Below are 71,809 nucleotides of genomic sequence, written 5' to 3' on the forward strand. Positions count from 1 at the left end.
TTGCTACAAAGGCAAAAATGGGACATGAAATTCACAGTTAGGCTCTGATGGCGTTCCACTGGGGTTCGCAACAGTGAAAGCTGTAATGTAGACAGGGGTCAGGGGTCTTTGCTGCTGTTTAGCCGCTGCATTTACCCCTGCTCTGAGCCATGGTAAAAACCCTCTGCATTGTCTACATGACAGCCTACACCCATGGAACTGCACCCATAGTGAATCACAGGTCTCAGTCTTGCCGGAGTAGACAAGGGCCGATGTTTTCAAAAGTGAATAGCAATCTTGGGTGCCCAACATCAGACACTTTAAATGGGCCTGATTTTCAGAGGGCAAGTGGCTCGGTGCCTTGAGAAAAATCAAGCCCCTGTAAGATGTCGCACGTTGGGGACCCAAAATCTCTCGCCACTGGCCAAAGCCTATGGGCAGCGTTATAATTAAGGATAAGATTATGTCACGGAGGTCATGGAAGTCACGGATTCCATGATTTTCAGGGACCTCCATGATATTTTCTGCTTCAGGCCAGGGGCAGCAGGACCCCAAGAACTTTCAGCCACCTCGGCCGAGGCAGGGGGCCTGCAGCGCCGAGCCGCTGGGACGGGGGCCCGTGGAGCTGTCAGCCCCAATGACGGCAGTTGCTGGACCACCTTCTCCTGCCGCAGGGCTTGGGCTCTCATTCTCTTCCCCCCACCCACTCAGGCTTCAGTCATTCCCCCGCCCCGTCTGCCTTCTCCCCATTATTTTTAGTAAAAGTCACAGACAGGTCACAGGCTTCCGTGAATTTTTGTTCTACCTGTCTGTGACTTTTACTAAAAAAAGACCGTGACAAACTCTTAAACTTAGTTATAATTAGAGTGATCAGATAGCAAGAGTGAAAAATCAGGACAGGGAGTGGGGGGTAATAGGCGCCTATATAAAACAAAGCCCCGAATATCGGGACTGTCCCTATAAAATTGGGACACCTGGTCACCCTAGTTATAATATATGTTGTCTTGCTGGTCTGTTATTATATGCCAGCCTCTCCACAAGAGACACATTTCTGTTTCAAGTAATCATCGGAGGTTCTGGCTTTAGCTGGAACAATCCTCTTGCCAAAGTATTTTAATACAGCCTTCAAACTGATCAGTTTAAGTGTCCAATTACATCTAAATTGCCCAGTCTGAACGAAATGTACACACCATCCCTGGATTTTTCTTGTGAGGAGCACAATTACCTGTATTGAATGGAAATAAAAGGAAACAACTCTGCAAGGGAAGAGTACTGTGAAAACAGAACAATCTCAAGACAGTCTAATGAGGCTGAAATGAACAGAAATAAGACTTTGCTTCAATGGAATAAATGGCGATAGCACTGGCTGGAGCATGGAGAGAAGAGATGCAGTGTGGGCTACAGGTCTGAGCATTGAACAAGGATCTAGGAATGCTGATGTTCTCTCTGGCCCAGTCAAGTCATTTATCCTCTATAGACTTCAGAAGGCTTTTGCTCAAGAGCCCCCCATTTCTCTATTAGTAAAACGCAGAGGATAGTACTGACCCGTTTCAGAGGTGGGATTTTCAAAATCACCTAAGTGTCTTAGGAGCACAGATCCTATTCAAATATTTTATAGTAAACAATAAGATCTTAAACCAAATTTAAAATGCTGCCTTTAAAAAAAAAAGGCCACCAGGTTTTGTAGTCCTGATGTGAGGAAAACAAGAGTCTGAAAAAGAGCCCATTGTTTCTCTGTAGGAAAAACAAAATGCCTCTTGATGTCCAACTCCCTGAAACTGAATGGTGATATATGTAGTACCTGAGCCTGCAAGATCTTATTACCAAGCCTAGAGCTTACTACTGAGTGAAATACATCCTCTACAGAGACCTCTGTGCCATTTAAACCCTGGTTTGAGGACTAAGACACAGAACTTCCAAGGTATTTGATTTGAGTGAGAGTTAGGAACCGAAATACCTTGGAGGATCCTGGTTTAAGCTCCCAAACTTGCAAGCTGATCCATGTGAATAGACCCCTAGACCCACACTGAGCTCTGTTGAAGGGTCTGCCTGCAGGCCTTCTGTAGCCTGTAGGATGGTTTGGATTAAGAAATAAGTAAAAGTTAGGCTAATTTAGGCCCTTCACTGAAGTGTAGATGAGTACGGGAAATTGAAGTTGCTAGTGTGAGAAAAGTCGAAGATAAGTTGGAGACAGATTGTTATTGGAAAGTAAGAGCTAGGAAGGACATAACCCCGGCTTGTATTGTCATTATGTAACTGGTTTAAGAGCAAAGTTTATAAATGAGTATTTTTGAGAATTGTGCGTGTTCTATGAAAATGCTATCTGTCGTGACAGTATGAGAAGGACGTTGGTGCAGATGTTTATTTAAATAATGTGTAAAGAGCCCATAAGAAGATGGTGGGAATATAATTATGGTAAGGAACAGTTTAATGTTAATTAGTATTATGAGGCTTATAAAAGGAGTAATTTTGCTAAATTGCAGGAGAGCTCCAATTAACATTCAAAGGGTACCATTCAATTCCAAGATTATAAGGCTGTACTTCTCTGTTGTCAGTGGACTGATCACCCATTGACACACCATTTCATCTTTGAGTGAGAGTATAATTGTCATATTGTGTAAGCACTAATTACATGTCTGTTTGCTTAATTAATCATTTTTTCTTTTTAATAAAGTTTGGTTGTATCATCCAAAGTGTCACCAATGGGTCCTCTGCTAAATACATTTTCTCAGAGCATAACTTGTAATGAAAGAGGTGCCGGGGCTCAAGCTCAGCCCTGGCAAGCCCTGGCACAAATTAAGCACTGCATTTTCTGTAACTAGCCTAGAGGCTCAAACCTGACAATTAAGTTGGGTTTTATAGCACCCTTACCCTGAACAACTTAATATTAATTGGGAACATTTCAACATCATGGTTACATAAGGTTATACTACCTCAGGGTCTTAAGTGGTGCCAGCCCTCTTCCTGTGTTTTGACTATTGGTACCTGAAAAGCATGGAGTTGGGATAAGTGTTCAAACTAAAGGCTCCTGAGAACTCTGCAGCTCCATCAATAAAAAGGATGTGGATCCCTTCTGATCCAACAAGAATTGGGAAGTAGTCATGGGTGACCTTGTCTGGATTCAGATGGATAACTGTGAATATCCAGGAGATGATAGCTCATTGAAAGCAATGGAATTTTTTCCATTGCTTTCCATGGGGTCGGGATTTCACCCTTGCTGGCTGTGCAAGCTAGCTGATCCTCCTGAGTCTGCCAAACAGAACTAGAAATTTCCTATCTCTTCAGGGAAGTTTCCAGTATCTCTAGGTTAGCTTCAGCATCACGAGAGGATGGACTTGTGCCTCGGAACTCAAGACATCTGGGTTCAGTTCCTGAATCTGCCACAGACTGTTCGTATGATGGTGGGAAAGTAATTTATTCTCTCTGTGCTTGAGTTCCCCATCTGTGGCTGATCTGTGCCTCGTCTGCAGCAGAAACAGGAACTGAACCCCCCATGTCTTGAATGCTCATCCACTGCCTTAGCCACAAGTCCATCCTCTCTCAGTGATAAAGCTAATTGATCGGATCATTTAAGAACTTTAACAAGGATTCCAGTCTAGAAATTTGTAAATGTTTGACTGATCCAGACGTTCTTGATTTTCCTCATCCCTCGTCTATATCACCACCAAAATGACAAAGGAGCAGCATGAACAATGAGAATTGCCAGCTTCTTATTATCTCCATCAGATTGGAGTATTTCATATTCCGTCTTCAGATTCAATGATCTATTGAAGCAATTATAATTGGACTTTTTGTTGCTTGTAATTAGAAATAAACTAAAACTCAAACAAATAAACTTGCTGATTTCCCCCACAAGTTTTTAAAAAGTCAGTAAAATGTCAGGAACACTTTTATATATAGCTCTAATTAAAGCTAACAATGAGGCAGAGAACATTAGAATCCAATAAACATATTGCACAAGAGTAAACAAATTATTTGTTTGAGTATCATGCAGTGAAATTATCAGCTCAGGAACCTTTAAGGCAATGATGTATTGCCCAGAATGCAGAATAACAAAAACAGCAATTTCTCTGGGCTGGCTTGCTGCTAGAAAATCTATACTTTAATAAGAGTGATGAGATGCTTCTTCATTCCTCAGCCTGAAGAGAACAGAGATGATGGCATAATTATGTTATCAAAATATGCAGCAGAGGGAAAGGCTCTTTTTTTGAGGAAGCTCGTAGCCAACAAATCCTCAGCAATCAAATTGTGTTTGGGTTTATTTTATCTCGAGACACACTGAAAACATTAAATATTACGTTAATTGACGTGTTCATCTTGTTGAATTACATAGCTGCTCTAAAATGCAACAGCGTCTTCCATTGAAGCTGTGTTATCCCCTACCTCTGTGTGATGCACTCTAGGTATGCTACAGCAGAATCTGGTTCCTGACAGCCGTAAAGTTACAGCCCTAAACTAGGATTAACAGGGAAAAAAATGTTGCATTATCTCAGTTGAATAATTTGTATTAGCCAGTGATAGGGAAGAGATAAAGATAGGGCATTTTCCAGGGAAATTCATAGATTGTGATGTGTGCTATAAATCCAATAGTCATATTTTAAGATTGTCTTCTTCCGAGAGCATGCACATTTCTTAATTAAATGACTATTGTATACGCCTTTCTCGTAGACAGAGCCATTATCAGATTTTGTATCACTCAGGTAGTTTTGGTCTTCCTATAGACAATTCAGTTTCTCACTAAAGGTCCAGAAGCAAGCAGAAGCAATCAAAGCCAAAACACAAGGCCATGTGCACTCGCCCATTGTTGTGTGCATGGAAGTCTTAATGAGGTCAGCACGAGTTCGGCATAAGACACGATGGCAGGATAGGGCTCATAAAATTCTATTTGAACACACAGCACTAGCATTCTCTTCATGGATTGAATGCCACTGAATCACTGGAATGAACAATCACCGGGGAACGGATCCTTCAAACCCTCATTCACGTGAGGTGAAATTCACCCCCTGTGCGTAGCACCAATGCACCGTTTGTAAGTGATGAATTTTACTTGTGAGCAGTTCTCATGCCTGAGTGCAACAACAATACATTGCTCTGATACAGCACTTTTTATCAGTGGACTTCAAAGAGCTTTACAAAGAGGGTAGGTATTATCTCCATGTTCTACATTTGGGGAAATGGAGGCACTGATAAACGAAATGGCTTGCCCAAGGTCACACAGCAGGCCAATGGCAGAACCTTACCTCTTCTGAGTCCCATTCGGCGTACCGTCCTCTAGCCTACACTGCCTGCTAATAAGGTTATAATAATAGAGTAGGTCTGTTGAAATAAGAACTGCTTATATGACTAAAGATTTGAAGATCAAGCCTGTGGCCAAAGACAAGACAATCAAGTTCAGTTGCACTGTGCTCCTCAGCAAACTTTCTTATAAATAATGCATGCAACACCTAAGGCATCTGCTCCTCAAGTAATTAAGTGTGACTAGTGTTGTATGCAAGAGTTAGGCTCATCATGAAAGGTGCTTTTTTATTACAGTTGTGGCTTCCGCTATCAAATCCATGACTTAGAGCCCTTCTCTTCTGATAAATCCACTTTAATTTTCTCCTGGAAATAAAAAAATACGTGCCTTCACTTTTTTTTCTTTATTGAATATTGAAATGAATGTAGTCCCAGTCCCGCAAAAGTATTTAGGTGCTTAACGTCGATTGAAATCAATGGAAATTACAGAGCGAAATAACTTTCAGTAGGGGTAGTCAACAGGCAGAACGCGGGCCAAATCTAGACCTCCAGAGGCTTTTGAACGGACCCCGAAATCTTTTTATTTACTTACTGTTATCAGTGTTGTTATTTTTCTGGAGTCTGGACCTTGGCCAAGAAATTCGGACCTTGACAAAAAATAATTGAGAAGCCCTTTCAGAATCCGGGCCGTAGTGTCTGTGGAAAATGTTGGGATGACATCCCTGGAGAATGAAGTCACTGAATCATTGTAAAAGATACATCAGCAGGGCAAATTTCGGCTACAACAGACCCCGCCAACGTGTCTCAGTTCTGCTCTGGATCAGTCACCTCTGACATGCTGAAGAGTGTTCGGTCTCCAGGGGCCACTCAGTCCTTGGCTGAGAGAGTTGATAAGTCATGATGAGGATGTTCATACCTCTGGGCAGATCAGAGTCTCATCCAGTTCTTCAACATGCTTTTAGAGTTACAATATTGTGCATGTGTACAGCTTTCTTTCGTGCACAGGTCTCAAAGAACTTTACACTGATGGGAAAGTATCATGGCCCCCATTTTACAATAGGGAATCAGACACAAAGAAGTGAAGTGACTCGACCAGGGTCCCACACCAAGTCAGTGTCAGGAATTCAATCCAGGTCTCTATCGCTCTAACCATTGGCTGTCACTATCTCTCATGACTGAAGGGTCGTAGGGACTAGGCTTTGGGACTGCTTGACAGGTTTCAATATTTATATGGAAGTATAAAGGAAATGAAAGAATAAGAATAAACCATGTTGTACCCAGACCTCTACTGACTAAGTGCAGAGGGCATGAGGGACATAGTCACAATCCTTGTTCATTGCCACGAAGTGTAAGGAATGAGAAAAACTACTATTCAGTGATTCCAACCTCCCAAAGTGTACTGTGGGCCCATATAGCAGAGGAAAGATTACATACCACACCCTACCAAAAGGTGTCTGGAAACTGGAGCCACAGCCTTGGTGCACTTGACTGCCCAAGCCACAATGCCTCCAAGAACTACCATGAGCTCTTTCAAGCCAAAAACTGGCCCAATGTGTTTTCAACAGTAGGCTAAATCTGCCCTCAGTAATTATCTATCTTGAATGTGCATCACTGCCCCCTACAGAATGGGCTCAGAACTGCTCAGCATTGTGTCATTAGCCCTATAGTACAAATAGTTACCAGCGATTCTCCATTAACTGAGGTAGTCAGTACCGAGGCTTTTGAAGTACAGCATCGGAATTATTTTAAGTTTTAAATAGTGACCGAGTGAAGCAAGCTTCCCATCGTATACCTGTCCACAGATCTGTTACAGTGATGTGCCCTTTGGCTGAATAAATGTTGCCCATAAAGTTTAACAGATGTTAGCAACTCTACGACTCCCACCACTGGATATTGACAAGATTCAGGCAGATTCCTCACTTGCCCACACCTCTTGCTATGAGACATAATTATGTTCTGCAGTTAGTGAGTCAGGCCTTTTAGTGGATGTAGGACAGGAGTAGTCAATCATATGAGTGCCAAATTAGCAACGAGTAGGAGTGTACAGCAAATGGCTGGGATACATTGCAGTTGTAACAGGGAAAGAAGTACATATGATGAAAAACTAGTGATCAAGATTAAAGAAGAAAAGAAAAAAGAAAAAGACCGACCCAAGAGGAAGTATTGTGAAGTAATAAAGGAAGACATGTTAGCATGTGGTGAGAGCAGATGACATTGAACAGAGCATGCTGGAGGGAGAGAACACAGAGCAGATGCTATTTGATGGGATTAACACCAGGAAGAAAAACTGAGAAGAGGAGCAGGCCCAATGCTGAACAATCAGATGCATTGTGGGGGTATTACATCTCTTTCTGAAGTATGTCATTATCCACTGCTAGAGATAGGGTACGTCTGTTCTGAAGCATTACGGCAATTCCACTCTAACAATGCCTTTGGGGTTTCAATAAGGGAATTTTTCCATGAGCTTACCACCAAAATAGCAATTTTTCACTTTTCTTTCTTTTAGATAAAGGGGAAATATATAGCACTCCCAAATCTGATTTTGTATGGTTAATGCTGGCGTAACTCCCTTGACTTACCTGAGTAACTCCTCATTTATGTTGGTGAGAGATCAGAATCAGACCTGAATCAGAATTGGTTCCTAGTTCCCTGGGATTTTAATGGTCCTTTTACTAATCTCTTGACAAATCCCGAGGCTCTGACTTACACTGCCACTTAAGTCGATCTCACTTATGTCTTTCGGGGGTGTGAAAAAGACACCCCCATGAGCAATGCCAGTTACAGTGACCTAATAAGTGCTATCCACACCTCTCGCAGAGGTGGAGTAATTATGCCTCAAGGCAAACGCCCACTGACTTCACTGCTATGGACAAACTGCACGAGGAGCTCAGGTTTTGGCCAATTCCCAGATGACTTATGTGATCAATACCATTCTCTGCAGACCAAAAGGAAAACTCGTCAATGATTTCAAGGAGGGTTGCACAGAGGAAAGGTCAAACAACATCAAGGTCCTTTACAATTCCCCCTGCTTTTCAAACTCTGAATAATGTAGAGGTTCAGGTTTGGCTTTATTAATACATATGGTATTTTTAGCTAGAGACAACTTCGTAAACATGCTCGGTCATTTCACCTCTCTGCACAACGCCTTCAATTAAATGAACCCAAGCCACTTTGCAAGATGTGATTTTAAAAGACTTAAAACAAAATAACTAAAAATACAACCTCAGCTTTTTTTTTTTTTAAGTGAAAAGTTTCAGCTGGATATAACCAGGGACTGAAGTCCCTTATTTAACCACAAAACAGACCGGAGGGGTGAGTGCAAACTTCTATCCCATTGTGCCTCAAACAGGTTCCAAAGAGAACATCTGTTTCGTGAAGATAGCTCGCTCTCCATATCCACTCAACACATTCCTTAGCCTCTCTGTTGAGATTACCACGTGGCAGGTGTCGTGTTATAGGCAGACACCTAGAACTTGGACAGCATTAGGTTGTGATATCTTCTTGTCTGGAGTTAGATTGTGAATTCACTGACTCATTTCACAGCAGCTGACAAGTGACAAAAGTTTCAGTGACCCCTGATATTAAGTGCCTCAGTTTTGGAGTCCTCAGCTTCAGATACCTAGTAGAGTCCGACAACGTTTTGTAGCAGTGATAACATGTGTAGGTGTCTTAGTCTTGGAATCATTCTCTTCCTCTCCTCCCATGCCCAGAGCTGTGTGCTGCCCCCTCATTCTATTGTCCCCTTCCTCCCATGTCACTCCATTCCCCTCCTCCCTGGCACCCTATCCAAGGGTTTCCCATTTTTCCCACACCCCCATCCCAGGGGCTCTCTACGTACCCCCACTCCATTCTTATTTCTTTTCTTTCTGTCTGGGAGTGAAGTTATTCCAGGCATCAGCTTGGGAGGGGGAACAGACCAACAGAAATGCCATCAACTTGGGTGACAAGGTGGGTGAAGCAAAATCTGATTGGACCAACTTCTGTTGGTGAAAGAGAAGCTTTTAAGCTGCAGAGAACTCTTCTTCAGTTTGAGCGTAAGGCCTCACAAGTTTGGCCAATTGTAAATATTAGAGAATGAGCTGAAGTCAGGTAGGACATGATTATATTTTATGAGGCACATAGAGGGGACAGTTAGTTACAGAATAGTCACCTTTGTCTGCTGTTGAGTGGAGAGGACATAGCACTGAAATAGCTCCAGTTAGCAATGAGCAAATCATGTCTATCATGGGAGTCAGAATGTTACCCAAACACTGCATCTGCATTACACTAAAAAATATTTTCTTTCCTCAGATGTCACCTATTCAAGTATTAACCAAACCTAGCTCTGCTTAGCTTGCAAGATCTAAGATCACACTCAGAAGTTGCACAAAACTGTGCATGCCTCCTAAATATCAGACTCTCTCTCTCTCTCTCTCTCTTTGTCTTAGGGGTTTTGGCTGTCACAGATCATAGCATCCGATTGCTTTCCATGAGTGCAAACTTCCTGGGTCCAACATATTGGGCATTGGACTGAGTTCCATTGCCACCTTGGCCACTGACCGAATGGGCAAGTCACTTCCCCTTCCCTGCAACTCCGTTTCTCCATCTGTAAAGAGGAGACAATGATACTTTCCTTGTAAAGTGACAGGTTTCAGAGTGATAGCCATGTTAGTCTTTATCAGCAAAAACAACGAGGAGTCATTGTGGCACTTTAGAGACTAACAAATTTATTTGGGCATAAGCCCACAAATTATTATTCCCACATAAATTTGTTAGTCTCTAAGGTGCCACAAAGACTCCTCGTTGTTTTTCTTTGTAAAGTGTTTTGTGATCTGCTATAGAATGCCGGAAACCTACTGACCGCTATTCCTACCTACATGCCTCCAGCTTTCACCCTGACCACACCACACGATCCATCGTCTACAGCCAAGCTCTGAGATTTGTTCCAACCTCTCAGACAGAGACAAACACCTACAAGATCTCTATCAAGCATTCTTACAACTACAATACCCACCTGCGGAAGTGAAGAAACAGATTGATAGAGCCAGAAGAGTTCCCAGAAGTCACCTACTACAGGACAGGCCGAACAAAGAAAATAACAGAACGGCACTAGCCGTCACCTTCAGCCCCCAACTAAAACCCCTCCAACGCATTATCAAGGATCTACAACCTATCCTGAATGATGACCCAACACTCTCACAAATCTTGGGAGACAGGCCAGTCCTTGACTACAGACAGCCCCCCAACCTGAAGCGAATACTCACCAGCAACCACACGCCACACAACAGAACCACTAACCAAGGAACCTATCCTTGCAACAAAACCCGTTGCCAACTGTGCCCACATATCTATTCAGGGGACACCATCGTAGGGCCTAATTACATCAGCCACACTATCAGAGGCTCGTTCACCTGCACATCCACCAATGTGATATATGCCATCATGTGCCAGCAATGCCCCTCTGCCATGTACATTGGTCAAACTGGATAGTCTCTACGTAAAAGAATAAATGGACACAAATCAGATGTCAAGAATTATAACATTCATAAACCAGTCAGAGAACACTTCAATCTCTCTGGTCACGCGATTACAGACATGAAAGTTGCGATATTACAACAAAAAAACTTCAAATCCAGACTCCAGCGAGAAACTGTTGAATTGGAATTCATTTGCAAATTGGATACAATTAATTTAGGCTTGAATAGAGACTGGGAGTGGCTAAGTCATTATGCAAGGTAGCCTATTTCCCCGTGTTTTTTCCTAACCCCCCGTGTCCCCCCCGACGTTCTTGTTAAACCCTGGATTTGTGCTGGAAATGGCCCACCTTGATTATCATACACATTGTAAGGAGCGTGGTCACTTTAGATAAGCTATTACCAGCAGGAGAGTGGGGTGGGGGGAGGTATTTTTTCATGCTGTGTGTGTATAAAAAGATCTTCTACACTTTCCACAGTATGCATCCGATGAAGTGAGCTGTAGCTCACGAAAGCTCATGCTCAAATAAATTGGTTAGTCTCTAAGGTGCCACAAGTCCTCCTTTTCTTTTTAAGTAAATAATAAATCACAGGGTCACCCCACATGAAACAGTGTGAACTCTAATGAAATAACAAACAAGTGCTCCCCAATCTGGATAGATTAAGACATCATCCCCTGTGAGCAATCACAGGCAGCATTTGAAATAACAGTGTAGAGTATTATTATTAAAGTTTACAGACAGTGTAATTTGGATTTCCCTCAGTTGCATTAATTTGACTATTAATTCACAAGGAAATATGTAAATGTTAGCCTGAGAATATGCAGGTTACAAAAATGCAGCATTGGAGCATCACAACATTTGCAGTATCAGTCTTGCAATGAATGCAGCATTGTAGAGGGTAATTTGCATCCCTGCATCTTTTACATCTGCTTTTGCTCTTCAGCTCATTCCCACCCTCATCTTTCGTAGGAGATGAGAGAAGAAAATCTGAGGCAAGAATATGCTGATAATCAGGGACTCAAAGACTTACAAAGCACAAGCACCAGAGCCTGAAAATGACAACAATCTACAGGACCCTAATGAATATAATTGTTCCAAAGAATACACAATGCCATTTTATATTGGCAGATTTAGAAAAACCCTCTGACAGCCCCTTTCCATTTCAGATGAAAAACTGAGCTCCTGTTTTATCTCAGACACATTAGTCATTGTTATGTCAGATCCAGAGCTACTCATGAAAGTCACTGATTAAAGAAAGAAGAAAAGATTTCCTTTGATGGTTCCATTTCTAAATCATCGAATGTAATTATTTCAAATTACCAAGGGCAGCTCACTATAAATAGTCCTTTTCCACATGTATTTATTTAGAGTGTGTTACACTAATCTCCGTAGACATTCTGTACATTCTAGCTCCTTAGCTGGGGAGACTTTTAGCTCTTCTTTAACAAAATCATCTAAGAGATATTTTGACAATAAAATTAGCTGGCAAAATGTAGTACCAGAAGTATTGATTTTCCTCCTCTGAATGCCTGTATTATTCAATTTCTTCATTTATTGCTGTCTTGCTATTAACTTGGAGTTATTTCTGTTGAGGATTCACAATTGGTGTTATAGCACTGGCTCTGAGTCAATGTGTACTTGTAACATGTAATTCAGAATTCTGAATACAGTAAATAATTCAGTTTTAGGAAGATTTGGGGTATTGTACAAAGCACACACAGTCCCGGAATTACTTCTCTGATTGAAACAAGTCATATTTCGATACCCACCGTTCACATCAGCGTCCAGTCAGACAGTGGGCATATTAGCAGATATTTCAAATTTTTATGGAAAAATTGAGAAAGTTTTGTTTGCACCATGGCCAGAGTTCTGAATACAGGTAGTCAAAAATGCAGCAAAGTACTTAATGAGGATGGCCCACACCCTAACAATACCCAACTTCCATTGAAACCAATGGGAGTTAAGCACCTAGATACCTTTGAGGATCTGGGCCCGTGTGCCTAGCTGTAAGCATGTGAGTAGTCCCAGTGAAGTCAATGCTGTTTACATGCTTAAGGTGAGGCACACCTTTCAGTATCTTGCTGAATCTGGAACATGAGTGACAAGACGAGAATCCAACTGAGTTCTTGGGAACCAGCTGGAATAGGTTCAGGGGAACCTCAACACTATTCAATCCATGCAATGGGCAGCAGTTTATCCTTCTTCAGACAAATTCTTTGGGAAATATTGGGACAATTTACCTGGTGCACTCAGTTGCAGTTTTGCCAGGGATGAGTTGGTCACATTCATCAATGATATGCTGATCCTCAACCTCCGCCTTCTCCATCTCTTCATTTGTGTATTGGATTAAGGCCCCTATGCCATTTCGCACTGGACAGTTTATCAGATGGTCCAAACTCAGGAACACTTGCCGGACCTGAGTCCTTGAGCAGTAAGTCACAACCCATCTGTAAGAAATAAAGTGGCCAAAAACAAATCCTGGGATTTTCAAAGGAGTCTCATGAAGAAAGGTGCCCTAATCCCATTGGGAAATTCAATGAGAGTCAGGCAGCTAACTCCCTTAGGCTACTTTGGAAGCCTCAACCTAGGTGATAAGATGATATTGAGGGGTTCTCGGTTGCTTTCTATTAAGAAGACACAACAAAAATTTTATGCAAGATAAGCCTCTTGAAGAGGCCATCACCATGTTTTAATGCTTACTAGATTCTTTCAGTTACAGTCAAGGGTTCCCACCTGAAAGCATCTTCAACTATGCTGCTGAGTGTATCAACACTAACAATAGAGTCTGCCTTGGAAGAAGAATATGCATGCATCAGTCTAAGCAATACCTCAGCCACACAGAGTTCTCAAAAGACTTCTGCAAGGTAGGTACTGCCTTTAGCTCCAGTTATAAAAAAGGAGTCATGACAGTTAATGCAGAATCATTGCTGAGCTTCAGACTTCCATTGGCTTTCCCTCTGCAAATCAAAGACATCCACTAGAAGTGCAATTAACCTAGATCCAAATTAGACTAGCAGGGGGGAATTGCTTCTTTGCATCGGTCTCTTGTTTAAGAAATGGAATCATCCATATGTAAGTGCACACTTTTCCCCCCTTTCCCCTGACAGAGGCAAGTCAATAAAAAAGGCAAACACTGCAAAGAACAGGCACGTTACTTTTTCAATGGCACTTATGTAAAACTGAGCGCAAAAGTTTGGTGTCAGTGAGCAGATGAGTTAAAGACAAGTGCAAACATAGGAGCAGATCCTAAAACTTAATTTCAGTTGTCAAGTATGACCTCGTAATGTGTTTGTAGAATTGGGCCAATTATCATTGTTAATCCTCAGATTATGAGCTATATCCTCAGCAGGAGTAAATCAAAGTATCTCCCCTGCAGTAAAGAGGGCTGGTGTAAATCAGCGTTACTATGGATTTGCCAAAGAGCTCAGCATGCCTAAATGGGAGCAGAGATCTTTGGAAAATTTAGTCCCAAGTATGCATGCTGAGCACTTAAAAATATAGTCTAATGGTCCTGAGCCCCAATCCATGGATCTATGTTCAGTTCCTGGCTTTACTAAAGCCTGTGTGACCTTAGGAAAGTCACTTAATCTCTCTTCATGCCGTATCTGAAAAAAATGGTGACCGCAATATATCCTCTGTCTATTCTGACTGTAATGTTTTCAGAGCAGGACTTTTCATAGTGTCTGGTCATTGCCGTCCACAACGGGGTCCCGATCTCCATTGGCACCTCTAAGTGCTATCACACAGTATAACTAATAATAATTGAAGTCAATGGCAACCTGTCTTTGATGTCAGCAGTCCACTCTCCAGCCTTGAAATCATTGTTCTTCATTTTGTCCGAGAATTTGTCCTTCCAGGAATAACATCACAGCGCGGCAGCATGTGGAGTACACAGCACTGGCAAGAAAAGCAGCCACACTGAGCATGTATTGTAGCCACGTTTCAAAACTATGTTTTTAGTTCAAGGAGGTTCAAAAGCCATCAAAGCCGCTATCAAAGCTAGAAGGAAAGACGAGCTATTCTGGACTGCTTTGGCACTAAAAAAAGATTGGTTTCCCCAACTTGTGCTACTTTCCGTATGCCAACTTTTAGCCCTGTTCAACTGAAAACAGATGGCACACCCAGGAAATACGGCCACTGATCCTTAAACATGATGCTATAATTTGGAAGCACTATGGCAACAAAGAGGTGATTTTTCTTCACTTCCCAGCTACACCATTTAGATTTAGGGCAGGCATGATTTTTTTCCCTTTAGGATGTGGCTCAGCTGCGGAGACCTGACCCCTTGCATTGTTTATTTTGCTGTATGACTCACAAGGACAATTGAACAGCCCCTCTGAATGCAGTGTAGGTAACTGAATAGCTCTAAAGCAGCAGAATTCTCCACTAGGGACCAAACAATTCTAATTCAACCATTTCCTAACTATTGATCTGCGATCCCATGACCCTTCTGTGCCTTCCCTTCCATCCCTCTGCTCCTATCATTCATTGTTATGAATGCAGATGACCGGTTATTCCATACTGTGCTGCATTTTCTTTCCAGTTTACCATTTCTAACAGCATTATTACTTTCAGCATATGTTGCAGGTGAATTCAGTGTCCAGTACAGCAAAGGACAAGAAGCACTGAATTTGAATTATGTCTAGAAAGGCCAGGTAATATGCAAGTTTCTGCCATTGTACCTCAATCTTGATTTCCAGCACCTAGTATTCTCTTGTCCCAGACATCCTCCTCCTTGCAGCAACCCTACCGTCTACTCCCGGGCACACACACACACACATTGCTAGTTCTGGGCCACACTCACACCTCTCTGACCATACTGCTCCAGCTTCATCCACACATCAGTCCAATCCTAGACCTACAAGCTCGGCCAGCACATCTTCGCTCTAACATGAAGCACCCCTGGCCTTTCCAGCCCGGAGTTTTTGCATGAGCAGATGCTTTCAGTTCTGCCAGATAGCATGATGGGTTTTTGATATGCACAAATTTCCACTAGGACCATAACACCTTCCATTCTCACTCGCCCTAGTGACTTAGTCAGTATTTGGACCTAGCTTTCCAAATTGGCAAAAAAACAGAGAGTTAATGCTATCGAAAACTTGAGTAACACAGGATGGTGTTTAAGAGGACACTATTACTGTGGAGTTCAGTGATGATCTGGATTAAATAGAATATTTTTAACACAAGGCACTCACTAGGGTAGCCGCAGTTGAAGATCTTGAAGCCATTTCATTGCAACCCCATATTTTCAGGTATTTCTTGTTTACATCCTAAGGACCTGATTCTCATGTACACAAAGGTCAATTTACACCACTGACAGTGAAACGGGGCTTTTGAGCCTGACTCCCAGTTGCACTAAAGCCTCTTTACATTGTCAGAGTGGTGTAAACTGACCTTTGCACAAATGAGAATTGGGCTCAAATTCTCAGCCTATGAGCATTTTTTTAACTCAGGGAATGAAAGTTTACTGCCTTTCTGTTTTAATGCAGAGATTATTTAATATTTTGTTCTCTTATAGCACATTTGATCCAGGGATTTCAATGTGCTTTGGCAACATGAATAAAGTTTCACAATCCCTCTTTAATGTAGATATGCACTGTTATGACTATATTCTCTCTCTTCTAAGCACTTAGGACCTGCCTGATACAAAGCCCATTCAGTCTTCCACTGACTTCAATAGTCTTTGGTCAGGCTCTTAAATACCACACTGATTTGTACTATAGAAAACCTTAAGATGGTGTAGAAGAGTTGACTCACCACGGGCACACCACCTCGTGGCAAGGTATGACATGATGCTCTTTCCCTCCCTAGCACCCAGCTGATTGTCGCTCCAATCCCACCAGGGTCCACCTCTTCTTGTATTTCAGCCTTCAGGCAGCTCACTTTAAAATCTTTTCCCTTCCAGGCTAACCAAAGCGTCCACTATATTAGACTCAAGCCCACAGCTCTTCACGCCCTACAGACTGGTCCCACAGACTGTCCTGGGACACTGCACCGGTGTTATCTCTCTCTCTCTCTCAATGCCTCCCAAGGCCTTTTCCCCCTAGCTGCCCAGCTCCACTCTCAATAGTCCTTCTCCTGCCTGGCTTAAGGGTGTTTCTGCGCTACCTTTTCTGGTGGATCATTAGGGGAACCCTCATTCCCTGATCCTCTCATCCCTAGAACAAATAGTCATGGTCTGTTCCATCAAACCCCCTTCCTGCTGCTTTCCTTGACTCCTCCTAACTTGACTTTCCTTCTGCCCTTTCCCACAGCCCATCCCTGTATTTACTATACATCTTCTCTCTAGGCCCTTCCTTCATTCTCTAACAAGAAGACAGACTCTACAGAATTCTTCCCTGTCTCATCTGGGCTTCCTCCCTTTATAAGCTTGCTCCCCTGCAGGGCTTCATCTTCAATTGGGCCTGGCCCACCTTCCAGGTGCCCTAATTGAGCTCTCTAGCCCTAGTTAACCCTTTTGGTGCCAGAGTAGGGTATATACCCATCACAATTGTTAGAGATAAAATTCATTTAATCAACTGGTAAATCGAGGCACAGAGAGATTAAAGAGATTTATCAGGACTTGAATCCTGAAGTTCTGTCCAACAATCCCCTGCACTAATCACTAGACGATGCTTGGTTAATGGCTGTGTTTTAAGTCTGCAAACCAATATATAGCCCAATTTTTCCCCAGGTGAGTGGTCCCATTGACTATGTATGTGAAATGAGACTATTCTCTTGAGTATTGGTGTGCGGGATTTGGCTCATTACTGATATAATAATTTTAGGCATTTTTTCTTTTTTGCTTCTTAAAATATAGCTCATTAGACTGATTTCCAAAGCCCATTAAGGCAATGAAAAGACTCCCATTGACTTCAGCGGGTATCAAATCAGGCCTTTTATTTCTATAGCTGGATGAGAAGAAAAGTATTGGTATTAAATGCGGTTACTGTGCGGGCATGTGCTGTGACTGCTTTTCAGATTGCAACTTCATTGCACATTTGGAGCTCAATTGTCAAAGAATACACTTTAAGTGCTCAGTGGGGCTCAGTTCAGCAACTAGTTCCAGTATATGAGCATGGAAAGAGGGAGATTTCCTCAAATGCAAGAAGAACCTACCATAGTGGACCTGCCATGAAGAACCTACCATAGTGCACTTGTAGATAACATGAGCAATCTGCACCATGTCAAGTATCAGAGGGGCAGCCGTGTTAGTCTGGATCTGTAAAAGTGGCAAAGAGTCCTGTGGCACCTTACAGACTAACAGACACATTGGAGCATAAGCTTTCGTGGGTGAATACCCACTTTGTCGGATGCATCCGGCGAAGTGGGTATTCACCCATGAAAGCTCATGCTCCAATGTGTCTGTTAGTCTGTAAGGTGCCACAGGACTCTGCTGCTTAATCTGCACCGTGTGCATTTTCTGTGATGAGACGATAAGAGAATTTCTTTTACCATGCAGATGAGGCTCCTTTATGTTCACAGGCATATTGCTTTGGTGAAATATGCTTTACAGAGTAAATATTGATTTCATTTCAGGGTCTTGGCAATTTGCAGCTGGGGAGTGGGGGATAAGCAATCTGTCAGATTCTTATGGGATGAGATGTACCATAATATAAAACTGATTTCACCCTGGGGTTTTGCACTTCAAATGTATTTGCAAGTTTAAAAATATTCCCAGCAATTAACAATTACACCAATTTGTTTACAGAACCATTCATTCTCACACCTGCCAAAAAAGTACCATTGACATTGTATTGTTCAGAGGACAATAATTACCCAATTGAGCCTTGTATCAAATTATACCTCTCAAGCTCCAAATATGACACAAGATGTGGGACAAAGACACCAAGTTATGTGTGTGTGAGGGGTGGGAGGTCTGCCCAGGAAATGATGAATGCTCAGAGTTTAAACTGATAGTTGCCTCTTAATGTTAAATCGTCCATGGCTGAGGACACAGAGCTTTGGATCATCTGCATGCTGATGGGCTCAAAATCCACATTATCTCGCTGTCTTCCTCAGCAACTTTGCATACAAAATGAGCCATTGATCTTGCAAGGCCTCATACTGAGCTTTGCAAGAAGCACAAGTCTGTTGCATTCCAGCATACGTGTGAGTGGAAACCAGAATTCTGCAAGAAACATTCATTCATCCAGACACTGAATGCACGTTCTGTTTAGGATTGGGTCTTCAGGATTGTACTCCTTTCTTAGTGCAGTTTATCATCATCAACAGCAACATGAAACACTTCTGCATACAGAAAATAATGCATATGTGTGGAAATATTTGATTTAAAGTAATAAAGCACACGCACTAGTTGAATGTGAATGTTGAAAAGCTGTCTAGTGCCAGAGAAGTGATACTGTGTTTTAGCCCTGCCTCGAGCAACTATAATTGGAACAGAAAGGAAATCATCTGTGGGAATTTCTCAGGCAAGCAAATGGTTTCCCCCATCAAAAGATTCATATTTTATTCTTTGACGCCTTATCAAAAAGCTTTAAAAAGTTAAATTGTTCAGACTATGCCGACTGATCCATCAGTCCTATGAAATTTGAAATAGAATGCTAAAAAAACCCCCCATGTTTTTCATCCTCTCTTTGCTTTTGCTTCTCTTCCCTTCACTGCCCTGGAAGGATCTCGCGGTGGTGCTGAGTATGAGCTATAAACGTGTAAATGATCATCTGTCCTTAGTCCAAAAGCCCAGCCCAGGAGTCTCAGTTGTGAGAGCCCGAGCAGATGATGACAGGGCAAAAAAGGCTATTCACTTATGTGAGGCTGAATAGTTGGGTTTCTTACTCATTTGGTGGCAAGGTACCGAGCAATTCCTTTGAAGTGATGAGTGCCCCCCTTGACTTCAACAGGAGCTGAGGGGCCTAAGCATCTGTCGGGAAGCACCAGGACCTTGCAAGATCAGGCTCCTGATGCATAGACCTGAGCGTTTTGTTCCTTAGCCACTGCCATATCCTCAGCTGGCGTAAACTGGCATCACTCCATTGCCTCCATTGGCAGGAGTCCAATTTATGCCAGGGGATGATCTGGTCCACCATAAATTAGAAGTAAAAGGAGAAAGGTAAAAATATCTGCTGGATGCCATATTCACCACCATATTTAAGATTCCAAGGGAGCCAAATCCTCATCTGATGTAAACTGGGGGTCGCTTTTTTGACTTCCATAGAGGGACACCAATTTACACTACGTGGGGATCTGGCCCCTTCTTTTAAGACTACCATTAAAGGACAAATGTGCGGCCAAATACTGAAGTCTTTACTCAGATAAACTCCCCATTGAAGCAAATTTATTCCACCTTACATGAATATTATCAATGCTCTCCTATATACAACATGATTATATTAAAAACTGCTAGTTCCTGAGGAAAAGGCTCTAAACCGGTGTATTAGTTTATTTATAGACTCCCCCCCCTCCCATCCCCCAAGGTCTTGCATTAGCTAGCCTGTCCAATTCACTGCTATATCTCTCTATAATATAATCACATCCTTCCCTCTGTCAGATCCCAGCATGGGTTTTCTTAAAAGATTCTCAAGTTTTTTCATTATAATGATACATATTTGCTGGAATATTTTTATGGCAGCATTCAGAAGGTTGTATAATCTATATCCTGATGTTTGTTTCTTTCAAACAAGAAAGTTGCAAAAAAATCAGTCATGTCTTTCTATGATCTCTCTCCTCTTAACACTGGTTTTCCCAATAATGCACAATCAAGATTAAAAATAATGTATTTTCTTTTCTACTCTGTGTAAGTGGCAGCATTTCCCAGCATGACCTACAGTCCGCCTCTGCAAAGAGTGAGGCACTGTGGTTGTCTTTGGTCAAAAGTAACGATACTTGTGTGTCAAACTCTAAGACAAGAAGTTTTCCATATTTAGAAACAGCAGTCTTCATCTCAGAAATCCTAAACCAGATATTGACATAAGGTGGAAAGGAATTAGTTTCTAAAAAAAGGAAAATATTTTTAAAGATTGTTTTTGCTGGCTCATTCTAACCTCCAGATCAGCTTCATAAAAATGTAGCATCTGTTTTGTCTACAAACACTTTATTATGGATCTGAAGTGAATGTTACCAGAACAGTGATTTTTGAAAATGAAAAAAACTATCTTTCTGTAAAGTGATTTCATAAAGACTTGTGTGAAAGTGTGTGTGTGCGTGCATCTCTTTTTGTCATAACATTCTGATTTTTTAGAAGGTAATCAACATATACTATGATAATGACTGTACTGTGTACAACTTTACATTGCCTGAATTTAAGTATTCCATAAATAAGTCAAACTGGATTAGCACTTGATTACACAGTAGCAATGTGTTTTGCATACTAACCAATTGGATTTTGAATAAGCTGTGCATAAACATGTTTAATGCAAATGGATTTTATTGCAAGAGTAAATATGGTTCTTCTTTTAATTGTCTTTCAGCACAATTGTCTTGTTTTCAGAGCATTAAAAGAATAATAAAAGTCCCAGGCACCAGTATTAACCTTATGTTTTCTCTTACAGTAAGTTCTCCCTGTGAGTAATTCAACATGAACATATTCTGTTTTTTTCTACAGTTCTTTAATCAAAGGGAAAAATAACAATACACCAGATCATAACACATCTTTTATCCTGAAAATGAAGAAAACGCAATATCATTGTTAATAGCATTTTTGTCTTGACTTCCTGCTGAGTCTAGAGAGTTCTTCCCTGCACCCCCCACCCTGGAAAAACTATTAGCAAAATTAATAGAATGCATTTAGAATCCGTGATTGCTTCAATTACCCTAAAACCTTCTCCATATACCATCTTATACAACTCCGAATAGGTTAAACTGGGGGTCTGATAGGTTCTGTTTGCAAATGCAATTCAGCAGATACCTTGGATAATTCTGACTTCCTTTCTCCACTGACTGCAGTGCTGCAGTCCTATGACAACATCATATTAGTGAGCGAACTGTGGTACAGTGTTCCATGTGGCCTGAAAGTTTAACCCTGTCCCTCAGACTGTCCTAGCTGTACAGTGAAGAAATGCTGCAGCATTTTAAACATCATTTCAAACACAGGGCTAAAAATGAGAAGGTAATTAGTGAACATAGTTTTGTTTTTCGAATTTTACCGATTTCTGAGTAGAAAGAGGCATACATTTTCAGTGCCTACAATAAGGAAGGAATTCAGGAACCATAGATCATTTTTATTCCAGGATCAGCAATGATTTATCCCTGTAATTAACTAGTTAATTGACTGTGTACATCCAAGAATGCAAAGTCCACAGGATGCTAGCTAGTCACCACCCACGTACTCATCAAAAATTACACTGTGCCCCCAAAGCATAAGTATTAACAAGTCTTCAAAGAGAAAATGCACCAGGCATTATTTTTTATAGATAGATAGATAGATAGATAGATAGATAGATAGATAGATAGATAGATCCATCTTTGGAAAAAACAAAGCCATGAGCCAGAAAATGAGTAACAAAAGACTTTCGATCCAAGGGGATTTTGAAAAACTCTTGTTTCCCTGTACCAATTACAGGTGAGTGCTCTATCCCTGCAGTGGGTGCTCTATCCCTGCAGTGGTTACATGCTAGAATGCAATCAACTTCCTTCTGCAGAATTTCACGGTTCTGCTTTTATTATTTACCCCGAAAACTCGAAAGTCACTTCTGGTGCTTTCCATGATCACAAAGCAGCAATCCCACTTTCCTGTTAATCCACCCAAACCTCTCTTCTCTTTCCAAAGCATTGTTGACCTTCAAATGTCAGACCTTTGTTGGGGGGGGGGGGGGTGTTCTTTCTTTTATCCCATCTTCTCCCTGCCTTCCTGCTTCCCGGGAGTCATCTTAATAGGAATGTCTCGGGCTAAGAATTTTACAGCTGTATGTGAAAGGAAATAACTTCAGGAGGGAACATCTAGTCACTCTCTGATCCTTTCTCCTACTCTGCATTGCAGATGGAGCCCCGGCTTGACACTCGCACGCTGCTCATTTAAAACAAACAGCACACTAGCTAGGCTTTATTATAGTTGCCCGGGGAGGGGCAATCACAGCACCAGACAAACCATCCGGAGACGTGTTTTTATTCTGCATGGATTTCCCCTTCCATCCCTTCTCCAGCTGCCCGCGCCGCTGGCCGTGGTGCTGAAACCGCCATGGCTATCTCTCCTATAGACACACACACACACAGACCTTACCTGACTCCCCAATGTATTCAGTGGGCTCTCCCTCAACTCTACCGCAGAATGCCTGCCCGGGCCCCCCTTGGAGAAACTCCGCACCCCCCACCCACCTCCCTGTCTAGCGTAACCTTCGACTTGTCGCTGTTCTTTCGCAGGGAGTGAATTGACTCTGCTCCATTGTGCTTTGCGCCGTGCAGTCGGTGGAAGCGAGCGGGGAGGGGAAGGAAGGAGAGGGGAAGGATGGGAGGGGGAGGATGGGAAAGAGAAAAGGGAAGGGGGTAGGGATGGAGGAGATGAGGAAGGCGAGAAGAAGGGGGGAGCTAGGGGAGAGGAGGAATAGAGAAGAGGAAGTGATGAAAGAAAGAAAGAAAGAAAGAAAGAAAGAAAGAAAGAAAGAAAGAAAGAAAGAAAGAAAGAAAGAAAGAAAGAAGAGGGGAGGAATAGGCGAGGAGGGAAGGGGAGGGGAAAGAGGGGAGAGAAAAGGAGGGCGAGGAGGGGGGAAGAAAAGGGGGGAGAACGGGCGGGGAAGGTGGGAGGGGCCAGCTGCCGGGGGGAGGACCCCGGGGGCGGCTGCTGTGCCTTTAGCTGCCACGTGTCGCCTCCCTGGCCCGCCCCCTCGGAGCATGTGTCTGGAGCGGCGCTGCCGGCCCGGCTCCGGTATATAAGGTGCGGGCAGGGGCAGGAGCCGCGCTGTGAAAGCCGCCCACATCCCAAAGTCTTCCAAGATGAGCTACACCCTGGACACGCTCGGCAACCCCTCCTACCGGAGGATGACCGAGAGCCGGGCCATCTACAGCCGGGCCAGCGCCTCCCCGTCCAGCGGCTTCAGGTCGCAGTCCTGGTCCCGGGGCTCCCCGAGCACCGCCTCCTCCCCGTACAAGCGCAGCGCCCTGGGCGCGCCGCGGGTGTCCTACAGCTCCGCGGTGCTGAGCTCCTCCGAGAGCCTGGACCTCAGCCAGTCCTCCCTGCTCAACGGGGCCGGGGACTTCAAGCTGAGCCGCTCCAGCGAGAAGGAGCAGCTGCAGGGGCTGAACGACCGCTTCGCCGGCTACATCGAGAAGGTGCACGGCCTGGAGCAGCAGAACCGGGCGATCGAGGCGGAGATCGCCGCCCTGCGCCAGAAGCAAGCCGGGCGCTCGCAGCTGGGCGACGCCTACGAGCAGGAGCTGCGGGAGCTGCGCCGCGCCCTGGAGCAGGTGAACCACGAGAAGGCGCAGCTCCAGCTGGACTCGGAGCACGTGGAGGAGGACATCCAGCGCTTCAAGGAGCGCTTCGAGGAGGAGGCCCGGCTGCGCGACGAGACCGAAGCCACCATCCGCGCCCTGCGCAAGGACATGGAGGAGGCCTCCCTGGTCAAGGCGGAGCTGGACAAGAAGGTGCAGTCGCTGCAGGACGAGGTGGCCTTCCTGCGGGGCAACCACGAGGAGGAGGTGGCCGAGCTCCTCGCCCAGATCCAGGCGTCCCACATCACGGTGGAGAGGAAGGACTACATGAAGACCGACATCACCGCCGCCCTCAAGGAGATCCGCAGCCAGCTGGAGTGCCACTCCGACCAGAACATGCACCAAGCCGAGGAGTGGTTCAAGTGTCGCTATGCCAAGCTCACCGAGGCGGCGGAGCACAACAAAGAGGCCATCCGCACGGCCAAGGAGGAGATCGCCGAGTACAGGAGGCAGCTGCAGTCCAAGAGCGTGGAGCTGGAGTCGGTGCGGGGCACCAAGGAGTCCTTGGAGAGGCAGCTGAACGACATCGAGGAGCGCCACAGCAACGATCTCTCGACCTACCAGGTAAGGGCCCCACCCCGGGCAGGTGTAAAGCAATGCAAAATGCAGCCCAGCAAGGGAAAAAAGGGTTACCTCGACCACTGCAAAATGAAACTCGTGCGCTGCCGAGCGACCGTGGGCAGGGCAGGGGCGCAGACGGACTGAGTTACAGTTGAGATGCAAACTTGGCTTGTGCGAAACAAACCAAAAGTTCCGGCAAAGGTGCCAAAAATAAAGAAAAAAACCCCATGCTAGGCAAAATTGGCTTGCGTCGTGCAAAAAGACCAGCTGTGCAATGCGATCCAGAGGTCTAATAAGCAGTGTTCAATGCTTGTCCCCGGACTTTCACCCCCTTAGCTGTCTGCTCTTCCCTCTGATAGTAAATATTTAGTCCACGGTACCTCTTTACAAAGAGTGTGTTTAATATTCCTGCTTAGATTGTTAACTGTTCTTTTAGAATCTCACATCGATTTACTATGCAAACTTTTAACCCTAAGGATAGAGTAAATGACCTTTATCAGAGAAGTTTAACAATTTGCAAATATACGGTCTACATTTTGCTGTTGCTTAGTCATAAAATAATCTGACCCAAGATTTTAAAAAGATGTTTTAACACAGCTTTTAACTCTTTACAGTAGTTTACTGATAGCTAATAAATATCTTAAAATACATGGGGAAAGTTAAAAGGTCGAACTTGCAGTCCTCGCTGAGGTAATGCTCCCTCAGAAGGAGTTTTGCCTGAGTAACGACAGCAGAATCAGGCCCCAAAAGCTTTATTGTAATGCACAATTATTTGCAAAACGATAGGCCTGATTCACACGCCCAATGCAGTGAGACCAGGATCAGATTCCTTTTGTGCGCTTATCCCTTTCTTATATTAGCCCTGGATTTTAAGAGTGGGCTTTTAAAAGGCTTCCTTACAGAACTTTTTTCAGTGCTGCTATTAAGCTACAGTATAGGAGTTAATAGTATTATCTGAGCAGGGATGCTTTTTGGATACAAGTGTAATTATGTTATGGGGATTTTATGTATTTGTTGCAGGACACAATTCAGCAGTTGGAAAACGAGCTGAGGGGTACAAAATGGGAAATGGCACGTCATTTGAGGGAATACCAGGATCTCCTCAATGTCAAGATGGCGCTGGATATTGAAATTGCTGCATACAGGTACCATAGGAATGCTGTGGATGTGTCTGGAATACTAATTGCACTGCAGATGCTGCTGGTTCCAACCAACCTCTGCCCAAACAGCTTTTATCATTGGCAAGGATTTTTCCCCTATAAGCATCAAACAAATGCAAGAATAGCCACTCAGCCAAATTATTAGCACTCTTTCAAATCTGTGCAAATGCAAGACCTCTTCACATTAAGAAATCTTCTTGAGTTAATAAGTGATCCGGCTCTGTAAAAGTCAATGGCAAAACTCCCATAGACTTCACCGGGAATGGGATAGGACCATTACACTGCAGTACAATGGTTCCATAATGCAGCATTCTGTTCTTGTTTGGTTCACAAAAGTAGGAAGCAGATGACTGTTTTTAATCTGTAATTATTTTCTTTCACTTCACTTTGAGCATGTCGAGCAAGCAGCATGGGTAGTTTTAATGCGCTCTTGTTATTTTAGAACACGGATGTACTTGGGTATCAGATGAGCACCGTTAATCTGCACATTGCAAAACACTTTCACATTTCTTTCTTAACTTTCCTTCAGAATCCTCTGTGAAGTAATCCTGGAGCAGGGACGTAGCTGCTATTGCCATCATCCGGCAGGATGGGTTTTTTTTAGCTTCTTTTGCATGGCTTTTGTAACTGTTTATTTGCCACGTTTATTTTTGAAACTGGGTTGCTTAATAAATAAATAAATAGACTGCAACAATGGCTTTAAAATAAAACATGAAAGCGCTGATTTTCTGGGTCAGAGGATTAGATGGGGAAAATGCATTTCTGAATATAAATAACATCAAAACAGACTACTGGAAAGTAAACATCTTTAGAGCCCTGCAGTGTGCTGGGCTTATCAAATATACAGAGAATGGACGTCTTTTATTTTATTACCAAGGTTAACGTGGTTTATTCTGGTGAACATGTTATGGCTGAGAGTTTCAAATCATAGAAGGGATTTTCTCATTAATTTGATGAAATTAATGAGAAATAGGGATTCAAATGCCCTAATTGGCTTTAACAATCTAAGCTAGAATATTTATATTTTAAACATATAGGGCTCAGTCCTCAGAAGGTCTAGATCAGCATGGCTGTATTGAAGTGAATGACTATGCTCAGAACTGTGCTGATTTACACCAGACTGAGAATGTGGCCGAAGCATTTTTGTTATAGTTTTACAAGACCCAAAACGTTGTGATCAAGCCTGACAACCATGAGATTTAAACCAAGCTAAGGAGAAACGTGTGTTGTAGGCAGCACTCAGATATTACTGTGTTGGGCGTAAGGTGCCTGATCCCAGCCTACTGAAGTCCCACTGAACATGGCCAACAGATATTGTCATCGTCCTTAGCATATCCCACATACTTGAAACACCTTTCCAATTCTCTGAGACACTGCAGACACAAGACAGACATTTTACATGCTAACTTCCCCTCCTCCTCTTTATTTCCCTAGGAAACTACTGGAGGGTGAAGAGACAAGATTCAGTGCCTTCTCGGGAAGCATTACTGGTCCCACATTTACACACAGGCAACCCACGGTCACAATATCATCTAGTAAAATACAGAAATCAAAAGCTGAGCCACCAAAGCTAAAGGTCCAGCACAAATTTGTAGAAGAAATCATTGAAGAGACAAAGGTGGAGGATGAAAAGTCTGAAATGGATGATGCCCTGGTAGCCATTGCAGAGGAACTGGCAACCGGAGCCAGGCAGGAAGAACAGAAGAAGGAAGAAGAAGCAGTGGAAGAGGAAATTGTAGCTGAGAAGAAAGCTCCAGTGAAAGCAGCTGCACCCAAAGCTGAAGAAGAAGAGGAGGAGGAGGAGAAGGGAGAAGAAGAGGAGGAGGAGGAGGAGGAGGAGGAGGCTGCAAAATCTGATGAAGCAGAAGAAGGAGGTTCTGAAAAAGAAGAAGCAGAGGAAAAGAGTGAAAAGGAAGAGGGTGAGGAGGCTGAGCAGGAAGAAGAAGAAGAAGGCGAGGCCGAAGCCAAGGGAAAAGAAGCTGAGGTGGAGACTAAGAAAGAAAAGGAACCTGAAGGGAAGAGCAAGGAAGAGGCTGAAAAGGCTGCAGTAGAAGAGAAGGTGGAAAAAGTGAAAGCGTCTTTAGCAAAATCTCCACCTAAATCTCCTGCAGCAGAAGAGGCTGTGGAAGAACAGAAGGCATCAAGAGAAGAAGCTGAAGAAGGAGAAAGTGAAGAACAGAAAGTGGAGAAGGAAGGTAAAGAGAAGGAAACAAAGGAGGAGAAGCCGGGATCCCCAGAGAAGCCAGGATCCCCAGAGAAGCCGGGATCCCCAGTGAAAGAAGAAAAGGCTGCGGTGGAAGAGACCATCTCGGTCACAAAGGTAACAAAAGTCAGTGTAGAGAAAGAGTCCAAAATGAAGGAAGGGGGCAGTGAAGGAGAGGAAAGTGACCAGGCCTCCAAGGGGTCCATGAAAGAAGACATTGCAGTGAATGGGGAGGTGGATGAGAAGGAGGAGGAGAAATCCAAAGAAAAAGAAGTGGAGGAGGAAGACAAGGGTGTGGTCACCAATGGCCTGGATGTGAGTCCATCTGAAGAGAAGAAAGGGAAGAGCGAAGAGAAAGTTGTGGTCACCAAAAAGGTGGAGAAAATCACGAGCGACGGTGCGGACAGTACAACCAAATACATCACCAAGTCTGTGACAGTCACCCAAAAGGTAGAGGAGCATGAGGAAACTTTTGAAGAGAAAATGGTTTCCACCAAGAAGGTTGAGAAAGTCACTTCTCATGCTGTAATAAAGCAAGTACAAGACAGCGACTAATAAATAGAAATTAAAAAAATTGAAAAGAGCTTGGGTTGTTGAAAAAGGTTAAGCCATATGACAGCTGCAAAATGCATGTGAGTGACAGCTTTAAAGCAAAACAGGTTCTCTCATGGAGGCTCCAGACACACTGTCTTTTACTTTTTTTTGTGTGTGTGTGTGCAATACTGGGGGGAAATGCATGCAAGCTCAAGATGTTCTCCCTCCACAGAATTTGGGGAATTAAATAAATAAACAAACAAATGCATGAGGAAAGGAAGCTTTTGAATTCCCTAAACTGTCGGAGGAACACATCTGAGGAACGTCTTAAGGGGTATTATGCAAAGAACCAACTGAGCCAAGAACCAACAGAAAACAAAACAAAACAATCATGAAAAAAACCCAGAATTCTCCTCGCCTTAAAAAGAGCTACTTATGAATAATTATGTTTACCTCACTGGTGCAATTAAGATGGACTTTTGTTCATGGGAGAACCTAGTTGACATTCACAGTACGCAACCTTTTGTTGTTCGATGTAGAACCGTCGCAGCAGTACTTGCTCAATAAAGGTCATATTGGAAACATGCCTTGCTCTGTGGTGTTTCTCTGATGAGTAGAATTTCTCCCCAGACTTTTTTAAATATAAATGATTCAGCATTAATAGTAAATTAGCTTCAGTTTACAAAGTGCTTGGGCTTTTTGCAAGTGTCTTTGCATTTCCCAACCACTGGGAGCGTCTTTAAACAAACATTTAACAATCTGGGGCAAAAACTGGGGATTGGTCCTGCTTTGAGCAGGGGGTTGGACTAGATGACCTCCTGAGGTCTCTTCCAACCCTGATATTCTATGATCCGATGTCCATTGGAGCCAATGGGAATATTACCATTAAATTCAATGGGTGTTGGATTGGAACTCACAAGCTTGTAAAAAAGGTCCAGACTCACAGCCCTACAAAGTGAATGAGCCAGTTTGGGTCACATCCTGCAAGCCTTACTTGCGTGAGTCACTCTCACAGAACTACTTGGGTGAGTAGGGTGGACAGTATTTGATGTTTTAAAGCATGGATAGGAGTAGTTTAAGCTTCCTCTGTTCACACGGTACCCCGATCTGTAGGGACCACCTTAGGGGTGAAAGAGAGTCTCTAGAGCCCATACAGTCCTTGGCCCCTTTGTTGAGACTGCCACCAAGTGAGCCAGTAGGGATTGTGATGCGTTTTGGATACAGGTGTTTGTCCATTTGTAAGTGGGCTGAGAACCATCAATACATTTCACAAAGGTCTCCAAATACCCATCAAAAGGCAGTGACTGCTGATGGCTCTGGCTCTAGCTATGATTCAGCCCAGCAATTTAGAGGTGGATGCCTCCTTGACCAAATCCCTAAAATGCTCTGCTCCCCAACTCATATCTGAGACTCTTCTTTGTCAATGCGAAACACCATTACACAGTTCAAAAGTTAAGAGTAATTATACTCTTTTGGGAACAGAAAACTGCCCTAAAGGCAACGTTGACATTAAATATAATTGATTACTTTTTAAATAGCTGTTCATTAAAAAAAATATTAATGACATTATTTCAGACACACAACTCCAGTTAGCGATTGTTCAGATAACAGCATCTATGAGTCATACAGAAAACTGAAATGAAGGCCTCAATTTCATCCCACTGAAATGAGAACAAAGGATGGGATTTTCAAAAGAGCTCAGCAATGGCCTCATTCTGCTTCCATTAAAGTCAACCACTTGCCTCTACAGGAGCAATGGCCCTCTGAATTCCAACCTATACAGAAAAAAAAAGTTTTAATACACAATAAAACAAGGCGTTAAGAGCAAAAGAACAATGTAAATGGGGCCTGATTCTCTTTTGCCTTCCATCTTGTGTGACCAATAAGACTTGTGTAAAATGAATGGAAAACACATCCACTCTGATTTTACACCTATTTTTCACACATGTAAATTGCTATTTGTATTACTGTAACAACTAAATGACTGCACAAGGCACAAGACAGTGGAGAATTGGGTCCATGATTTATTAAAAACTTAATAAAAAGAGATCTAAAAAAATCACAAATACAAAAAATGGTCTGCTGCTGTAAATCATCATAGTTCAATTGAAGTCAGTGGAGCACCTCGAATTTACTTCAGCTGAGGAGCTGACCAAATATGCCCTATTACAAGATAAATCATATATTCAGTATAATTAATGTTTTTATGGGAATTCAGATAAAGAATACTACTTGCTTCCTATTACCTTAGTATATCAGTTAACCAGAAGACTTACAATACCACCAGCGAAAAGAGTTGCCAATCATTTTAATCTGTCTGTATTCAGAATGAGATGCATCCTGAATTTCATGGGCTAAATGTAGCACTGATGAAAAAAACAGTGATTTACATATGTCTTCTGCGGGGGTGGGAGGGAGGTGGATTGGTGAGGCGGGTGGTGGTGTTAATTCTTTACTCTATCAATAATTGAAATTCAGATAGTTTTTTAATGGAAGGAGATGTGTGTGTTCGTAGCTGAAGGAAATGTAAAACGTCCACAGTGGAGAAATCCTATCTAAACCCCATTGTGTAGCAAAATAATGAAGGTTTCTCCTGCTATTATCATTAATGAAATCTCTTCTCAACAGATTGCTGGATGACTGATGTTTAATTAAAGCAAAAAATTAGCAGATTAAATGGCAGCATCTCCATAGACAGTTTATTCATAAAAGATGCATCTCTCTCTCTCTCTGTATATATATATATAAGTTAGTGGCATGAAGAACAGACTTGTGCAGTTCATATATATAAAACTGCACTTTCATGCGTAAGATACCAACTAGCAGAACCACACAGAACTGTTCGTTAAGTCAATCAGAATTAATGAAGAGTGGTATGCAGCCATATTTAACTCCCCAGGGTGATCCAGTGGATATAGTGTACTTAGACTTTCAGAAAGCCTTTGACAAGGTCCCTCACCAAAGGCTCTTAAAGAAAGTGAGCCGTTATGGGATAAGAGGGAAGGTCCTGTCATGGATCAGGAGTTGGTTAAAAAAGAGGAAACAAAGGAAAGGAATAAATGATCAGTTTTCAGAATGGAAAGAGGTAAATAGTGGTGTCCCCCAAAGGTCTGTACTGGAACCAGTGCTGTTCAACATACTCATAGCCCAGACATAGATGAGAGGTTTATCGCAGGAGTGGATGGGTGAGATTCTGGGGCCTGCGTTGAGCAGGAGGTCGGACTAGACGATCATAATGGTCCGTTCTGACCTTAGCATCTATAAAGAAAAAAAAAGACTGGGACTTTTCAGCTTGGAAAAGAGACAGCTAAGGGGGGAATATGCTCGTGGTCTATAAAATTGACTGGTGTGGAAAAAGTGAACAAGGAAATGTTATTTATTCCTCATAACACAAGAACTAGGGGTCACCCAATGAAATTAATAGGGAGCAAGTTTAAAACAAACAAAAGGAAGTATTTCTTCACACAATACACTGTCAACCTGTGGAACTCTTTGCAGGTGGATGTTGCGAAGGCCAAAACTATAACAGAGTTCAGAAAAGAACTACATAAGCTCATGGAGGCTCTTAGCTAGGATGGACAATGATGCAACACAATTCCCTGAGTATCCCTATCCTCTCTTTGTCAGAAACTGGGAGTGGATACAAAGGATGGCTCACTAAGTGATTGCCCATTCTGTTCATTCCCTCTGGAAAACCTGGCATTGGCTGCTCTCGGAAGACGGGATGCTGAGCTGCATGGACACAGTATGGCCGTTCTTACATTTGTATGTTCCCATTAAAGTTAATGGAAAAACTCTCTCAGATTTTAATGGGAGTTAAACTGGACTCCTAGAGGGCAAACTTCAGTCTACTGCAGCACTATCCTCTAGCTACAATGGACCAATGCTGTCAGTTACACCAGGGTAAATCTGAAGGAATTCTTTCAACTTCAGTAGATGCATGTGGATTTTGGCCAGCAATTAAATTTACATTATGAGCCAGATTTTCAGCTGGTGTAAATCGGCATGGCTCCCTTGAAGTCAGTGGAGTTGCATCAGTTTACACCTTCTCTGAATCTGGCCCCATATGTCTAACATACACTTCAAAGGTCCAGAGTCTTCCACTGTGAAAATACAGTTGGCTTTCCCTGCACATTTATTCTTGTTTTATTTTAACCCCTAATTCTCTTTAGCATTTGTCTGGCAGCCAGAGACCATTTTCCTGCAAAGAAACCCAGCCCAGAGACATTATGCCAATGTGTCACTGAAATCAGGATCTAAGTGGCTATCAGGTTTTGGTAGCAGGATCTGCAATGGGCTAAACTCTTTGCAGTATCAAGAACTGTGAATTAACCTCAATGCTCATTGAGATGGGTGGGATTTGAGGGCTCTGAACTGCTACCTCAATCGACCCTGCTCATTGAGAAGAAACAGATAGAAGCCAGGAATAACAGCTCTAGTGTAAAAAAATGAAACATTTCATTTGTGTTTATCACCAGCTGAGATTATGTTACATCTGTGCTACTTCATTATAGCACCCAGTAACTCTTACGTAGGTTCCAAAGCATGAAGGAATGTTCAGCTCGATGGACCACTACCTGGGTCAAAATACTGGGCATTATCATTCGAATCATAGAATATTAGGGTTGGAAGAGACCTCAGAAGGTCATCTAGTCCAATCCCCTGCTCAAAGCAGGGCCAACTATCCCAGCCAGGGCTTTGACAAGCTGGGCCTTAAAAACCTCTAAGGATGGAGGTTCCACCACCTCCTTAGGTAACCCATTCCAGTGCTTCACCACCCTCCTAGTGAAATTAGGTTAGTTACAAGAGATGAATTTTTGGGTAAGGTTTGCACCACTCAGTGGGCATTATGCATTTTAGATTTTTCCCATTTATTCTTTGGCTTCGAAAAGAACATTTAGCTTCCCTCTGTGGTCCTTTGGTCTTATGCCAAGCTAAAAAGGAAGAAAGAAAACAATGATCCATAATTCAAACAGAATTATCTGTAGGTGCTATATATATGTAAAATAGACAAGTCTTTCCATTGCAGTCAATGAGTCCATTCACAGTGCATCAAGTTAAGGATCTGCATAAGACTCTGCAGGATCAAAGCCTAATGATGCTCACTACGTGAAGTGAGTTAGATTTTGACCTCAGTCCTAGTGGACTTGCACACGTATATCTGGAGTCACAAACTAGCCTGATATTTTTTGTGTCATGCCCTCTTCCACAGTTATATCATACCATACTTATATGGACAAATTTTGATTACTAGTATGGTAGTTGTTTATATTAGGATAGCACCCTAGAGGCTCCAATTGAGATTAGGGCATCATTGTGCTAGGGGCCCTATATAGGCAAAGTGAGAGAGAGTCCCTGCCCCACAGGGTTTACAACCTAAATAGATAAGACAGACAAAGGAAGCATTATTAACCTCATTTTGTAGATGGAGAAATGAGACATTAGATGACTTGCCCAAGGGACCACAGAAAGTCTGCAGCCAAGAGGCCACTGGAAACCAGGTCTAATGAGTCCTTTGTCTTGTGCCCTACCCTCAACACTATCCTTATAAAGGTCTCTGAGAAACCACAGACTCTGTAAAATCAGGAAGGCACAACAGTCCACTCTCAGCCTAGGGGACAGAGAGGCACATAGGATTAAACAGAGTTATTACACAAAAGTGACTTACACCAGCATTTCCTCATGTTAATTTGTATTGTGATAGCACTGTTGTGGTCAGCATTGTACACACATGCAACAGTCAGTCCCTGCCCCAAAGAACTTATAATCAAAGCAGGCAGTCTTTCCTACCCACAATCTTTGCCCCCCTAGTGCCAGTGTCCACTGCTCTTGGGGCAGTCTCTCTAGAGAAGCCCCAGCTGTCTCCTAACTGATCTCTCTCTAGTCATCTCCAATTAGCTCAGTCCATCAATTTACCCTAAACTGAGTCAATCATTAAACTTCAGGACTTGCAGTCTTCTTTCATCTTCATATCAGTATCTCAAAGACAGGCTAGCTTGGGGCAGTGGCTGCTACCTCTTTACTATCCCAAGCCTTTCTACCGCCACATCTCATGCTGTCTCCTTGCTTTATAGCTGGGCTCATCTTCCTTATTGGTCCCATCTGTGGGTGCATGCCTCCATGACTGGCAGTTCTGGCAGCTGTGCTGTGGGGTGGCCAGCCTGGTTACCTGTAAGAAGGGAAGGCTCTCCTCTCTCTTCTGTTTGTAAATCCCATTACAATCAGGCGAACAATAATATATACTAACAAAAACACTTTTATAGCCATATAACGGCATCCACACTAGCGGGTTACACCAAGTTAACTATATTGGTTTCTAAAATATTGTAGTTAGATTGGTACAAAACCAGCTTGTAGACTATAGGCAATAAGTAGATACAAAAAAACCAATGAGGGAAGCACAAAGAAACAATAATATACTAGTGAGCATGAAAAGCAAAGGTCACAACTACCTGCTGCCTATCCATTGTTGAAGTTTGTTTTGTATTATCACTCTTTTGAGCAAAAGGCAAAAAGTAATATTTCAGACTTTAATTATTTTCGAGCTGTAGATTTTCTATCTGTAAACTCTGATGTATAAAACATGTTAGTGAATTCAGGATATTTCCCAAAGTAAATGTTTCCATCTGATCTGTTTGAATAACCCACAGGAAACACAGCGCAAGGCGGAATAAGTAACAGAATAACATATATATCTAAATATTTATAATACTGCATGTTTTAGATTAAATTAATATTTAATTTTGCTAGGGGGTTTTGTCTGCTGACATCTCATATACAACACAGTTTGAAGAGAGAGAGTAAATTCAGCTCAGGCAAAACGGTTATTTCGTTTGCCTTATTTGTGCCAGTTACTTCTTAAAATCAGCATAATCACTGGAGGGATTAATTAATCTGGAACCCCAGAGAAGTTCATTAATCGATCCAAAAGCCCCCGTGAAAGGAATTTTAAAAATCTGAAGTTATGTATGGCAGATACGTGTGTGTAAATTTAAGGACATACAAATAAAGACTACCACTAGACTACCAATGATCTCAGTGGTCTTAGGCTCAGGCAATAAATTACTAATGGATGATTAATGAGAGTCATAAAAGCACCACACTGCTCAAATAAAGGACAAGAAAAGGTGAGCAAAGCAAATATAGGTCAGGACTGAGATTCATGGGGAGGGCTGTTTGGAAGGAACCTTATGCCTACAACACCTGCTTGCAAAATGACTTGTTTTGGCCATTGCCATTAGGTCCTAAATTTTCCAGAACTAAAACCCAATTTAGAAGAAGAAAAATATGCTTCTTTTCTGGGAAGCTAGAAGCTGTACTTCACAGGATATACAAATGAGTCCCCGTTCCCAGTGTATGTCACACATTACACTCAACACCTGGGTTTAGCTTGTTTTTCATTTGTTTGTGGCTCCCCCCCCCAACAATGCTAAAAATAATATTAAATAATAAATGAAAGCAGCAAATAATTAATGGTGAAATATTTAGCTAATGCAACATCCTGAAGCTTTTGAGCATTTTGTTCTACCTAATAGGAAAACAAAACCAGACCAACTTGATTAATAAGAAAAATCATTGGTTTGAATCCATTTCTGATCGGCTGTGACCTATAGATGTTTTGCTCACCTGAGATTCAGGCCCAGCCTTGCGGGGAGGGGCACAATAGATCTTGTAATGAAGACAGAGCCTAGGGATGGCAACTTCACTGACTACCCTAAAATGCTGCCCATATTAAAGTGAGAGGAGGAAAAGTTTCCTTACGTTTCCCCCTCTGCTGGTCTGGTTTACTGCATTGCGTCAAAAAGAGCTCCCAGGTTTATAAACATGAAACAAGTGTTTCTAGCAGAATAACTAGGCGCCCTGGGATCTGTTCGAGCTCCCACGCACAGCAAATACAGATTGTCCTGTTCCCTTTTACCAGCAGAGCAGAACTCCAGGAACCAAACAAGGCTGAGCAGTCCCTGAAACCAGTAAATATCTGCAGTACATTTCCCTATCTGTGTCTTGCACGTTTCCTAAAGAGCTGGCTTAAACCTTTCGACCTTTCTTCCAACTAGCTTGTAGCACGTTCAAAAGGGAGGGCTTGGGGATGAAGATAAATGGGATCTTCTACAAGAAAAGTTCAGTCAGAGGAAATCTTTGATGACAGGACTCTCGCCAGGCTTCTCTGATCTTTGTTTATTTGCAAATTTCAGGTAGAGTTGAAGTGGCAGAATAACTGCTTTAAACAAAGCAACTCCTGGAGGCAAAAGAAATGCACAGGCCTGAACAGGACAGGGTGCTGATCCCAGAAAAAAAACATGAATAGAGGGACAAGGCAGGTGAGGACCAACTGCTGTTGGTGAGCAAAGCAAGCACAGAGCTATAGGGTGGTCACTTCAGATGACAGGCGAGACCTGGATCAACAGCTGATGCTCCTAGAGGATTTGACCTTGTGAGGAGCTGAGGAGCTAAAGTTCCCCCTGAAGCCAGTGAAAATTGTAGGTACTCAGCATTCTGCTGGATCAAGCCCCCAGATGGGAGGCAAGTTCATTAATTTTGTAGTTTTGTTTTAATGTCCTGGGGCCTGATCCTGAGGTGGGCAGGAGTTCTGCCTGTAGGATTAGGGTGACCAAATGTCTCAATTTTATAGGGACAGTCCTGATATTTGGGGCTTTTTCTTATATAGGCTTCTATTTCACTCCCCCCCCGCCCTCTGTCCCGATTTTTCACACTTGCTGTCTGTTCACCCTATGTAGGATCAGACTGTGGTGCCCTACGAATGCAGTAATTATAGACTTGTCTAAGAAAGGCACATAAATGAAATTTCAAATACTCTATTTCACACTGATAACACACTGCTGTACTTAAATTCTGTGTTGGTGGCCAGGGAAACCACTTAGCAAAAGGCACGGGAAGTATCAGGTAGTCTGAACTTCTCCTGCCTTCTGATCAAACGGCAAATAGCAATGCTTGTGATTTCCTCATCCTTTTTTACCATAATTGCCATGCGTGGTTGGTTTTGCTTCACTGGAAAGGGAGAGAAAATGTGTTTAAAACAGCAAGAATTTAACAGTGTAAATTTTTGATCGTGGTTAGCAGAATTGGCCAAGTTTGGAAAGAAACTCTCCCATCAAGAAAGATGTTGAAAAAGAAAAGCATTCCGAGTTGTCTAGCTTTACAAGCATTACCGAATGTAAGTAGAATTAGAAAAAACGAGCTTTGACAGTGCCGTTAGGATTCCTTGCCCAGAACCAGCAGTCACTCCAGTTATCACAGATTCCAAAGCCAAAAGGGATCATTGTGATCGTTTAGTCTGACCTCCTGTACAGCACAGGCCATAGAGCTTGCCCAGAATAATTCCTACAGCAGATCTTGAAGAAAAACATCCAATCTTGATTTAAAAATGGTCTGTGATAGAGAATCCCCCATGACTCTTGATAAATTGTTCCACCGTTTAATTGCTCTCACCCTTAAAAAATTACACCTTACTTTTGTTATCTCTATGCGAGGACAAGGTTGCGTTTCCTGAATACCTTCTTGCTAAACTCCCTTGTGGCTTGTCTACACATAAACCATTACAGAGGCACAGCGGCATGGCTGCAGCACTTCTGTGAAGACACTATCTACACCAACAGGAGAGGTTCTCCCATCTCCATAGGGAATCCACCTCCACAAGAGGCAGTAGCTAGGCTGACAGGAGAATTCTCCCATTGACCTAGGGCTGTCTACACTGGGTTGATTTAATTGTCGCTCAGGGATGTGGATTTTCACACCCCTGAGCGACATAGTTATATCACCTTAATTTCCTACTGTAGACCTGGCTTTAGTCTCTTTTCCACTGTTTCCTGGGAGTTTGGGGAGAGAGAAATCTTTTTAAAGGCTGGCACCACACAATCGCCTCTTCAGAGCTCTTTTCTCATCAACACATAGAGAGACGCCTTGGGAAAAAACACCTGAAAAACTCTTTGAAGAATGAAATACACCCTCTATCTCTTGAATGGTTTAGTAGGCAGAGTGGGGGGAAATAATAACCAACTACTTAAAAGGTGTTATCTATGGCTCATTTCATCCCGTCTCTTAGGAGGGCTGTACATTAGAAAACTTGCTTTGGTTTAACTCTTAGATCAGTTTTAAATGGATTTAGCTAAACCTGTGCAAACTCTTGATGTAGACACATTTAAACTGGTGTAGAATCATAGAATATCAGGGTTGGAAGGGACCTCCGGAGGTCATCTAGTCCAACCCCCTGCTCAAAGCAGGACCAATCCCTAATGAAATCATCCCAGCCAGGGCTTTGCCAAGCTGGGTTGTAAAAACCTCTAAGGAAGGTGATTCCACCACCTCCCGAGGCAACCCATTCCAGTGCTTCACCACCCTCCTAGTGAAATAGTTTTTCCTAATACCCAACCCAAACCTCCCGCACTGCAACTTGAGACCATTGCTCCTCGTTCTGTCATCTGGTACCACAGAGAACAGTCTAGATCCATCCTCTTTAGAACCCCCTGAAAGCAGCTATCAAATCCCCCCTCATCCTTTTCTTCTGCAGACTAAATAATCCCAGTTCCCTCAGCCTCTCCTCGTAAATCATGTGCTCCAGCCCCAGTGTAATCTTTGCTTAAATTGGTTTAGCTTCACTTGGTAATTTACCTAAGTGGGACTTAAGTGTTGCGTAAGTCTTGTGCTGGTCCTCTGCATAGGGACAGAATTTCATCCTGTGTCCCTGTACACTACCTCCCATGCTGCCTCATTTATAGTCACTGAAAATAAATATGCTCAGAACAAGATATGAGATACTTATCTTCTTTTGAGAGTTGCTGTCTTGGTTTGCCTCGCTCTTCCCTTTCTAGTTGCTCTCATTTTTTGTCTACTCTGTGATCCTATTTCGTGCAACTTTAGGCTGATCTTTGGAAGCTGAAAGTCATTGGCTGATTTGCAGTAGAAAGGAAGACTCCTGGGGGGAAGGTACGAAGATAACTTAGTGAAAGCTCTATGGGAAAGCAGGTCACATTCAAGTAGAAAGATATAAATGTTTGATGTCATTCCCCTTGAGTTTCTCATAATGCAACACAGCTTTGATCATTTTTATTAAGGACCTGATCCAAAGCCCCCTGAAGTGAATTTCCATTGACTTCAGTGGGCTTTGGATCAGGTTGTAAAGCATAAAGGACCTGAGTGAATTCCAAATGACGCCCTCTGAGAACTGTGTTTGTGTTAGAATATACTAATATATATATTTTCCCCTTTCTGTCCACACTGGATTCTCTCACACTGGAGTTGAACTAAACCTGTCCCTTATGCCAGTATGTGTGCAATGCAACTCCCAAGCTGCAATGTAAAACCTTTCCAGAAGTGTAGTGACTATGGCTTTAAATCATGCAACTGAGAGCATATACTCAGACTGCTGTGGCTGTATGGAATCACTATTTCTTCAGTGGGGCTCTGCATAGACCTGGCAGTCTGTCCATGTGCTACACTTTGCAGCTTGGAGGGGGCTTATAAATCGCTCCCCCTCCCCATTATTTCCTTCGCTACTTAGACTGTTCAATACAGATTATGTTCCAGACACGTGAAGAATTTGTGAACGATAACTCCGTGTTTACGTCCTCAAAAGCACCAGCTGAAAAGGAATATTTACCAGTATTACATGTCCACCTATATAGGACTGGAACATTAGTACTTTGTTCTAATGTGTATAATTTTATCAGTCATTTCCAGATGTATTTGGTAACATACGACACACACACTATGAGAAAACTGTGTATGCAGTTCTTTAACTTTATTGTCTAGCTTTATTGCACATACTTTATTGAAGCCTTCGTTACTTTACCACTCAAGGTTCCATAGCTATTTTGAATTTAGTTTAAACATATTTTGTCTCCCAAGGGACTTGATTTTATTTTAATTTTAAGGTTTTGAATCATCCAAATTGAACATAGCTCCTGAACTGTAAAGTAAGTAAACACCATGCATATTCTGGAAGCAAGCCAATGGGTACTCTGCAAGCATACTTACACTGTGCATAGAGAAAAAACACCATAGAACTTTAACTTTAAACCTAAATTGTCTCTGAATTAAATACATGGTGTGACATTTTTAGCTCAGTAAATTTATGGATTGTTTTGTGACCTGATTGGGAAACTGACACACAGTCTAAATCAATCCTTCTTTGTCTCTTTTTTCTCTTCCTTTCCTGCTGCCTCTTCCTTCTTCTCCCCATCTTCAGCTTCCTCAGCAGCCTCTTGGGATTCCTCTCCTTCTTCTGCTTCTTCCTCTTCTCCTCCTTCCTCCTCCTCACCCTCTTTGGCTTCCTCAGATTCCTCCTTGGCACCTTTAAAAATTGAGCAGCAATAAAGAATTCCACATCTTGCATGTAGTGGCTGCTGAGCCAGGGTCTTGATTCTGCTTTAATTGAAGTCAGTGATAAAACCTCTACTGACCTCAATGGGAGCATAAATGAACTTAGTTTGGGGACATCAAAAAACCGTACATTAAGTTTAGGGTGTGTTTATTTAAGCTAGGGCTTTCAAGAGAAAAAGGGAGTTAGGCACTAAATCATATTGAATTTCAAAGGGATTTGGGTGTTTAACTTCTCTAGGCTCCTTTGAAAATCCTGGCCTTAAAAAAAACTATAACTGATTGCCAACTCATTTTAAGCCCTGATCCAAAACCCACTGAAGTCAAAAGGAGTCTTTCCACTGACTTCAGTGAACTCTGGATGAGCACATTGGTGATCCACTAGAAAATGCACTAACTAGTTACAGATGAACTTTCATACTAAGTGGATCTTAGGTAACTGTTTAAATAAAACCAAATTTGCTTTCAGATGTATGTAGTTGAAATCCTCCCTCAAGGATTAATCATCACAGATCATTAATAGCTGCCTGTTTAATTTTTTTCCCCACATTTAAGATTTTACCACCCATTGTTTATGCTGCCCCGAGAACGATTATAGCATCAAAAAGAGAATGAAGGTTCTCAGTGGAGCTCTAGTTCAAAGACACAGAATAACAAAACAAATTGCAACAGGAACTGGGAAAGAATGCTCCGGAGAATAATTATTTTTAAATGTTTCTTTAAAAACTTCCGAGTTTAGTAAAGAATGTAATGGGAAAAAAGTACTTTGGTGGAAGGAGGACAGTGGAAAGAACTGGCAAGATCCCCAGCTGATGTAAATCAGCACAGCTTCACTGAACTCAATCCCATTCATTTATGCCAGCCAAGGATCTGGTTCAAGATGTTCTCTGGGAATTAATATTTAGTTCAAGATGTTCCTGTTCTTTTCAGGAATGTCTGCAAATGGTAAATTAAGTATTGTTTATTGGCTTGAGAATTTGCCAATAGCACTTTCTATTAACGTAGCCCAATGCTCTTCCTTTGGAAGTCAATTGCAAAGCTCCCATTGACTGCCAGGAGAGCAGGATCAGCCCCATAATGTATTGAACATTCAATATTTGTCTGATTTCATCCTTCAGATTGTACTTAGGTTTTCCCACACATGCATCATGGGGTCAATCCAATAATTCCTTACTTATGTGAATAGCCCCATTTAAGCCAATGGGTCTATTCACTTGAGTTAGGAGTGTTTATATTAACAAAGATTTGCAGATTGAGGCCTCATATATGAGCATAGGTGAATTCAGGAATAGCATGCTTTGAAAGGAACCAAATGTACCTTCTTCCTCTTCTTCAGCTTCTTCTCCTCCCTCCTCTTCCTCAGCCTCCTCCTTCTCCTCCTCCTCCTCACCTTCTCCTTCTGAAGGGGGTGCTGCTTTGGCCACTTCCATTTTTGCTGCCTCAATAGTCTCCTCTACTTCTATCTGTTCTTCCTGAACGTGACTGGAGTAGTAAGCAGGGAAGGAACGGGCTGACATCAGATAGGAGCTGCTCTGTAAACCGCTGTAGGCAGACCTGCCAAAGACTGGGGCACTCTGAGTGTAGCCAGTGGTTACGCTTCCAACACCAGTGAAACTAAGCCGTGTCTCCTCACCTTCCAACAGTTTTCTAGAGGAGGAAAAAGAAACAATTATGTATTGTTTGTCCTGCAGTCGTGCCTAGAAGCCCCATTCATGGGCCAGGGCCACATTGTGCTGGAGGCTGTACAAACACAGAACAAAAAGATGGTCCCTGCCCCCAAAAAGATTATCGTCTTATACACTTTTAGTAACAAATACCATTATTCTACAATAACCAACTGTCTGGCAATTATACATTGATCCAAAAAGACAGGATGGCACTTTATCAAAATGAGTTACCCAAGGTAGAAATTAGACATCAATGTGCATCGCTGGATGTAAAGATCCCTTTGAAAGGGAACTAATGAAAAACAGCACGAAAATAACATCACTACGACAACAGTGGAAGATAGTTGTATTCTGTTACACTGTAGGACTGCAGAGTAGGGACACCCAACCATTTGACCTCCTCCTTTGTTCCAGGGAGTCCCAGTTTAATAAATATACCAAGCAGTTTTATACTGAAAAAATAGTCCCCTGCCTCTACACTCAGACGCAGGCAGGCAACATAATTTTAACTTGAGGTTTGCAGTTTCCATTAATGCCTTGGGTCAAGCATAAAACAGTGATGTAGCAGTAAGTTTGCTCCCAAACATTAGCTGAGATTTTAAAAGCACCTAAGTAACTTTTAGTGGGAGTTGTGCTCCGAACTCACTTAGGCACTGTTGATAACCCCAACCTTTGTATTTATTATTTTAATTAGGCTTTGCTGGTTCTAATAAATTTTTTTGTATTCAACAAATCTAAGCATGGAAGGTTTATTATATAGTGAAGATTTTGTCCTGAAGCAAACACTTCACCTTCAAATCATCTTTGGTTGGCTTTTTTTCTGTAAGTGGCTTAAGGAGCTAGTTAATAAAAACACTGAAGAATAAAATAGAATTCTATAGGAAACATGCAGCAATGTTTTCTATAGTGACAAGAGAGTGCAGAAAATGACCTAACAGTTCCTATCTATTTCAGATACCTATTAGTCTATGAAAGGCTAACGTAGTCAGCAGCTATAATTCTTGCCGAATATTAGAGCTGATTATATAAAGGGCTTGAAGCTAGCGAGAGGCATGAAAAATAAAATGGAATTTCTCCAGCTGCAAGAGAAAATTTCTGATTCACTTAACGCTTTCTCCATCATACCTGTATGCTGCAATTTCAATATCCAGAGCCATTTTCACATTGAGAAGATCTTGATATTCTTTCAAATAACGGGCCATCTCACTCTTTGTGGTTCTCAGTTCATTTTCTAATTTATTAATGGTGTCCTGTTGGGAATAAGAATATTCAGAAACATAAAATCTTTTGTTCCTCTTATGTACTGCAGTGATGGCTTGGAAAATAATGCTATAATCCAATTAAATGCAATCCTGTTGCAGCAAGGGAATGTATTTCATGGACCCAAGTCTGGCTTCAGATAGAAGGTTGAAACTCACATTAAGTGCCGCATCATCTGATAGGGTTTTTCCATGTCTAGCATATATGATTCCATTTCATTTAATATTTTTAAGATCCAAAGTGGTTTTGATTTTCCCTGTTTCTCACAAACAGTTGCCAAAATGTATTTTAGTCCCCACTCTTTTTTAAAGAAGCAGTGCTCATTTGAGGACAGAAAGCAAGTTATGTTGTAAAGCTACACCAGTTCAACAAATACTATTTTACGTGTTAGCCTAATGTCGTTTTTCTTTAATTCATGGAACTTCCTGCCAATAAACACAATGGACCAGATCCTTAGATGGTATCTACAGGCATAGTTCCTCAGTGGAGCTACATCGATTTGCACCAGCTAAAGATCTGGCCCATTACATTTTGTGCCCACTACCTGCATTTGAAGATATGTTTATCTACTCCATTTCCATCAAAGAAGTGAGGGATTCTTTGCTACTTCAAACTAGTTAGTTCCTAATATGGTGGTTACTAAAGGAGAGAATGACCCTCTTGAATCACATTTTGTTTTAATGATATAATCCTGTACTTCTTACTATGGCAAAACTTCCAAATGCCTTTAATCACAGAATCACAGAAGTGTAGGATTGGAAGGGACCGCAATAGGTCATCTAATCCAGTCCCCTGCACTCAGGACAGAACTATATAATAACTAGACTATTCCTGACAGGTGCTGATGAAGAGTTTTGCCTGAGTAAGGGCCACAAGATTTTACATACAGTAATAAGTGATTCAAGGACTAAATTATTCCTGAAATTTTTGTATTTTTTAAATACATACTCCCTTCATTTTTTCTTAATCTTTTATTCTTTACTCCTTTTGCATTTTCTGGCATTATCTTCTTAATTAATTACATTATTTTTTCATTAAAGGATCAATTAAATCCTTTAAAAATGTATCCATGTAATTAATATAATCGAGCATGCATTAGAACTAATGCCACCCATTCCGATTTTATTCATTAACGACAATATACAATTCATAAATATCTCAACCCAATGAATTTTAATCCTGCTAATAGAACTGTATGCCAACATTTATCAAAGTGATCATAACTATGAGGGTTTTTAACTGTAGTCATGTAATTAGCACTGTGTTAAACACCTTTGTAAGTAATGCAGCTCATTTAACTGCACTCTGTTATAAGCATTGCAAAACATTCATCATAACTAATGACACCTTTTTAGATGCGACTCTTATTGCTGAGTTCTGCTTATTTAACCGGAATTGGCTTTTAACTTAACTCTTTAAAAACTATTCCTGTAATTAATATACATCCTGCTTAATGCAAACCTTTTTTGTTACTTTCTCCTATAGCTGAGGATACAAGCACCACGGACATTTTGCTTTTAATTGCAAAGAAGCACAGTCTATGTTCCGGGGCTCCCTGCAGGGGGAGAGCTCTGAGCTGCCCAGAACACTGCAGGCTTCAATTCCCTGAGTAGGGCCTGATCCAAAGCTTGCAGAAGACAATTAGTGTATTCCCACTGACTTCAATGGGCTTTGGATCCGGGTGTAGATGATGGGGATTTCTGCACCGTGCCTGGACAGATGCTGGGGTTACTGCCTTCATTACTTACCTAGGTGCTGGACAGCTCCCTGGGTTAGTGCGAGTGACACCCCACGGCGCCGGGCAGCTCCCTGGGCGGGCGCTGGGGATGGTGCCTGAAGTTACCCGTCTGGGCGCTGCGGGTGCTGGACAGCTCCTGCTGGGGATGCTGCCCGGGGCGCTCCCCCGCTGCCCGCCCGAGCGACCGGCCCGGGCGCTCCAGGGGCCCCGGATCCCCGCCCGCCCACGTCCCGGGGGGAGCGATGCCGCGCGGGGCGGGGAGGGCGGGGGCTGGCTCACCTGCATGGCGGAGATGTCGTCGTTCTGCTTCTCCTCCAGCTCCTGCAGCTGCCGCTCCATCGCCTCGTTCATGCCGCGGGTGGCCTCGATCTCCAGCGTCTTGGCCTTGAGCAGGCGGCGGCTCTCGGAGATCTCGTCCTTGGCGGCCCGCACGGCGTCCGTGTTCTTGGCGGCGCTCTCGGTGAGCACGGTGAAGCGGCTGCGGAACCACTCCTCGGCGTTCTGCATGTTGCGGGCCGCCAGCTTCTCGTACTGCGCCCGGATGTCGCGCAGCGCGGCCGAGAGGTCCGGCTTGGCCGCCACGTCCATCTTCACCGAGAGGTGCGCGTACTGGATCTGCGCCTGCAGCTCGGCCAGCTCCTCCTCGTGCACCTTCTTGAGGAAGGCCAGCTCGTCCAGCAGGCTGTCGACGCGCTTCTCCAGCTCGGCCCGGGCCAGCGCCGCCTCGTCCGCCCCTTTGCGCGCCTCCAGCAGCCGGCCCTCGGCCTCCTCCCGGCTCAGGGTCTCCTCCTCGTAGCGCGCCTGCAGCCCGCGCAGCGTCTCCTCCAGGCTCTCCCGCTCGCCCTGCAGCGCCTGCTTCTCGCCGCCGGCCTCCTCGGCCGCCAGGCGCAGCTCGCGGATCTCCTGCTCGTAGAGGGCGCGGAAGCGGGAGGGCTCGGCGTGCTTCTGCCGCAGCACCAGCAGCTCGGCCTCCAGCACCTTGTTCTGCTGCTCCAGCTCGTGCACCCGCTCGATGAAGCTGGCGAAGCGGTCGTTGAGGTCCTGCAGCTGCGCCTTCTCCTGGCTGCGGAGCGACTTGAGGTCGCTGCTCATGGCCGCCACCTGGCTCAGGTCGAAGCTCTCCACCGCGGGCAGCAGGCAGGCCGAGGCCGAGGAGGCGGCGTAGCTGCGGCGCACCGACACGGAGGAGGCCGGCGCCGAGAGGCTGGAGTAGGGGGAGCGGGACAAGCCATAGCCGCCGCCGCCGCCGCCGCTGCTGCTGCTGCTGCTGCGCACCGCGGCCATGTGCAGCCGGGGGCTCTCGGCGTAGCGCCGCTTGTAGGCGGGGAAGAAGGGGTCGTAGCCGAAGGAGCTCATGGCGCCGGCCGCCGCAGGAGGAGGAGACGGGGCTGCTGTGCGCCCGGCCGCCCGCCCCTATTTATACCCGCGCAAGGGGGCGCTGAGGCGGCCGCCCCGGCGCCGCTGCCAGGAGCGGGGAGCGCGCTGCGCCACGGGGAGGGGCCGGGCTCCGCCTCGGGTCGCCTCCCGCCCTCGGAGTGACTCTCGGCCCGCTGCAGCCCGGCCCCCCGCGGCATCGTCCCTCGCCCCCCTCGCCCCCGTTCCCCCCGCGGCATCGTCCCTCGCCCCCCTCGTCCCCGTCCCCCCACGGCATCTTCTATTGTCTCCCTTGTCCCCGTCCCCCCACGGCATCGTCCCTCGCCCCCCTCGTCCCCGTCCCCCCGCGGCATCGTCCCTCGCCCCCCTCGTCCCCGTCCCCCCGCGGCATCGTCCCTCGCCCCCCTCGTCCCCGTCCCCCCACGGCATCTTCTATTGTCTCCCTTGTCCCCGTCCCCCCACAGCATCGTCCATCGCCCCCCTCCTCCCCGTCCCCCCGCGGCATCGTCCCTCGCCCCCCTCGTCCCCCCACAGCATCTTCTATTGTCTCCCTTGTCCCCGTCCCCCCACAGCATCGTCCATCGCCCCCCTCCTCCCCGTCCCCCTGCGGCATCGTCCCTCGCCCCCCTTATCCCCCCACAGCATCTTCTATTGTCTCCCTTGTCCCCGTCCCCCCACAGCATCGTCCATCGTCCCCCTCGTCCCCGTCCCCCCACGGCATCGTCCCTCGCCCCCCTCGTCCCCGTCCCCCCACGGCATCTTCTATTGTCTCCCTTGTCCCCGTCCCCCCGCGGCATCGTCCCTCGCCCCCCTCGTCCCCCACAGCATCTTCTATTGTCTCCCTTGTCCCCGTCCCCCCACAGCATCGTCCATCGCCCCCCTCCTCCCCGTCCCCCTGCGGCATCGTCCCTCGCCCCCCTTGTCCCCCCACAGCATCTTCTATTATCTCCCTTGTCCCCGTCCCCCCACAGCATCGTCCATCGCCCCCCTCCTCCCCGTCCCCCCGCGGCATCGTCCCTCACCCCCCTCGTCCCCCCACAGCATCTTCTATTGTCTCCCTTGTCCCCGTCCCCCCACAGCATCGTCCCTCGCCCCCCTCGTCCCCCCACAGCATCGTCCCTCGCCCCCCTCGTCCCCCACAGCATCTTCTATTGTCTCCCTTGTCCCCGTCCCCCCACTGCATCGTCCCTCGCCCCCCTCGTCCCCCCACAGCATCTTCTATTGTCTCCCTTGTCCCCGTCCCCCCACAGCATCGTCCATCGCCCCCCTCCTCCCCGTCCCCCTGCGGCATCGTCCCTCGCCCCCCTTGTCCCCCCACAGCATCTTCTATTGTCTCCCTTGTCCCCGTCCCCCCACAGCATCGTCCATCGTCCCCCTCCTCCCCGTCCCCCCGCGGCATCATCCCTCACCCCCCTCGTCCCCCCACAGCATCTTCTATTGTCTCCCTTGTCCCCGTCCCCCCACAGCATCGTCCATCGCCCCCCTCCTCCCCGTCCCCCTGCGGCATCGTCCCTCGCCCCCCTTGTCCCCCCACAGCATCTTCTATTGTCTCCCTTGTCCCCGTCCCCCCACAGCATCGTCCATCGCCCCCCTCGTCCCCGTCCCCCCACGGCATCTTCTATTGTCCCCCTCGTCCCCGTCCCCCCACGGCATCGTCCCTCGCCCCCCTCGTCCCCCCACAGCATCGTCCATCGCCCCCCTCGTCCCCGTCCCCCCGCGGCATCTTCCATCGCCTCCCTCGTCCCCGTCCCCACAGGGCATCTTCCATCATCCCCCCTCGTCCCTGTCCCCCCACGGCATCTTCCCTCGCCCCCCTCGTCCCCGTCCCCCCACGGCATCTTCCCTCATCCCCGTCCCCCCACGGCATCTTCCCTCGCCCCCCTCGTCCCCGTCCCCCCACAGCATCGTCCATCGCCCCCCTCCTTCCCGTCCCCCCATGGCATCTTCCCTTGCCCCCCTCGTCCCCGTCCCCCCATGGCATCTTCCATCGCCCCCCTCATCCCTGTCCCCCCACAGCATCTTCCATCGCCCCCCTTGTCCCCGTCCCCCCACAGCATCTTCCATTGCCCCCCTTGTCCCCGTCCTCCCACAGCATCTTCCTTCGCCCCCCTTGTGCCCGTCACCCCACAGCATCTTCCATCGCCCCCCTCGTCCCTGTCCTCCCACAGCATCGTCCATCGCCCCCCTTGTCCCTGTCCCCGCACAGCATCTTCTCTCGCCCCCCCTCGTCCCCGTCCCCCCATGGCATCTTCCCTTGCCCCCGTCGTCCCCGTCCCCCCACGGCATCTTCCCTCGCCCCCCTCGTCCCCGACCCCCACGGCTTCTTCCCTCGCCCCCCTCCTCCCCGTCCCCGCACGGCATCTTCCCTCGCCCCCCTTGTCCCCATCCCCCCACGGCATCCTCCATTGTCCCCCCCTCGCCGTCCCCCCACAGCATCTTCTATTGTCTCCCTTGTCCCCGTCCCCCCACGACATCGTCCATCGGCCCCCCTCGTCCCCGTCCCCCCACAGCATCTTCTATTGTCCCCCTTGTCCCTATCCTCCCACAGCATCTTCCCTCACCCCCCTCGTCCCTGTCCCCCCACGGCATCTTCCATCGCCCCCCTCGTCCCCATCCCCCCATGGCATCTTCCCTTGCCCCCCTCGTCCCCGTCCCCCCACGGCATCTTCCATCACCCCCCCTCGTCCCCGTCCCCCCACAGCATCTTTCCTCGCCCCCCTCATCCCTGTCCCCCCACAGCATCTTCCATCGCCCCCCTTGTCCCCGTCCCCCCACGGTATCGTCCATCGGCCCCCCTCGTCCCCGTCCTCCCACAGCATCTTCCTTCGCCCCCCTTGTGCCCGTCACCCCACAGCATCTTCCATCGCCCCCCTCGTCCCTGTCCTCCCACAGCATCGTCCATCGCCCCCCTTGTCCCTGTCCCCGCACAGCATCTTCTCTCGCCCCCCCTCGTCCCCGTCCCCCCATGGCATCTTCCCTTGCCCCCGTCATCCCCGTCCCCCCACGGCATCTTCCCTCGCCCCCCTCGTCCCCGACCCCCACGGCATCTTCCATCGCCCTCCTCCTCCCTGTCCCCCCATGGCATCTTCCCTCGCCCCCCTCGTCCCCGTCCCCGCACGCCATCTTCCCTCGCCCCCCTCGTCCCCGTCCCCCCACGGCATCTTCTCTCGCCCCCCCTCGTCCCCGTCCCCCCATGGCATCTTCCCTTGCCCCCGTCGTCCCCGTCCCCCCACGGCATCTTCCCTCGCCCCCCTCGTCCCCGACCCCCACGGCTTCTTCCCTCGCCCCCCTTGTCCCCATCCCCCCACGGCATCCTCCATTGTCCCCCCCTCGCCGTCCCCCCACAGCATCTTCTATTGTCTCCCTTGTCCCCGTCCCCCCACGACATCGTCCATCGGCCCCCCTCGTCCCCGTCCCCCCACAGCATCTTCTATTGTCCCCCTTGTCCCTATCCTCCCACAGCATCTTCCCTCACCCCCCTCGTCCCTGTCCCCCCACGGCATCTTCCATCGCCCCCCTCGTCCCCATCCCCCCATGGCATCTTCCCTTGCCCCCCTCGTCCCCGTCCCCCCACGGCATCTTCCATCACCCCCCCTCGTCCCCGTCCCCCCACGGTATCGTCCATCGGCCCCCCTCGTCCCCTTCCCCCCACAGCATCTTCTATTGTCCCCCTAGTTCCCATCCTCCCACAGCATCTTCCTTTGTCCCCCTCGTCCCTGTCCCCCCACAGCATCGTCCATCGCCCCCCTCGTCCCCGTCCCCCTACAGCATCTTCCCTCACCCTCCTTGTCCCCATCCCCCCACGGCATCGTCCATTGGCCCCCCTCGTCCCCTTCCCCCCACAGCATCTTCTATTGTCCCCCTTGTCCCCATCCTCCCACAGCATCTTCCCTCGCCCCCTCATCCCCGTCCCCCCACAGCATCGTCCATCGCCTTCCTCATCCCCGTCCCCCCACGGCATCTTCCCTCGCCCCCCTTGTCCCCGTCCCCCCATGGCATCTTCCATCGCCTCCCTCGTCCCCGTCCCCACAGGGCATCTTCCATCATCCCCCCTCGTCCCTGTCCCCCCACGGCATCTTCCCTCGCCCCCCTCATCCCCGTCCCCCCACGGCATCTTCCCTCATCCCCGTCCCCCCACGGCATCTTCCCTCGCCCCCCTCGTCCCCGTCCCCCCACAGCATCGTCCATCGCCCCCCTCCTTCCCGTCCCCCCATGGCATCTTCCCTTGCCCCCCTCGTCCCCGTCCCCCCATGGCATCTTCCATCGCCCCCCTCATCCCTGTCCCCCCACAGCATCTTCCATTGCCCCCCTTGTCCCCGTCCTCCCACAGCATCTTCCTTCGCCCCCCTTGTGCCCGTCACCCCACAGCATCTTCCATCGCCCCCCTCGTCCCTGTCCTCCCACAGCATCGTCCATCGCCCCCCTTGTCCCTGTCCCCGCACAGCATCTTCTCTCGCCCCCCCTCGTCCCCGTCCCCCCATGGCATCTTCCCTTGCCCCCGTCGTCCCCGTCCCCCCACGGCATCTTCCCTCGCCCCCCTCGTCCCCGACCCCCACGGCATCTTCCATCGCCCTCCTCCTCCCTGTCCCCCCATGGCATCTTCCCTCGCCCCCCTCGTCCCCGTCCCCGCACGCCATCTTCCTTCGCCCCCCTTGTCCCCGTTCCCCCACGGCATCTTCCCTCGCCCCCCTCGTCCCCGTCCCCCCACGGCATCTTCCCTCGCCCCCCCTCGTCCCCGTCCCCCAATGGCATCTTCCCTTGCCCCCCTCGTCCCCGTCCCCCCACGGCATCTTCCCTCGCCCCCCCCTCGTCCCCGTCCCCCAATGGCATCTTCCCTTGCCCCCCTCGTCCCCGTCCCCCCATGGCATCTTCCATCGCCCCCCTCCTCCCTGTCCCCCCACGGCATCTTCCCTCGCCCCCCCTTGTCCCCATCCCCGCACAGCATCTTCCATCGCCCCCCTCATCCCTGTCCCCCCACAGCATCTTCCTTTGCCCCCCTTGTGCCCGTCCCCCCACAGCATCTTCCATTGCCCCCCTCGTCCCTGTCCTCCCACAGCATCGTCCATCACCCCCCTCGTCCCTGTCCCCGCACAGCATCTTCCCTCGCCCCCCCTCGTCCCTGTCCCCCCATGGCATCTTCCCTTGCCGCCCTTGTCCCCGTCCCCCCATGGCATCTTCCATCGTCCCCCTCGTCCCTGACCCCCACGGCATCTTCCATCGCCCTCCTCCTTCCTGTCCCCCCATGGCATCTTCCCTCGCCCCCCTCGTCCCTGTCCCCGCACAGCATCTTCCCTCGCCCCCCTCGTCCCCGTCCCTGCACGGCATCTTCCCTCGCCCCCCTTGTCCCCGTTCCCCCACGGCATCTTCCCTCGCCCCCCTCGTCCCCGTCCCCACACGGCATCTTCCCTCGCCCCCCTCGTCCCCGTCCCCCCACGGCATCTTCCCTTGCCCCCCTCGTCCCCGTCCCTGCACGGCATCTTCCATTGCCCCCCTCGTCCGTCCCCCCACAGCATCTTTCCTTGCCCCCCTCGTCCCCGTCCCCCCACAGCATCTTCCCTCGCCCCCCTTGTCCCCGTCCCCCCACAGCATCTTCCATCGCCCCCCTCGTCCCCGTCCTCCCACAGCATCGTTCATCGCCCCCCTCGTCCCCGTCCCCCCACAGCATCTTCCATTGCCCCCCTCGTCCCCGTCCCCCCACAGCATCTTCCATCGCCCCCCTTGTCCCCGTCCTCCCACAGCATCTTCCATCGCCCCCCTTGTCCCCATCCCCCCCCCCCAGCACCTTCCTTGTCCCCACCCTCTTCTACTCTCATCCCATCAATTCTTTCCCCCAATCTCATTCCATTCCAACCCTTTCCCCCAATTAAATTTTCTCCTCCATCAGTTAATTTTTCAATTAAGTCCTTTCACCCAAATCCACTCCATCATCTCCTGGAATCTTCCCATTACCTACTTTCACCTCACCCTATCATTTTCTTCTTACCACTCATCAGTACCTGTGAGCCCACCCCACTGGCTCTTGGGTTCCCTCCCAACCCACCAGCTCACTTTGCATATTCCCCCCTCCCACATAGGTCAACCTCCTATGACACTGCAAAAAGAAAAGGAGGACTTGTGGCACCTTAGAGACTAACCAATTTATTTGAGCATGAGCTTTCATGAGCTACAGCTCACTTCGTCTGAGTGCATCTAAGGTGCCATAAGTACTCCTTTTCTTTTTGCGAATACAGACTAACACGGCTGTTACTCTGAAATATGACACTGCAGTAATACAAGGGGATTTTAGTCATATAATGAGAATATACCTAATTCAAAGTGTATATATATCTATATATTATATATACACACATATTATGGAAAGGGTCTGAGCCTAATGGAGTTAGGTGCCCAATCCCATTTGGATTTCAATGAGAATTGGGTATCTAACTCTTCTATTAGCTTTTGAAAATCTTAGCATACAGGTGCATGTAAATCTGATTAAGCTATTCTGCAGCTTAATTTGCCTTTATCATAATTCATCTAACACGCTTGCAGTTTAACTCTATCTTTAACTGCCTTTCCACCATTTCTCTTCTGTAATATTTGTGTTGTCCTTTTCTAAACCAGCCAGTTATGTGGGTTAGGATTGCTTGTTGCCTGTTGCAATGAAATACACCAACACACACACATCAGTATCTATCTGAACATCTCTGTTTTTGTGCCCCATGAAATTTGCTTGGTCAGCCTGTTTGAGTCAAGGGTAAATGAATATAGCTCGTCAGACAGACTTGTAGCACCAGGCTGAGAAGAACTCCACAGGTATATTAAAGCAACTGGACAACTGATTTGCATTAAATACTTTCCCCTGATCTGTTCTGAAGGATTTGCTGTTGGTTAGTTAAAACAAAATAACCTTTATGCTGTGACCACTGTGCACTAAGTATAAGAGATGAAGATATTGAAAGAATAAAAGCAGGCGTAGGTTTTCATAGGTTGCTAGAATACAATCATATGACGTTTCTCTGGATCAGAAGAGGTTATTTTAATGGCAAAAATAGCTGTTCAATGAAAGCTTTGTCTGAGTAAAGGCTAAATAAAATGGTAGGATTTGATCCACGTTTATTAGCAGCAGACACTGAACATGCTTAATTGCTTCACAAAGGAAGAGAAATGATCGCTCTCTATTGGTATAACCCCTGTGAAATAGATATATCTAATATATTTAGAGAGCACCCACCAAAGTAGCCTCTAGGCACTGACCCCACAAAGGACTGGCCAAAATGATTTGCTTCATGCCGTTATCTTCTAATAAAGATGGATCAGGATTGTTTTCCCATTACTTTGGGGTGGTCTCAGAGGCTGTGTTTACATTTAAAATGCTACAGAGTCAACACAGCAATTATACAGCCCAAGTCAGCTGAGCCGAGCCAGCTACGGGAGTCTAATTGCAGTGCAGCCCTACCCTGATACTGCAGTTCCTTTGTGTACAATATGTTGCCAATTGAACCATTACGACTATTGAAATATGTTAGTGATACAGTAAATACAGCCTGAAAACTAGGTCCTGCGAAGTAAATGAAGGGCCTGTTGCTCAACTGGAGTAAATCAGCATAGCCCCTTTGCTGTCACTGGAATTATGCCAGTTTACTCTCGCTAGGAATGTTTTACGTATGGCCCTATGTTCCTGCAAAGTTTTACTTTGAACCAAGAACATTATTTTGTCCATTAGATTAGGAAAAGGACCATGAACGCTAGAACTAACCTATGCAGTGGGCAGCCAAAGTAAATAAAAATAATTCAGGATTTTTGCTAAGTCTCAATTATGCAGTGGAGATGGCTGCACATCACTGAGTAGGGATGTGCTTCCTGCCTGTGTGGCTTGTGTAGTTTGCAAAGACCTTGGGGGTGGGGGTGGGGGGATGCAGATGGGACAATTGCTAAACCGCTGGCTGACTCAGCACATCACTATTGACCACATTCATGTTTCTTTCAAGTGAGTACTTTGTTTACCACCTGCTTTGGGTGTCCCTAGGCTTCTGGTTGACAGAAGCTAGGACTGGATGACAGTGGTTGGATCACTCAATAAGTGTTCTGTTCCTTTCCTCTGAAGCAAATGACACAGGCCCCTGTTGGAAGACAGGATACTGGCCTAGATAGACAATTGGTGTGACCCAGTAGGGCCACTCTTACATTCTAGTGTGCTGCATGGACCTGATCTAAATCCCAGCCAATGGAAAGACTCTCACGGACTTCAATGGGCTTTGGATCAAGTTATTATGGGCCAGATCTTCAGCTGGTGTAGATTGGCATAACTCCAGTGATTTCAATGGTTCTACACTGATTTACACTCACTGGAGAGCTGACCCTCAAGTTTTGTAGTATTGTTTTATTATTTTAATAATATCTGAGTTTCAAACCTGAGGAAAACAGGATTCGTAATAGTAATAACTGGTCCTTATATAGTATTAAAAAACTGGAGCTCTAACACTTTCATCCCAGGGTGGGGATGAAAAGCGTGCAAACCCCATTCTTTTGGGTCAACAACTGGTGGCAAGAAGAAAGAGCTGTAGCTCCCAAGACCCTATCATGGCCAGCCGTAGGGAAAATGGCACCCTGGGCGAACTTGTATTTTGGCCCCCGCTGCCTCCCCAGGATCCACACCCATTTCCCCCATCGCCCTGGCCCCCGCTGCTTCTTCCCTCCCCCACCCCATTGTCCGAGATCCCTTCTGCGGCCTTGCACCCCAGGCCCACTCCACTCCTAGCCTCTTGACCACAGTCCCCTGGGAGGTCGCCTACATCACCCGTCCGTAAGGCCAGCCCTGGACCCTATAGAAACCTCTGCATACCAGCTGCAGTGTTGGGCTTCTGTGTGGCTCAGTGGGGACATTGTGAGCTAGGAAGAGAACAGAGCAAATAAAAGTCACCATTTAAGCCATCATCCCTTGGAAGCTCATAAGTATTTAGGGTAACGCTGGCTCAGATTTTTCTACCTACCTGTGTCCTACCGCTATTTTGTTTCCAGTGTGAGGAGCATAGTCTAGGCCTTGCTGTTTTACTATAAATAAAAAACAACCTAAATGTGGTAGTGAACAGAGGATTGTCTATCAATTAGCATGTAAGTGCTCCTGTTGCCTCTCCTGAAAAGCTGTCTGCGTTTTTAGTACTTGCATGAAAAAAACATGAATGTGGTCAAAAGAGATTTGCTGAGTCAGACAGGAGTTTAGCAATTGTTTCATTTACATATGCTGAAGCAAAAACTTGAGGCTGCACCCTTGCTGTATTAATTAATTATAAGTCTCCCAGTTCCATCCCAATTAAACTTCCAGGGAAAGAATCCAAAGTCCGGGCTCGTTCTGAATTCTATGGAAGTAACTCCAATTCCATATTCAACACAATAACATTAATTTCTCCATTCTGAGTTTGTTCTGCCACGTGATTACAAGAGCAAGTGGAAGCATCCAGCAGCTTCTTTCATCTAAACTCCACCACTGAGTGCTTAATTAGATGTCATTAGTTCTGTTTACTTTTTGGATCAGGATGCAAAACCAGGCACACAATCAGATGGCAAATCCCTCCTTGCAGCTTCAAGGGGTTAGGTTTTAGCCCCGGAAATCAATTAAATGGATGTTCTGGTTTTGTCTGCTTCAAGCAATTAAACCTAAACACAAAGAACAACCGATTCTAGATGAGCTCAAACTACCCTGGCTTGCCAGGAGTGAGGCACTCTAGATGATGAGAGTACCACAAAACAAGCCTATCCTGAGACCACTTTTGAAGAGCTCACTCATTCCTTATTCAGGCAGTCAATGGATCTTTTGTCTAAGTTAGAAATACAGGTGCAAGTTTCAGATTCTGAAGGCCAGATCCTCGGCTTCTATGAATTGGCACTGTGCTATAGACGAGCTATGCTAGTTTACACCAGCTAAGGATCTGGCTTTTGGTTGTGAAGCATCTCATTTCCCTGTGGATGATCTTCCCCATCTCAAGGTTTTGTCACTTGAAGAACAATATATTATGCTGCCATAAAAGAAGTAAGAATAACTGTGGCTTTGGATGATCATGAGTTCCTCCCTTCCTTTTTCCTCTCACTGGTTGGTGAATTATGGGACAGGTTCTGATCAGTTGTATCGCAGTAGAACTCCATTGCTTTCAGGGGAGTTACTCCAGTATAAGTCAGGAGTAAGTGAGGTCAGAATCAAGCCCGTTATGTCTTGTGATATATCACCCAGCTAATCCATGCCGCATAACATCCAGGTAATCCATAGCAGGAACACATCAGGATTGGAAGGAGACGACAAAGCCCGCTTTAGAGGCATCTGTGTATCATACCTATCTTACTAGCATTTGTAACCATATTGACATTTTGCCCCCTTTAACTGCTTCTCTAAGTCATTGTTTGAACTTGTTCATGTAACTTCCATCATTATCTCTGGAAACCTTTCTCTTCACAAAGAAGCTTCCTCTGAACTCTTCAAATATGTGGTGCTTTCTTATTTTCAAACTTCTTGCACCGTTGTGTTGACCTGATGCCTTCTCACTCTCAAAAGATATTAAAACCTCTGCAGCTGTTGTATCCAACCTGTTTACAGGAGGTGGTAGTGTTCTGCCCACACAGTAACCTGTTTAACAGGGATTAAGGCTGAGATTTTCAAAAGAGCTTAAACTCTCAATTCCCACTGGAATTCTATAACATTTGGACACCAAATTCCTTGAAACTCCTTTTGAAAATCTCAGCCTAATAGTATGCTTGCACATCTGTGCTTGCAAAAGTGGATGAGCAGTGATCATGTTTGTGCACACAAATCCTTGATTAGCTGTGCAAGCGAATGGACACACATGAATAGAAATGGCCATTTTTCTGAGCAATTGCCTGATTTCTGCTTGCAATCACAGCCAATGTACATGCAAGCTAGGCACACAGTTTTACATGCATTTTTGCATATGCTATGGTGTGCAACATTTTAAAAGTCAGACCCAACATATAAATTTTGTAAAAATAACCTAATGCCTAAACAGTTGTGTATTAGAGATATATGCTGTAAAACCACATACTTGAGCAGATAGGAACAGTAACAGCAAAAAAGACAGTACTTTGGCTGAAATACACATTTTACTGCAATCTCAGAATGGGTTGCAAATATTATTTAAGCCTGACAACATCTCTAAGTATTATACCTACTTTACAGAAGGGTCACAGAATGGTTAAGTGAGTTGGTTTAAGGTTAGACAGGAAATCAGTGGCAGAGCCCTGCGTTGAACCCCAGAATCCTAACTCCCCTTCTAGAGCCATTCCATGCTCTGATGTGGAAGTAGTAGAGAGCTTATAATCACCGGTTGCAATTTACACAAGTGAATGTTGTCTGCCTCTCTGTTGCTTAGCCCGATTGAATATTGCTGGGTATAGCTTGGTTCAGAGACCTTGGCAGTGAATATATAACTGCATCATTAGCCTGCAGGATAAGAACTACAGTGACCTGCAACGAGGATGCGTATCAATCTTTTATTAAGCATTGATACTCCTACGAATAAATTCATTGAGCTTTCATAATGAATCAGCAAATATTTTAGAAAATTAATCTTCAGATATTGTCTTAAGACCAGGTGACCGTACCAGACACAAATCCACAGGCTGACAGTGGGCATGTTTCCCTGTCCAGTTCTACTAATGCATCCCCATCCTAGCTGGCCACACAAATAGCTATGCTACCTTTAGGCCTTCCTTGAGCGGGAACTGCTGGTGGTGCAGAGTGTAAAGGTCTGTGAAGGATAAAGCTGAGTTCACCACACAATTCAGAGAGTATAAGGTTTCTGGATTTCAGGCACAGATGAATCATCACAAGTATTTTTTATTTATCTGTATTACAGTCGGACTTGGAGGCCCCAAGAGAGATTGAGGCCTCATTGTACTAGTTGCTGTACCATCAAAAAGTGAAAGATAGTTGCTGCCCCAAGGAACTTGCAATCTAAATAGACAAGACAGGCAAAGGGATGTATGACAGGCAAAGGAAGTATAGTTATCTTTGTTATTGATGGGGAACCGAGGCACAAAAAGGTTATGTGACTTGCCCAAGATCACATAAGACATTTGTGGCAGAGCCAGGAACTGAACCCAGATCCCTCCTCCAGAGGCTTCATAAGACCATCATTCCCTGGAGTGGGGAGTCTAACTAAACCATTGGGGAGTTCATCCCTTTTTACTGAAATTACTAGTTCTTCTGTAGAGTTTTGAGAGTCTCCTCACCTCATTGTATAGGCAGAAGTCCAATACAACTAATGTGAGTTACACACCGACCCCTCCGTGCCCGCTAATATATGTATAAAATATTGCTTAGCAAGACACAAGTATCCAAACATGGAGCAGTCTGGCATGTGCTGCTGGCAGTGGGAAGTGGAGGAAAGGATGCCGGTAAAATGCTCTGAATGTTGTGCTGGAGTTTGCTGGCAGAGTACGGTAGCAGAGAACAGCTGTGGCTGTTCAGCTCTGCAGTCTCTATGCAAAGCCTTTAGGCAGGCAATGCACTGAATTTCCCACACCAGATCTTTTTGTGCAAATCAGGCTGCAGACATCGCACTTGGGTCAAAGAGAGGATTGAGAAGGACTTGTGCATACAGGAGGGAATGAGAAATTCATGCCACTCCTCCAATATTACAACAGTATAACTCTATTGAAACCAATGTGTCTGCTAAGGAATAATCCCCCCCACTGCTTCTCCCTGAGCGAAATCGCTTTGCACCACCTCAGTGTGGGGCTATAGTAATTTACACAGTTTGGATGAGAGTACCCACCAGGCTCTCGCATCATGCATTAAATGGAAGACTGAATGTGTTTTATCATTGCTCATAACTAGAGCTGGTCAGGAAATGATTTTGTTTCTTTTAAAAAATTTGATTAACATGAAAAAAAATCATTTTTGTCCACATTTAATTTTTTTTGGAGTGGGGGGTATTGAAAACCCAAAATATGATTTTTTTTATTTGAAAACCATTGCTGAACTCCAAAAAGGTTTCATTTCTCAGGATTTGGGGTCTTTGACACACACACACAACCCTCTACATTTTAACCAAAAAGGGATATATTTTCATGCAAATTTCCATGTCATCCAAAAGCTGTTTTCCAACAAAAAAATGTCAAAAGAAAATGTTTGACCCATTGTACTCATATACTCACACCACCAGTGGGGGGCAGCCTTTAGGTGTGTGTATGGCACCATATCACAGCGCCACTCACTCAAATGTTGCCTGGCCACTCCTCCGGAATGGCCGGCCCAAACCTGAATGGCACTGCTGCCCCATGCGCCAGGTCAGAATACCCGGAGTGGGGAGCTGGCCCAGCCCCAAGGGCCAGGAGCCACCCCAACCAGGTGAGTGCAGGGCAGCACCCACCTCAGGGCCCCCCCTCTGCTCCGGGCCAGGATTAGGGTTGCAGCGCAGAGGCGGCAGGTGCTGCTGTGGGTGGTCGGTGTCCTCTCGGGGGGGGGGGGGGTGAGAAGGAAGCGGCGGTGGAGGAGGAGTGCACCCATTGGAGAGGGGGGCACCACCAATGACCTGTCACCCGACTGGTTGCAAAACCTGGCTCCGCCACTGACCACTGCTTATCTCAATCGTTTTTATGGTAAGCACCAAGACTGTGTTGTCAGTGCCGTGCAAGCTACAAAATAAAGCTGGCCCTTCCCCCCGGAGCTCCTTGTCAGAGTTTGAAAAGGCAAGACAAACTCATGCAGCGTAACACAAATGAAGCTAAGCCTATGTGTATTCTATTGCTTACGTTGCATATTGTAATGATAGCCTGTATGACGCTGATTGCTGTTAGTATCCTCTGAGTTGAGTGACATAGTGACATAACTTGTGATGGGATATCCCATCACTTTGTTACTGGTCTAGTAGAGATCTCTTTTCAACGTCCTCACCTTGAATGAGAAGAGCTTAGGGTGACAGCAAAGAATATACTTTGTTCTGTTGCCAGAGGGGGAACCCAAGAACACAACACACTTATTTGAATGAGACCCACAAGAAGAATAAATAATATTAACTGCCTTTGGAGGTCCAGTGCCTCTCATGACAGGAAGTCAGGCTGGGTTAAAGGAGGTTCTCCCATCCTAATTCTATCAGCTGAATTACAACACTGACCCAGATCCGGCAGCATCGGGGGGCAAGGATTCCTTCCTTTGCTGCTGCAGACTTTGCCATCACCCAGTTGAGCTACTGAGGTTGAGTTACTGGCGGAGGATTTGGGTCTTATGAGCAGTGGGTTAGTGAACTACAATTTAAAGATGGTTGGCCAAATACACAGTCACAGCGCAAGATGAAAACTTTGTCAGTGTAACTTTACAGAGGAATAGGAGTGCATCAAAGCTCTTCCCAGCTATGCACCCAGAAACAGATATAGCCATTTGGGGCTTCAAGGCACTCAGAAGCTAAGGACCGTGCTAACCGAGGTGTGCCGTACCATAAAACACACTAGCATGGCTCGCTGAAGGCCTGAGCAGCCAGTGTTTTTTTTCAAGCTGCAGCATGCTCTGCAAATATCAGATGGTGAGCTCGTCAGTGAAGGGACAGTCTTTTACTGCGGTTATGTGCGGTGCCTACTCAAACGGGAGCCTGATCTCCGGCGAGGCCACTGTGCACCATTGCAATGCAAATAATAACAATGAGAGTGCTCATTACCTGACTGAAAGAAAGCAGATCAACACAATTATCAAAAATGTGCATGGGCCATTCCCAGCGGGAAGCTGTTGCTAATTAGCTGTTGAGATGGCGTGTGGGTGGGTATCCATACATTATCTTTTGTGTACATTACCACTGATATGTCTCTTGACCTTCCCCTGAAGTCAAAGGCAAAAATGTAGACTTTCCTGTGAGCAAGATTTGGCCATTCATTGATCTGGATATTTTGCTTGTATCCTCTAAATATTTCCAAAATACTTATATGAATGAATTCCTCCTGATTTTTGTTCGATCTTTGGCTTAATCATTTTAGTCATATTTTGTTTCCGTTTGTAAAATAGTCATTCATAAAACCCTTCAGTATTTCTGCTGTCTGTCTATCTCTTGCCATACATGCCCTTCTATCTAGCAAGGGGATTTCGAGGGCCTCTAGACACAGTGGTCCAGATTCTCACAGGCATTTAGGTGCCCAACACCCATCGATTTAAATGGGCGTTAGGTGCTTAACTACCTTTGTGGATCTGGGCCTACGCACCTTCCACACTCCCATACTGTCATGACCTCAGTAACAACGAATGGCAACAAGTGAGCTTTCGTATTAAATAAATAAATATATTCTCATTGTAACTTCAACTTCAGCCGCATTTTACCTAGGTAGCTAACCAGACCCAGTCTGCGTATATGTGGTATTGCCAAAAGGCATTCACTCATTTGTTTTAATTACTCCAAAATCTCAGTGGGATGTTGTGGCAGTTGAGCAGATGGTAATAAGCATTCTCTTCTAAGTGACAGTCCGCTTCCTGTCTAATCACCGAAATTGTGAAACACAGACTCCCTGTGGGACCAATAATTAATCCACGTGAGTTGCTGGGATTGTTTGTCTCATCTAGATTGCTTTGCCCCAGTTGGGGTGGAACTACATTAGCAAGATACAGTAATGCAATTATTGGGTTAAAGAACAGAGATAAATCTTCTTCAAAGAGGCCCGATGATTCACGAATACAGCCATCAAAGTTCACCAGAAATAGCACTAACTTTGCTTTCCAGGAGAACTACTTGTCTATTTATTCTGAGACTGGATATAGCCCCTGAGGCTACAATGTAGGGAATAACTCTGCACTGGCAGGTGGGATGGGCAAGATAATAACCCCTTTTCATTCTCATTTCCATGCATCTGTTGCTTGAATTCATGGGTGGATTTTGTTGATAAGGTGCACGTCAAACACTTAAATAAGCCAAACATGAGCGGTAATGCTTCACCTTTCAACAACAGCTGCATTTTGCACTGAAGAATGACAGCATCAAGCAGTGATATAAAAGGTATTTGTTTTTTTGCTATCACCGGAAAGCATGAAATGGACTTTGCAATACAGTAGGGCTGGATTCTTACCCCCATCTGAGGGTTTCACAGGATTCCACAGTCTTTGATGCAGCATAATTATATTCCTGACACCTCTCAATGGATTTCTCCAGCCAGAGATGACTGGGGTGTAGAATAGAATTGAATAGATAGAATGACTGGGGTGTAGAATAGCGATTAGTGTTGGGTGAGCTACAGGCTTTGGCAGATTTGGGCCGATTTGTTTCTCACTTGTTACAAAGCAATTTAAACCCTGTCACAGCTGCTTGGAATGGCAGCCATACTCAGGTGTGCAGATATACACATGGGTGATCGCTGGTGTATTTTATTTCAAGTCAATATTGTTGCTAAACATATGTGTTGGCATAGAAGCAAATGATATGTGAATGCAGATATAGAGATATAGAGAAAGAGATATAGAGAGGTAGAAATATATAGAGATTAGCCATTTTAACATCCTAGGAAATGTGCATGCAACAGGCATGTAAACCGGAGACAAAAATGCAAGCAGAACGATCAATATTAACAGTTAGGTCTAGCTCCTCAGCTGGTGTAAAATGACAGCTCTAATGACATATCTTTCCTTGTTACTTGCATGTACCTAATGCCACCAAAGTGAGAGAGTAGATGTGAAGAGTAAATGTGCATAGGATGGCCGATTGCTGCAGAGTGAGTTTAAGTATGCATTTCACTTCACTGTCAAGGTAAGAGACCACTGCTCCATCACTTTATGAATTGTAAATCCAGTCATGACCTACCGTTCAGCAGTGTACTTTGACTTGGAGTGCTTTAAAGTTTGGACTGGAGTAGGCCGTTCCACCTTTGGGAAAACTGGGATACAAGGTATTTTCAAATCCTAGGATTGCAGCATTCAGTCCACAGGTTTCAATTTCAATGTGAGTTGTGTGTGTTTAGGATCAAGCTCCACAGCCCAGATCTTTAACGATGATGATGGGCGATCACTCGTTACCGAGTATGATCATCTTCCAAGGGAGTTATGGGTCCTCAGGTGGCTAATAAGGCCAGTCCTTGAACCACAAGTTCTATTACAATGAGGACAGATGTTTTTGGGCTCAGCAGGAGGCTGTTGACCATGACTCATTGAAATTAATGGGAGCTAGGCACCTAAATACCTTTGAGGCTCTGAGCCTTCATGCCTTGAAACAAGAAGGGGTGCCAAGAGGAGATTTATTTAGCATCTTATTATAAATGAATGTCATCGGCATTAAAAGCGATCCCAGGATCAGAGTAAAATTGATTCTCACATCTCAAGGATCTACAAGGCTGTATACCCTGGGATATACTCGTCCTCAAGTTCTCTGATTTCCACTAGCAGAAACCCCAGAACAGAGCTCCCAAAAGAAAGTGCAGAGTTCCTAACCCTATTCCACTAGGGAGCCTAGAGCCAGCTGGCACGGTTCACAGAGTGGCTAGCTGAGAAAGAAGCATGGCCGAGGAATCTGGAGCACGGGCTTATTTAGCACATTCTCCAGACAACCTCCAGCAACTGAGCTGCTGTGGCTCTAGGCACCTAGGTTAAATCTACCCTCCCTCAGTGGCATCACTCCAAGCAGGGAGGAGGTGGAAACACCGTATCTCCTCCCCCAGGGGTGTAATTGACCCTATTTTGTATCAGCAGGCGTAAACTACGTCTCCTATGTTTAACATTTTATAGGATAAAATGTTACCACTGTTAACCACGTGCTATTCCCAGTAAGCATTACCGTCCCACATAATGACATTAATGACAGGGTATTATATTCGCTATGGTACCCATGAAATGGCATTAGTGGCTTATTGCCTGTCATAGTGTGCAGAAGAATAATCCAGCACACTTACATTATCTGTGTACTGTATTACAGGAAAATATTGCATTTGGTTTCTTGGCCAACCCCACTGCAAACACCTGGAATTTAAACACAGTCTTCAGAAATAGGATCAAAACTTGTTGCCACTGGATCTAATCAAGCCCCTGCTTTCCAGAATGTAAATGATATTTATTATTATTTTATATACTCTTCTTTCTTGCCACTTCCCTATATCATAGAATCATAGAAGATTAGGGTTGGAAGAGACTTCAGGAGGTCATCTAGACCAACCCCCTGCTCAAAGCAGGACCAATCCCCAACTAAATCATCCCAGCCAGGGCTTTGTCAAGCCTGACTTTAAAAACCTCAAAGGAAGGAGATTCCACCACCTCCCTAGGTAGCCCATTCCAGTGCTTCACCACCCTCCTAGTGAAAAAGTTTTTCCTCATATCCAACCTGAACCTCCCCCACTGCAACTTGAGACCATTACTCCTCGTTCTGTCATCTGGTACCACTGAGAACAGTCTAGATCCATCCTCTTTGGAACCCCCTTTCCGGTAGTTGAAAGCAGCTATCAAATCCCCCCTCACTCTTCTCTTCTGCAGAAGAAGAATATGTGGGGTCAGTGACTTTTACTATTTTTACATATTGATTATTCTATTATATCTACTATTTACTAAAGCTGTTCAGAATTGCATGAACCCTGGCTGGTTCTTTAAAGTGTTGTTTAGAGCCTTCCATAATTGCACATCTAGAAAGAATTTAAAAGTGACACTCTGATTGGTATTAGACAGCCTTTCACTCCTAGGGGACTGGCTCAAACCTAGTACCAGCCAGTAATGACAGGAATTCATTTCCATCTCATGACTCTTTGGTAGCATTCATGAAATATTCCTGCTGTCTGCCCACGGCACACAATAGCTTAGTCTCCAGAGGGCTGTGTTATTTTAGTCTAATCCAGGTTATTGGGCTTAATTCAGAAATAACTGGGTGAAATGTAATGACCTGTGTTATACAGGAGGTCAGACTAGACAATCCCTTCTGGCTTTGAACTCTATGACTCCATGAAAAACTTCTTGTGGATCCCTGTCTGGTTCCAGGTGGACAACTGTCCGTATCACAAAAGCTATCACTACAGTTTGACTGGCTTATCTGAAGTATCAGCAGAGAGAATTAGGACTAACTGGGCCACAGAGACAAGCCCCTTTCTCACTAAAGAAGGGATGGTCTTGTGGGTAATGCAGGAGAAAAGGCTTTGTTCCTGCCTCTTCCACAGACTTCTTGTATGATGTTGGACAAGTCACTTCCCCTGTAGGGCAGAGCCTCAGCTGATGTAAATTGTCTATCTCCATGAAAGTCACCATCAATTAGGGTCAGCCCTTCGCTGCCTCAGTTCCTTATCTGCAAGATACTAACAATAACGCATCTTTTCCTCCATTCTATATCTGGTCTATGTAAATTGTAGGCTCTTAAAAACAGGTGCTGTCTCTTATTCTGTGTGTATATTGCATCTAGCACAATGAACCCTGATGGCAGTTAGGGCCTCTCGGTATTAATGCAGTATAAACAATAATAAACTTATAGGGGTGGCCCTATAAGTTATAAAAATTCACTTTTTTTTTCTTTCTTTCTTTCTTTTTTTTTTTTTGGAGGGGGAAGGAATTTATCAAACTACTTTTCACTATTTAAAAAAAAGTAAAGATTCTCTGTTATTTATAGCACCTATTGGAAGCTTAAAAGGGAACTCAGCTACTTCAATTCAATTGTTTATTCAGTGCACTTAGTGGCTGTCTGTGATTTTGTTTGTTTGTGTGTGTGTTCTGTTTTCCCTACATTTCGTAAAAATCATGGACATATTTCTATTCATATTTGGTTAGTATCAAAATTAACACTATCGCATCACTTATTAATGTAAGGAAAGAAGGTGAAATCGCTAATTGTTTTCTCTTGTCACATTATGAGTGTAACTGAAGTATAAGATCAGATAATATATGCTTCATTCTATTGTTGTTGTTGTTAATGTCATCAAATATTGTCATGGGAAATTTTGATGTATTTTCTTCCTTTCCCCCCAGAATTTCTCAGGACACTTTGTTGTTTTTGGTTTTTCAGGATTTTTCCCCCCCCGAATCCTCTTTCCCCGCCCCCCCCCCGGCTCCTTTCCCCAGCCAATTTGCAACCAGCTGTAATAATAATAATAATGTCATTCTTGTTGTTCTTTGTTATTTATTTGTTTATAGCAATGGAGGAAGGGGCTAAACGGACTGTTCCCTGTAGCTAACGTGGCCTTTAGTTCTGATTAAGGTCCAAGGGCCCAGGGACAAACAGCAATAAGCCTTTCAGCAGAGGCGATGCTTGCAATGCAGATAAGAAGCAATGAGTGTGCAAAAGTGAAGCTGGCTGGCCACTTTGCAGCCCTGGCACAGAGCTGCAGCCGCAGCATTGCACCGTCCGTAGCAAGGAGATGCCACGTACGGCCCCATCTAACCGGCTGCAGTCGAGAAGTTGGGGTCTGTTCTCAAAGTGAGGGTGAGAGGAGGGGAGAACGAGTTGTTCCTCTCAGTGACACGATGAGTGGAGTGCCCTGTTCTCCTCCTTAGCCCTGCGCCCAGCCATCAGCCGCTGTGCACCGAGAAAAGAGCATTGCAGATGCCCCTGCACCTGGCTGAGCTGCTTCTGGGCAGGAACGTAGATTTCCTGGCCGCTTGGCTATTCACGCCTCACGCAGCCTGCCCTGAATGCCCTGGCACAGGGGGAGAGGGAAAGGCTGCGTGCCCAGGAGCTCATCCTGAGTCACAGCTGCCTGGAAGGCTGCAGTCATGGCCCAGGCTTCCCTCCTCTCCCTGCACCTGCAGCCCCTCCTGCCTGTGAGTCACCATAATGGAGCTGCAGCCTGGGGGTCGGGAGGGGTGGCTGGGTGGGTTTGGGAGAGCTGAAGCCCCAGTGCACCTGTCCCCTCTTATGCAAGGGAGGGGGGAGAGCTGCAGTTCCCGGGCTTGGGGTGAGGCAGGGGGCCTGGGATAGGCAGGGCAACCCCCCTGTGCGTGGAGATGGCTGCATGTGGAATAGAAGGAGAAGGTGAAAGCTGCAGCCCTGGGCAGTGCCGCTTGTCTGTGCATACTAGGGGAGGAAGGTGTTGATGAAGAGAGACAACCCCTGTGATTGGGGGTGCGGTGAAGTGGGCTACAGCCCCCCCCCCCCACCACACACACACATACCTGTGCATAATGCAGGGGCAATCCCTGTGCATTAAGGGGTGGACCTGGAGGGAGCTATACCCACCGCCCTTGCATCACAGGAAGTGTAAGGGGATGCAGAGAGCTCTAGCCCCTGGGCATGGATGGGGAGGGCAGTTAGAGTGGGCTACAGCCCAATGAGAAGCATCCTCTGCGTGGGACCCGGGGGGGGGATCGTAGATGCAGAGAGAGCTGCGGGTGCCATCCTGAGCGGTACCTCCTGCCCGATCATCATGGGTTATGTGACTGGGGGCGGGGGGGGGGGAGGTCAGGAGGTGAGGATTGAGTGGCTGCCCCTGGGACAGGGCTTAGGGAGGAGTGGGGGAAGCATCACTCAGCCCTCCTGTGCCCTCCTCCCCGTCTGAAGCTGCTGCTTCTTGCTATTGCAACGAGACCAGTTGCTGGCAAAAGAGCAACACTGCACCAACTTGCAAAGGAAAAGCGGGGGGGAGGGCGAGAGGGAGGAGGAGAGGTCCGCATAGAGGAGGAGCGACTGTGTTCCAGGCTGCTCCTGGCCAGGAGCCCAGCTGCTGCAAGGGAGAAGGGAGTGGGAGGCAGCAAGCCTGCCCTGTTACCATTCAATGCCAACCCTGTCCCTTTGCACGGGGCTTGTGAACTCGGGGTCTCCATGCCTTTCTCAGCTGCCCCAAGAAGCAAAATTTCCCTCATGGTACCAACACTCCTCCAGAGACGTTTTCCCCCTTAGAACGGGTTTTGTCCAAGAAATGAGGGATTTGGCTTCCGCTTTAAGGGCTTTTGACCCAAACGGTGCGTCTGCCCCAGGACTGCCAGCCTCCCCATCTCCTGTACACAGTGACACTGGGTCATCTGATTCCTTGAGATACCCTGAGGATGGGGAGGGGAGTGGGGGCCGTGCAAATAAAGTCATTTAAGAAAGAGAGGAGAGGCAAGGGTTAAAAACCACAAAACCAGCAAGAGAAATAGAGGATGGAAAAACGTAACAGGCAGGGAATCAGACCAGACATCACAGGAAATAGGTGAAGGGGTAAGGAACAAACAGAGGGACTTTATACAAATCTCGTACCCCTTCTTAGCTTCCTTTTGGCCTAGTTCTGCAACTCTTATGCTGAACAGTGCTCGCTGGTATGAGCAGCCCTGTTGAAATCAAGTAAGTGTTAGTCCCATGAATAAGGGTTGCAGCAACTGGGTCGGCTCCTGCAATGGGAGTGGAGGGCCCTCAGCACCATGCAGGATCAAGCACGCCACCTATAACTGGCCTAGTCACATTGTAAAGCGTTTTGGGGCATGCAGTTGGCTGCAAAGTTCCTCCTGGCCCACACTGGGCTTCACTCTACCTAGGTGATGATTCCTTTCCCCACGCAAGCCCCCTTCAGTGCACCTTACTTCTGGAGGGACTGGTTTGAATGTAACCATTGATGGGACCCCTACTGGGCATCCCTTAATCACGGTGGTGAGCACTTCCATTCCAGTCTAGAAATGTTCTCATACCACGCTTTGTGTACGAGCAGTCTCGCCGGTGTCGCACCCGTGTGTGTCAGGGGTGCCAGGTGCCGCCCTGGCTTTCCCACCGTGGTCCTCACTTGGGCATGAGAGGCCTGGAGTCTTCTCTGCCACTCTGAGTGAGTAGGAGCTGGGTATGCGAGGGGAGTACAGGCTAGCTTTTCTGCAGTGCTCAGCTGTTAGTAGCTGGGGGAGCAGAGTGGTATCCCCGGGTATGGGGCAGCATGGCAGCTTTGCTACTGCTCTCAGGGGGCCAGGCCTGGATTAAGTTTGATGGGGGTCTGCAGCTGTTACAGTTTTGGAGGCCCCTCTGTGCATATTCAATTCCTTCCCCTTGCTCTTCTACCTCCACCCATGGCCGAGGCCATAAATTACCTTAGTTATGTCCGTTCCCGGTTTTAAATGTGAGAGACCCATCGTAACGCTGGGTGGCAGCTAACACAAACAAAAGCACTTTAATTCCGGCACATGACTGGAAGTCATGCACATAGTGATGCTAATTACCTAAGTGCCTGAGGATGGGGTATATGTTTGGGGGGGCTCAAAATATGAGGGCCCAGGCTACAGCCCCTGCGTTAATCTGGCCTTGGTAGGATGCGGTAGCTCCTTTGGGGGTCTCAGGGAGTAGTGGCTGGGGAAGGGGCACGTGGCAGCCTCCCTCATGCTCATGCTGTGGCTGGGGCAGAGCGCACCCAGTCCTCTGGGGCTCCCAATGAGCAGTGGGACAGGGCAGGCAGAGGCAGGCGTCAGTGTCTCTCCTTCAGCTCGCAGCGGGTGGAGAAGGGGCAGTGGCTGGTGCAGACTCGGTCAGGGAAAGTCGGTGGCGTCCTAGGAGGATGCTCCCTCTTTGCCGCAGAATGATGCTGAGTCACTTCTGCAGCATCAGCTCCTCCCTCTGAGCTCCCCAGCCCTTCCTCCCCTCCAACACTGAGGCTGATGGAAACAGCTCAGCTCCCTCTCTTCCCGCCCCCTTCCCCCCCCTCCCCCCCGAGCTTTCTCGCTCTCCTCTGCTGGGCGCCAGCCGAAGCAGCCTTGGCCTGAAAGGAAATTATTGCAGTAGCCACCATGAGGAGATGCTGAACCTGTTCCCCCTTCAGTAACAGATCTTCCCATTCCTCTAGGGAGCAGCAGTAATGAATCCAGTATGTGCTGCAGGAATTTTCTCCTTTACAGACGACCTCCTGGGCCGTGATCATGCAGCTTCAGGCAGGCAGTTCCTGGAAGACAGGTTGGGAGGGGGAGAAACCTGTTTTCTGGTTTGTGCTGGAAGAGGCAGCATTCAAACCCTCTGCTCTGCAGTGTTGTACTAAAGTTGCCACAAAAGCTTATTTCTTTAACCTCTCCCTCCTGAGGGATTTCCGTAGAGACATCTAGGCTGACCAGACAGCAAATGGGAAAAATCAGGACGGGGGTGGGGGGTAACAGGCGCCTACATAAGACAAAGCCCCAGATCCCGGGACTGTCCCTCTAAAACTGGGACATCTGATGATGTCATGATGACATCCCCGGGGCGGGGGGGGAGTTCCAGCAGAGGGGAAAAGTTCCACCAGCTTTTTATTCTTGTTTGTCCTTTCCGAATGTTAACGGCATGTTTATGTCTGTGATAACAGATCTGAATGGCAGAAAGTTATTTATATGACACACGAGTCCCTGTTCTCCCCCAAATCCAAGCACGACTGGAGCATTTTTTTCCTGTGAGTGGATCATTCATTGCCTTATATATCTTACATCTTCATTATTTACGATCTTATAGCTGAACCTTCCATAGTTTATTACAGACAGGGCTGGTAGCATCCCCTATTTTAAGGTCATTTGACCCATCCCATTATGAAACCTTGTTTTCAATTGTTTTATAACTTTGCCAGATTTTTAACCACTCAGGCTGAAATTGTACATGCCAGTTGTTTGGCTCAGGTTTGGATTTATTTATATGTGTATTTATTTTGGAAAATGTCAGCCACAATAGTTCTTGCATTTCTGAGAATGATGCTGGGGGGAAACACATTGTTTTGCTCATCTTTTTTTAAAAAAAAAAAATCTGGCCACCTTTTCTTTGAAAATCTCTAGCACCCCCATGCTTTGGAACTGCGGATTGAAATGCAGCAGGGTGATCGCATTTGTGTCAGGGAGGTGCCTTTTGCCATCACCATAACTAGGAAAATAATTAAATGCTTTGAGTGTTTTTTTTAATTGTACAGTGAACTGTTCAAATCCAATCTCACAATCTCCTTATTTCAGAGATTTTCCACAACTCAAAGGACCAAAATTGGTTAGACAAGTGATAATCTTGTTTCACTAAAGTAAAATATTCAGCTGCATCAAGAAAATACTATGCTAGTTTTGGGAGCTTCTTGGGGCAGGGACTTGTAGTCCAATGGTGCCCTGATTTCTGATTGTGACCTCTGGGCATCATT

General features: G+C 45.9%; 2 protein-coding genes across 2 annotated transcripts; one reads left to right on the forward strand and one right to left on the reverse strand.

Annotated features, from left to right (window-relative positions):
* Window positions 1–23,533: 23,533 nt before the first annotated feature.
* Window positions 23,534–28,510, forward strand: NEFM (neurofilament medium chain). The gene is made up of 3 exons (XM_077805800.1): window positions 23,534–24,595; window positions 25,613–25,737; window positions 27,187–28,510. The coding sequence occupies exons 1-3, from the start codon at window positions 23,534–23,536 to the stop codon at window positions 28,508–28,510; spliced, it is 2,511 nt and encodes an 836-aa protein (XP_077661926.1).
* A 12,116-nt stretch (window positions 28,511–40,626) lies between these two features.
* Window positions 40,627–46,846, reverse strand: NEFL (neurofilament light chain). Its single transcript, XM_077805552.1, has 4 exons — window positions 45,770–46,846; window positions 43,618–43,742; window positions 42,144–42,472; window positions 40,627–40,799 (listed from the first exon to the last, which is right to left on the reverse strand). The coding sequence occupies exons 1-4, from the start codon at window positions 46,844–46,846 to the stop codon at window positions 40,627–40,629; spliced, it is 1,704 nt and encodes a 567-aa protein (XP_077661678.1).
* Window positions 46,847–71,809: the final 24,963 nt, after the last annotated feature.

The sequence above is a fragment of the Eretmochelys imbricata genome, chromosome 26, assembly GCF_965152235.1.
Source record: "Eretmochelys imbricata isolate rEreImb1 chromosome 26, rEreImb1.hap1, whole genome shotgun sequence".
Lineage (NCBI taxonomy): Eukaryota > Metazoa > Chordata > Testudines > Cheloniidae > Eretmochelys > Eretmochelys imbricata.

What these genes read in the sequence shown, in the direction of transcription:
- NEFM (XM_077805800.1), top strand. Translation starts at nt 23,534, where the DNA reads ATGAGCTACACCCTGGACACGCTCGGCAACCCCTCCTACCGGAGGATG. An exon ending in ACGATCTCTCGACCTACCAG is followed by an intron (nt 24,596 to 25,612) that starts GTAAGGGCCCCA and finishes TATTTGTTGCAG; the next exon opens with GACACAATTCAGCAGTTGGA. An exon ending in ATTGAAATTGCTGCATACAG is followed by an intron (nt 25,738 to 27,186) that starts GTACCATAGGAA and finishes TTATTTCCCTAG; the next exon opens with GAAACTACTGGAGGGTGAAG.
- NEFL (XM_077805552.1), bottom strand. Translation starts at nt 46,846, where the DNA reads ATGAGCTCCTTCGGCTACGACCCCTTCTTCCCCGCCTACAAGCGGCGC. An exon ending in ATTGAAATTGCAGCATACAG is followed by an intron (nt 42,473 to 43,617) that starts GTATGATGGAGA and finishes TTCCTCCTCTAG; the next exon opens with AAAACTGTTGGAAGGTGAGG. An exon ending in AGCTGAAGAAGAGGAAGAAG is followed by an intron (nt 40,800 to 42,143) that starts GTACATTTGGTT and finishes CAATTTTTAAAG; the next exon opens with GTGCCAAGGAGGAATCTGAG.